Source organism: Rattus rattus, chromosome X (genome assembly GCF_011064425.1).
Source record: "Rattus rattus isolate New Zealand chromosome X, Rrattus_CSIRO_v1, whole genome shotgun sequence".
Classification (NCBI taxonomy): domain Eukaryota; kingdom Metazoa; phylum Chordata; class Mammalia; order Rodentia; family Muridae; genus Rattus; species Rattus rattus.
The window spans coordinates 30,097,634-30,162,137 of NC_046172.1; the positions used below are offsets into that span (position 1 = coordinate 30,097,634).

Here is a 64,504-nt window from a genome sequence, read left to right on the forward strand (position 1 = left end):
GTACAGAAAGTGTCCTGTGCCAATGAATTCAAGGCTATTCACCCCTTCTTTTCTATTAAGTTCAGAGTATCTGCTCTAACGTTGAGGTCTTTGATCATTTGGAGTTGAGTTTTGTGCAGGTCAGTAAGTATGAATCTATTTGTCTTCTTCTACATGCAGATAACCAGTTTGACCAGCACCATTTACTGAAGATGCTGTCTGTTTTCCAATGTGTTTCTGGCTTCTTTATCAAAAATCATGTGTCCTTCAATTAGATCCCATTGTTAATGTGTTTGTTTTTATGACAATACCATGCTGTTTTTATTTCTATATCTTTGTAGTAAAACTTGAAATTGGGGCTAGTGGAAATTTTGTAGTTTTTTTTTTTTTTTTTTATTGTTAAGGATTGTTTTTGCTATCCTGTTTTTGCTTGTTTGTATGTTTTATGTTTTTGTTTGTATTGAGGTGTGTGTGTGTGTGTGTGTGTGTGTGTGTATGTGTGTGTGTGTGTGTGATGCATAGTGGGATAGGCCCACATGTGCACACACATTTCGATATGAAGTTTGGGATTATCCTTTCAAGATCTGTGAAGAAGTATGTTGGAATTTGATATGTAATACATTGAATCTGTAGATTGCTTTGGTAGGATGGCCATTTTTCTATATTAATCCTGCTTGATCCATGGCATTGGAGATCTTTCCATTTCCTGATATCATTTTCAATGTCTTTCTTAAATGTCTTAAAGGTTTTTTTGTTTTGTTTTGCTTTAAATTTATTTATTTATGTTTATGAGTACACTGTCACTGCCTTCAGACACACCAGAAGAGGGCATCAGATCTCATTACAGATGGTTGTGAGCCACCATGTGGTTGCTAGGAATTGAACTCAGGACCTCTGGAAGAGCAGTCAGAGCTCTCAACCTCTGAACCATCTCTCCAGCCCCTGTCTTAAAGTTTTTATCACACAAGTCTTTTACTTGTTTGGTTAGAGTTACCCAAGATATTTTATATTATCTGAGGCAATTTGAAAGGTGTTGTTTTCCCCTGATTTCAAATTTCTCAAGATAGTTTTGTCATTTGCTTTATATAGAAAGGCCAATGGATATTTTGAGTTTTTTTTTTTATCCAGCCACTTTGCTGAAAGTGTTTATCCCCAGCAGAATTTTAAGGATCATTTGTGTTTATTATCTTATCATCTGCAAATAAGAGTCTTTGATTCTTCCTTTCCAATTTGTATCTCCTTGCTCTCCTCAGCTGTCTTATTGCTCTAGCTAAATCGTCAAGTAGGAGTTTGAATAGATATAGAGAGAGTGGAGAGACTTGCTGCTGATTTTAGTAAAATTGCTTTGAGTTTCTCTGCATTTATTTTGATGTTGGCTATAGGCTTCTGTAAATTGCCTTTATTATGTTTGTGTATGTCCCTTGGATCACTAATCTCTCCACTATTTTATCATGAAGTGGTTTTGAATTTTGTCAAAGGCCTTTTCAGCATCTAACGAGATGATCATGTGTATTTTTTCATATATTTATATGGTGGATTATATTTACTGATTTGCATGTGTTGAACTGTATTTCTGGGAAGAAACTAATTTGATCATGGTGGATGATCTGTCTTATGTGATCTTGTATTTTGTTTGCAAGTATTTTGTTGGGTATTTTTACATCTATGTTCACAAGGAAAATAGGACTATAATTCTCTTTCTTTGTTAAAAATTTTTTAAATTGCATTTTAATTTACATTTCAAATGTTATCCCATTTCCTGCTTTCCTCTACAGAAACCGCTATCCCATTTCCCCTGCTTCTATGAAGGTGCTCCCTTGACCACCCACCCACTCCCTCCCACCTCCCGACCCTGACAGTCCTCTACACTTGACAGGATCAAGGGCCTCTCCTCCCATTGGTGCCAGACAAGGACATATGCTACATATGCGGCTGGAGTCATAGGTCCATTCCTGTGTTCTCTTGCAATGGTGGTTTCATTCCTGGGAGCTCTGGAAGGGGGTCTGGTTGGTTGATTTTGTGTTCTTATGGGGTTGCAAACCCCTTCAGCTACATTAGTCCTTTCTCTAACTCCTCCATTGGGGACCCTGTTCTCAGTACAATGCTTAGCTACAAGCATCCGCATCTGTATTTGTAAGACTCTGGCAGAGCTTCTCAGGAGACAGCTATATCAGGCTCCCATCAGCATGCACTTTTTGGCATCCACAATATTGTCTGGGTTTGGTGGCTGTATATGAGATGGATCCCCAGGTGGGGCAGTCACTAGATGGCCTTTCCTTCAGTCTCTGCTCCATACTTTGCCTCCATATTTCCTCCTGTGAGTATTTTTGTTCCACTTTCTAAGAAGGTCTGAAGCATCCACATTTTGGTGTTCCATCTTCTTAAGCTTCGTATGGCTTGTGAAGTGAATCTTGGGTATTCTGAGATTTTGGGCTAATATCCGCTTATCAGTGAGTACATATCATGTGTGTTCTGTTGTGATTGCATTGACTCACTCAGGATGATATTTTCAAGTTCCATTCATTTGCCTAAGAATTTCAGGAAATCATTGTTTTTAATAGCTGAGAAGTATTCCATTCTGTAAGTGTACCACATTTTTTGTATCCATTTCTCTGGATTCTTTCAAGCTTCTGGCTATTGTAAATGAGACTGCTATGAACATAGTAAAACATGTGTCCTTTGAGCATCTTTTGGGTATATGCCCAATAGTGGTATAGCTGGGTCCACACGTAGTACCATGTTCAATTTTCAGAGGAACCTCCAGACTGATTTCCAGAATGGTTGTACCAGCTTGCAATCCCACCAACAATGGAGGAGTGTTCCTTTTTCTCCACATCCTCGCCAGCATCTGTTGTCACCTGAGTTTTTTTATCTTAGCCATTCTCACTGGTGTGAGTTGGAATCTCAGAGTTGTTTTGATTTGCATTTCCCTGATTTCTAGGGATGTTGAACATTTCCTTAGGTGCTTCTCAGCCATTCGATATTCTTAGTTGAGAATTCTTTGTTTAGCTCTGTACCCCATTTTTTTAAAAGGGTTATTTGATTCCCTGGAGTCTAACTTCTTGAGTTCTTTGTATACATTGAATATTAGCCCTCTTTCAGATATAGGATTGGTAAAGGTTTTTTCCCAATCTGTTGGTTGCTGTTTTGTCCCAATGACAGTGTCCTTTGCCTTACAGAAGCTTTGCAATTTTATGAAGCCTCAATTGTTAATTCTTATCTTAGAGCATAAGCTATTGTGTTCTGTTCAGGAAAATTTCCCCAGTGCCCATGTGTTTGAGGCTCTTCCCCATTATTTCTTCTATTACTTCGAGTATATCTGGTTGTATGTGGAGGTCCAAGGTGATAAGAATGGATGGATTTGCATTCTTCTACATGCTGACCACCAGTTGAACCAGCACCATTTGTTGAAAATGCTGTCTTTTATACACTGGATGGTTTTAGCTACTTTATCAAAGATCAAGTGATCATAAGTGTGTGAGTTCATTTCTAGGTCTTCAATTCTATTCCATTGATCTACCTGCCTGTCTTTGTACCAATACCATACAGTTTTATATCACTATTGCTCTGTAATACAGCTTGAGGTCAGGGATGGTGATTCCCCCAGAAGTTCTTTTATGGTTGAGGATAGTTTTTGCTATCCTGGGATTTTGTTATTCCAAATGAATTTGCAAATGGATCCTTCTAACACTATGAAGAATTAACTTGAGATTTTTTATGAGGGTTGCATTTTATCTGTAGATTGCTTTTGGGAAGATGGCCATTTTTACTATATTAATCCTGCCAATTCATCAGCATTGGAGTTCTTCCCATTTTCTGAGATCTTCAATTTCTTTCTTCAGAGACTTGAAGGTCTTGTCATACAGATTTTTCACTCTCTTTGTTAGAGTCACACCAAGGTATTTTATAATATTTGTCATTATTGTGAAGGGTGTCAATTCCCTAATTTCTTTCTCAGCCTGTTTATCCTTTGAGTAGAGGAAGGCAAATAATTTCTTTGAGTTAATTTTATATTCAGCCACTTTACTGAAATTGTTTATGAGCTTTAGGAGTTCTTTGGTGGAATTTTTGGAGTGACTTAATAATACTATCATATCTTCTGCGAATAGTTATAATTTTACTTCTTCCATTCCAATTTGTATTCCTTTGACATCTTTTTTGTTGTCAAATTATTTTGGCTAGAACTTCAAGTACTATATTGAGTAAGTAGGGGGAAAGCCTTGTCTAGTCCCCGATTTTAGTGGGATTGCTTCAAGTTTCTCTCCTTTTAGCTTGATGTTGGCTACTGGTTTGCTGTATGTTGCTTTTTACTATGTTTAGGTATGGCCATGAATTCCTTATTTTTTTTCAAGACTTTGGTCATGCAGGGGTGTTGAATTTTGTCAAATGATTTCTCAGCATCTAATGAGATGATCATGTGATTTTTTTCTTTGAGTTTTTTTTATATATTGATGGATTTTTATATAGTGAACCATTTCTGCATCCCTGAGATGAAGCCTACTTGATCATGATGGATGATTGTTTTGATGTGTTCTTAAATTTGGTTTGCAAGAATCCTATTTAGTATTTTGGCACTGATATTCATAAGGGAAATTGGCCTGAAGTTCTCTTTCTTTGTTGGGTCTTTGTGTGGTTAAGGTATAAGAGTAATTGTGGTTTCATGGAAGGAATTGGGTAGTGCTCCATCTGTTTTGTGGGATAGTTTGGGTAGTATTGGTATGAGGTCTTCTATGAAGGTCTGATAGAATTCTGCACTGAACCTGTCTGGACCTGGGCTCTTTTTGGTTGGGAGACCTTTAATGACTGCTTCTATTTCGTTAGGAGTTATGGGGTTGTTTAAATGGTTTATCTGTTCCTGATTTCACTTTGGTACCTGCTATCTGTCTAGGAAATTGTCCATTTCATCCAGATTTTCCAGTTTTGCTGAGTATAGGCTTTTGTAGTAGGATCTGAAGATTTTTTTGAATTTTCTCAGTTTCTGTTGTTATGTCTCTCTTTTCATTGTGTTAATTTGGATACTGTCTCTGTGCCCTCTGGTTAGTCTGGCTAAGGGTTTATCTATCTTGTTGATTTTCTCAAAGAACCAGGTCCTGGTTTTGTTGATTCTTTGTATAATTTTGTTTCTATTTGGTCGATTTCAGCCCTGAGTTTACTTATTTCCTGCCATGTGCTCCTCTCGGGTGCATTTGCTTCTTTTTGTTCTAGAGGTTTCAGTGAGCTATCAAACTCACTGTATGATGCTCTCTTCAGCTTCTTTTTGGAGGCACTCAGAGCTATGAGTTTTCCTCTTACCACTGGTTTCATTGGGTCCCATAAGTTTGAGTATGTTGTGCCTTCATCGTCATTAAATTCTAAGAAGTCTTTAATTTCTTTATTTCTTCCTTGACCAGGTTATCATTGAGTAGAGCATTGTTCAGCTTCCATGTGTATGTGGGCTTTCTGTCGTTTTTTGTTGTCATTGAAGACCACTAGTCCATGGTGATATGACAGGATGCATGGGTTATTTCTAACATCTTGGTGTGTTTTGTAACTGATTATATGGTCAATTTTGGAGACAGTACCATGAAGTGCTGAAGAAAAGGTATATTCTTTGTTTTAGGATGAAATGTTCTATAGACAGCTGTTAAATCCAATTGGTTTATAACTTTTGTTAGTTTCTCTGTGTCTTCATTTAGTTTCTGTTTCCATGATCTGTCCAGTGATGAGAGTGAGGCTTCGAAGTCTCCCACTATTACTGTGTGAGGTGCAATGTGTGCTTTGAGCTTTAGTAAGGTTTTATTTTTTTATGAATGTGGGTGCCCTTGCATTTGGAGCATAGATATTCAGAATTGAGAGTTCATCTTGGTGGATTTTTTCTTTGAACTATAAAGTGTCCTGCCTTATCTTTTTTTGAAAACATTTGGTTGAAAATTGATTTTATTTGGTATTAGAGTGGCTACTTCTGCTTGTTTCTTGGGACCGTTTACTTGGAAACTGTTTTCCCAGCCTTTTACTCTGAGGAGGTGTCTGTCTTTTTCACTGAGGTACATTTCCTGTATGCAGCAAAATGCTGGGTCCTGTTTACATGTCCAGTCTGTTAGTTTATGTCTTTTTATTGGGCAATTGAGTCAATTGATATTTGGAGATATTAGGGACCAATGATTATTGTTTCCTATTATTTTTGTTGTTAGAGATTAAGTTGGGGTTGGGGATTTAGCTCAGTGGTAGAGCGCTTGCCTAGCAAGCGCAAGGCCCTGGGTTCGGTCCCCAGCTCCAAAAAAAAAAAAAAAGAGATTAAATTATGTTTGTTTGGCTCTCTCTTTCGTTAGAATTTGAAAGATGATTAATTTATTGCTTTTCTAGGTGTAGCTTTTCTCCTTATATTGGAGCTTTCTATCATCCTTTGTAGGGCTGGATTTGTGGAAATATATTGTATAAATTTGGTTTTATCATGGAATATCTTGGTTTTTCCATCTATGTTAATTGAGAGTTTTGCTGGATACAGTAACCTGGGCTGGCATTTGTGTTCTCTTAGAGTCTGTATGACATCTGCCCAGGATCTTCTGGCTTCCATAATCTCTGGTGAGAATCTGGTGTAATTCTGATAGGTCTGCCCTTATATGTTACTTGACCTTTTTCTCTTACTGCTTTTACTGCACTTGGTGTTTTGACTATTATGTGACTGGAGGAATATCTTTTCTGGTCCAATCTATTTGGGGTTCTGTAGGTTTCTTGTATGCATATGGGCATATATTTCTTTAGGTCAGGGAAGTTTTCTTCTATAATTTTGTTGAAGATATTTATTGACCCTTTAAGTTGGGAATCTTTGCTCTCTTCTATACCTATTATCCGTAGGTTTGATCTTCTCTTGTGTCCTGGATTTCTTAGATGTTTTGGATTAGGAACTGTTTGCATTTTGCATTTTCTTTGACTGTTGCGCCAATGTTTTCTATGGTATCTTCTGCCCCTGAGATTCTCTCTTCTACCTCTTATATTTTGTTGGTGATGTTTGTGTCTATGACTCCTGATCTCTTTCCTAGGTTTTCTATCTCCAGGATTATCTCCCTTTGTGCTTTCTTTATTGTTTCTATTTCCATTTTTAAATCCTGGACGGTTTTGTTGAATTTCTTCACCTGTTTGTGTTTTCTGTAATTCTTTAAGGAATTTTTGTTTCCTCTTTAAGGGCCTCTACCTGTTTACCTGTGTTGTCCTGTATTTCTTTAAGGGAGTTCTTTATGTCCTTCTTAAGTCCTCTAGCATCATCATGAGTTGAAGGGCTTCTGGCTATTATAAATAAGGCTGCTATGAACACAGTGGAGCATGTGCCCTTGTTATATGTTGGAGCATCTTTGGGGTATATGCCCAGAAGTGGTATGGCTGAGTCCTCAGGTAGTACTATGTCCAATTTTTTTGAGGAACCTCCAAACTGATTTCCAGAGTGGTTGTACCAACTTGCAATCCCACCAGCAATCTGTATTTCTTTAAGGGATTTATTTATGTCCTTCTTAAAGTCCTCTAACATCATCATGAGTTGTGATTTTAAATCAAAAGCTTGCTTTTCCAGTGTGTTGGCATATCCAGGGCTTGCTATGGTAGAGGAACTAGGTTCTGATGGTTCCAAGTGGCCTTGGTTTCTGTTGCTTAGGTTCTTGCCCTTGTCTCTCACCACCTGCTTATCTCTGGTGTTAGCTGGTCTTGTTGTCTCTGACAGTGGCTTGGCCCTCCTGTAAACCTGTGTGTCAGCACTACTGGGAGACCAGCAATCTCTCAGGGGGATCTAGGTACAGAGAGCTGTGGCACAGTGTCAGCTCTGTGTGCACACAGAAACCAGAAGGATCTTGTCCCAGCCTGCTCCTCAGTTCCTATGTCCTGGGGGCTCCAGGCGGGTCCCTGGGAGCAGAAGTGGTTGTCTTACCTGTACTCTCAGATGTGTCAGCACTCCTGGGAGATCAGCTCTCTCCCAGCGGGATCTGCACACCTCTTTGTTGAATCTGTATGTGGTTTGGGTAACAGGGTGACTGTGGTCTCATAAAATGAATTAAGCAATATTCTTTCTTTTTCAATTTTATGGAATAAGTTGAGTATTGGCATTATCTCTTCTTTGAAAGTCTGTCAGGTAGAAATTTAATGACTGTTTCCATTTCACCAAGGCTTATAAATCTGTTTAAATTGCTTTCCTGATTTAATTTAACATTAATAAGTGTTATCTTGGAAGTAATAATCCCAATAATAAATTTCTTTTGGATTTTTCAATTTGTTGGAGTACAGAATTTTAAAGCATGTCCTTATGATTCTATTTGATTCTATGGATCTTTTTTTTTTTTTTTTTTCTTTTTTTTTTTTTTTTTTTTTTTTTTTTTTTTGGAGCTGGGACCAACCCAGGGCCTTGTGCTTCCTAGGCAAGGCCACCACTGAGCTAAATCCCAACCCCGATTCTATGGATCTTTATCTCCCCCTTTTTCCTTTCTGATTTTGTTGATTTGGATATTGTCTCTGCCTTTTAGTTCATGTAGAGGAGAGTTTGCCAATCTTATTGATTCCCTCAAAGAATCAACTCTTTGTTTTATTAAATCTTTGTATTTTGTTTGTTTGTTTATATTTTATTGGTTTTCAGTTCTGAGCTTGATTATTTCTTGCTCTTTATGGGTGTAATTTTTCTCTTTGTTCTAGAGCTTTCCGATGTGCTAGTATGAGATTTCTCCAATTATTTTATGTAGGCACTTAGTGCTATGAACTTGCCACTTAGACCTGCCTTTTTGTGTCCCCCATAAGATTGTGTATATTGCCTATTCATTTTCATTCAATTCTAGAAAGCCCTTAATGTTTTTCTTCATTTCTGTCTTGATCCATTTTTTTTTTATCCAGTGAAGAGTTGTTCAGATTTCATGAATTCGTAAGCCTTCTGTGGTTGTTGATAGTCAGTTTCATTACATAGTGGTCAAGTAAGATGCAGGAGTTACTTCCATTTTCTTTATCTCTTCATGCTTGCTTTGTGTATACGTATAATTTTGAAGAAAGTTCTGTAAGGTTCTGAGAACAAGGTATATTCATGTGTGTTTGGGTGAAATGTTCTATACATATCTGTTAGGTTCCTTTGTTTTATAATGTCAGTTAGTGACAGGCTACATCCTGCCTGCTGCTGGGATTCCTGGAACAATGCCTGAATGCCACTCGGGGGAGGCAAAATGCAGTCCGTAGTGGTGGTCCTCAGACTGTGTGTTTCCTGGAGTGGGAAACAGCAGAGTCTGAAGTCTGGGATGGTTGCTGTGGTTCCTAGTCTCCTGTGCACTCAGGCACTGCTGCATACTGCTGGAACTCCAAACCAGGGTCCCTGGTCCGTGCTTCTCCTCATGCACCAGGCAGGAAGGGGAAGGCAGAACCCATGATGGGAGCAGAACCTTGTTTGGTTCCTAGTAAGTGCTGAGAATTCAGAGAGGCTGGAAGAAAGAAGGCCTTCTCCTGGAGATTTAGCTGTGGCTCTTACCCTTGATGAAGAGATGGTCCTTGCTTGTTCAAACTGCTTTATTTGACAGTTTGAGTTTTCCCTCTAGAACCTTCTTCTGCTCTAGGGATGAATTTGTAGATAGATATTGCTTAAAATTGGTTTTATCATGGAATATCTTTTTTTCTTACCTGTATTGAATGAGAGTTTTGCTGGGTATAGTACTATGTCTAGCCTGGCATCTTGGTCTCTTAGAGTCTAAGCACATCTGCCCAGGTCCTTCTGGCATTTGGAGTCTTTATTTAGAATTTGGGTCTAATTCTAATAGGTCTGCCTTTATATGTTAATCTGTTTCCTTTGCAGCTTTCAATATTATTTCTTTGTTCTGTACTTTTGGTGTTTTGATTATTATGTGCCAAGGGTGTAGGGCAGCGAGCTGTGAAAAATACCCTGATTCCTGGTCAAGATAGGTCGAATCCCCAGAGGACCCTAAAAGGGACGCCAGGCACATTTCCAGTTTCCCAGGAGATCAGGGCCTTCTCACCTAACTGCAGCCCCCAACAGGACCCTGTAGAAAGGTTTGAGACAGATTAGTCACTTTGAGGGTAACACCCCTAAGCCCCTCCTCCATTAGGAGAGGATGTGACCACAGGTCACATAGGCTCAAGACAGATCAGACATAGAAGCAGGACCACGTACCCAAATGTATAGATGAGGTCGTCCCAAGCTCTCAGGCCAAACCAATAGGAAGTACCTGCTGTCAGACACTGACCCATCCAAAAACTATATATAAGTATTGTGTTCAGAATTAAAGGTGTGCAGGAATTATTCCATAGTCTGAGAGCTTCTGTCATAAGAGCTGTAACACCGCCTCTTGGGGAAGAGATACGTTCTCCCAAAATCGCTGCGGAAAGTTCCCCTGCACCCCTTGCTGGCTCGTCAGTCTCTTGCTGGCTCAGCCAGGGCCTGAGTAGAAAGGAGCAGCACCAGCAGCAGAAGCAGTCCCCCCTCCCTGCCTGAGTTCTCTTCCCCTCACCGGAACCTGCGCACCTAGCCTGGCCAGAGATCACCTGGAAAAGTCTCAGGTGTGCAGGACCACACAGGGGGACTTTCTTTTCTGGCCCAGTCTATTTGGTGTTCTATATGCTTCTTATATCTTGATAAGCATCTCCTTCTTTAGGTTGAAGAACTTTTCTTCTATGATTTTGTTGAAAACATTTTCTGGGCCTTTGATCTGAGTTTCTTCTCGCTTTATTCCTTTTATTATTAGATTTGGTCTTTTCGAAGTGTCCCAGGTTTCCTGGATGTTTGAGCCAGGAGATTTTTATAATTAACATTTTCTATAAAGTATTCATTTCTTCTGTTGTATCCTCAATACCTGAAATTCTCTCTTCTATGTTTTGTATTTTGCTAGTGAACTCTGCCTCTGTGGTTCCTGTTTCACTTCCTAAAACTTTCATTTCCAATTTCTTTCAGTTTGAATTTTCTTTATTAAGTCTATTTCCATTTTTAGGTCTTTGTAAGGTTTTACTCATTTCCTTCTACTGTTTGTGTTTTCATAGACTTCTTTAAGGGATTTATTCATTTCTTCTTTAAGGACCTCTGGGTGGTGGCACATGCCTTTAATCCCAGCACTTGGGAAGTTAGTCTTGTCTACAGAGTGAGTTCCAGAACAACCAGTAATACACAGAGAAACCCATTACCAAAAACAAAAAAAGGACCTCTATAATATTTATAAAGGCTGTTTTAGGATTTTTTTTCTTCTGTTTCAGTTATGTTGGAATGTCAACAACGGGTGCTGAGGGTACCTGGAAGAGAATCGGGGACAAGAGACATGAAGAAGGATGCCCAGACAAGAGTCTGATCAAGGCGACAATTTTATTTTTTCCCAAGGCTGAATTTATACCATAACAGGGGTAACAGAGGGAGGGGAGAAGTAAAAAAACATTCACGCAGGCCAAGGACACAGTATTCGTGTGGTCAGGGAAACAGCTGATGTTGACAGGATGTCAGAAAGGTCACAGGTTTGTCATATCTATTGGATGTTGGTTTTTCAGAAAGGTTACAGGTCACATTGGGCATCTTGACGTCAGATGTATTTCTCCTAAAGGTCAGAGCTTTTATCATATCATTATTCATCCTGACCACCAGATTTGTATTAGCTTTCTGCAGCTGGCTGGGGATTTCCATGAACCAAGTCATACTTAATTCTAACCATAATAATAACATCAATAATGGAGGGCTTCAGGGGCATTGCTCCCAACATTGGAATACTCAAGGCCTGCTGTGATTTGTGTTTCTGGGCTCTAGTGGAGACACATTGTCATAGTTATCATTGATTTGGCATCTAGGCATCTGAGATTGGGAAGATTGTAATTCTAGGTTCTGATATCTGGTTTTGTTCTTGTCGGGTGGGTATTTTGTTCCTTGTTGCCTGTTATGGTTGTTTTTTCCCCCTGTGGTTCTTAGGAGAGTGTCGTGGCTGTGTGTCGCTTGGTAGGAAATTCTTCTGCCGTTCTGATAGGTTTGACCACTGGTGGTTCCAAGCAAAATGTGTTCCTGGATATTGGCACCTGAGAATTAGGAGTGGGGATAGGCTGGGGAGGGGCCTGGGATGTCTACAGTAGGAAGGAAAGCAAGGTGTTCCATCAGGGCCTGCTTAGTTCCCTTGGAATGGGGGCAGAGAGTGAAGAGCACAGCAAATGAAATTCTGCTACGGAGCTGGAGAGGAACCTGGGAGTTTGTCTTGGAGGAATGGATGGAGAGGTAAAGACCTGCAGTTAGCCAACTTGCTTCCAAAATCAGATGGGTCTGTAGGTTCCGAGGAAGTACCTACTGGAGTTTGGAGGCTGGAGCCAAGCAATGAATTGGAGGAAGGAAGTTTAAAGGGGATGATCTATGTGAGCCAATGAAGATGGGGAGGAGGGTGTTAGGCTGCAGTGGGTGTTCTTTCGCAGAGCTGGAGATGAAACCGAGGGATTGAATTTGGAGAAGCAGAGGGAGAGGAGAACATCTGAACTTAGATTATCTGCTTGCCATGCTGGAGTAAAGTTGTATTCTTTTTTTTTTTAATTGGATTTTTTAGATTTACATTTCAAATATTATCCCCTTTCCCAGTTTCCGGTCCATAAACCTCCAATCCCATCCCCCCTCCCCTCCCTGCCCTGACATTCCCCTACCCTGGGGCATCGAACCTTGGTAGGACCAAGGCCTTCTCGTCCCATTGGTCTCCAACAAGGCCATCCTCTGCTACATATGCAGCTGGAGCCATGGATCTATCCATGTGTACTCTTTGGATGGTGGTTTAGTCCCTGGGAGCTCTGGTTGATTGGTATTGTTGTTCTTATGGGGTCGAAAGCCCCTTCAGCTCCTTCAGTCCTTTCTCTAACTCCTCCATTGAGGACCCCATTCTAAGTTCAATGGTTGGCTGCAAGCATCCACCTCTGTATTTGTCATGCTCTGGCAGAGCTGCTCAGGAGAGAGCCATATCAGACTCCTGTCAGCATGCATTTCTTGGCATCAGCAATAGTGTCTAGGTTTGGTGGCTGTATAGGGGCTGGATCCCCAGGTAGAGCAGTCTCTGGATGGCCTTTCCCTCAGTCTCTGCTCCACACTTTGTCTCCGTATTTCCTCCGGTGAATATTTCTTTCCTCTTTTAAGAAGGACTGAAACATCCCCACTTTGGTCGTCCTTCTTCTTGAGCTTCATGTGGTCTGTGGATTGTATCTTGGGTAATCTGAGCTTTAGGGCTAATATCCATTTATCAGTGAGTGCATACCATGTGTTTTGTGTGTGTGTGTGTGTGTGTGTGTGTGTGTGTGTGTGTGTGTGTGTGTGTGTGAAATTGGGTTACCTCATTCAGAATGGTATTTTCTAGTTCCATCCAATTGCCTATGAATTTCATGAAGTCATTGTTTGTAATAGCTGTATAGTATTCCATTGTGTAGATGTTCCACATTTTCTGTATCCATTCCTCTGTTGAAGAGCATCTGGAACATCTTTTGGGTATATGCCCAGAAGTGGTATGGCTGAGTCCTCAGGTAGTACTATGTCCAATTTTTTGAGGAACCTCCAGACTGATTTCCAGAGTGGTTGTACCAACTTGCAATCCCACCAGCAATCTGTATTTCTTTAAGGGATTTATTTATGTCCTTCTTGAAGTCCTCTAACATCATCATGAGATGTGATTTTAAATCAAAAGCTTGCTTTTCCAGTGTGTTGGCATATCTAGGGCTTGCTATGGTGGGGGAACTAGGTTCTGATGGTTCCAAGTGGCCTTGGCTTCTGTTACTTAGGTTCTTGCCCTTGCCTCTCACCATCTGCTTATCTCTGGTGTTAGCTGGTCTTGTTGTCTCTGACAGTGGCTTGACCCTCCTGTAAACCTGTGTGTCAGCACTACTGGGAGACCAGCGATCTCCCAGGGGCATCTGAGTATAGACCCTGTAGCCCAGAGTGCAGGAGGATCCTGTTCCAGCCTGATCCTCAGTTCCTGTGTCCTGGGGGCTCCAGGCAGGTTCCTCTTGGGCCAGGAATTTGAGCAGAAGTGGTGGTCTCCCTTGTGCTCTCAGGAGTGTCAGCACTTCTGTGAGACCAGCTCTCTCCCAGCAGGATCTGGGTACAGACAGCTGTGGCATGGGGTCAACTCTCAGCTCAGGCAGAAACCGGAAGGTAAAGTTGTATTCTTTAGGGGAAAATTGTGTGCTCAGTATAGATGCAGCTACCCGGATTATTACTAGATTGTATATATGTGCAACAGCTGATTTTTCTTTTCTTTGGTTCTGATTTTCTTTTGAGACAAAGTCTCCTTTGAACATACCCTTCCATTTCTCTATGCCTCTACACCCTCCCCTTTCTTATCTCTCCTGTCAAGGTATTTTTTTGATATGTGATTGATCAAATTTTGGAATGTTATACCTGTGGGTATGGGGGATTCAGCGTATCTTGTGTAAAATATAAAATCATGCCCGGTATAGTGGTATATACCTGTAACCCAAGCATTGGGCAGTCAGAGGCAAGAGCTTCAGGGGTTTGAGTCCAGCCTGTGGTACATGGAGAATTCTAGGTTAGCCTGAGGTATGACGTATTGCATTTCTAAAATGAAGAGAAAATGTTGAGTAGACTCTTGTATAGTATAAAGATCAGAAGGGGCTGGAGAGGTGGCTCAGCCGGGTTAGGGACACTTAATTGCCTTCCAGATCCTGAGTTCAAATCCCAGCAAACCACATGTTGCCTCACAACCATCTGTAATGGGATCTGATGCCCTCTTCTGGTGTGTCTGAAGACAGAGACAGTGTAATTAATACATGACAAATAAATCTTTAAAAAAATAAAGATCAGAAGGAATTAAAAGGAAAACAGAAGTCACTTTTGGAGGGACTTCTCTTTGCAGAAAGGATTTAAGCATCACTGGATCTGATAAGGAATAGTTAGGGATGGCGAAGGTGGCATTACAGAAAGTAAAGGGTTTAGGAAAATGGTATTACAAAAATATAGAAAATAGTATTGGATTGGAGAGAAGATCTCGAAAAAGAGCAGAATCTGGGAGACAGCCCTGGCCGCTGTTGATGGCAGCTCAAGGAAGCCCCCAGTGGAAAAGAACTGCTATTGCAGTAAAGAAGAGCTACGTTTTGGATTTGTTCTATTACCAAGGACTATTACTTCTTTTTCGAATATTGACTCTCCTATCACATTGATTTCACGCACATTTATTTGAATTGGTGGTGGCTCGTGCCTATAATCTTAGCAGGAAGATTGCCACCAGTTCCAAGCCAATATGGGCTTCGTGCAGGCAAAACACTCATCCGTACCCATAAAATGAAATTGAAATTTTAAAAAGCAAGCACAGTCAAAGCATTTATTAAATATCTACCATGTACTGTGTCCTGAGATGGCAGGCAGAAATAAGACAAACTGAGTCCTTGTCCTCTCTGTTTATTCTGGTTAGGAAAAGACAAGTAATGATAGCATGGATATGTAGGTATATTAACAAAGAGTTTTTCAACTTTTGAAGATCAAGTATTCATGGTTTCGTATTTCTCCAATTAAATGAAAACCGACAGCAGGTTTTATTCACCAGTAAGTTGTCCATTATTGTGCTCTTGGATGTCTGCTTCCTCTAGCTTACCCAGCCATTTGTACACACAGCAAGGAAGGCTGCTCAGATAGGAAGGGGTGGGGACTGAAGGATGAATTACTGCCACTGCTGTTAATGTGTGTCATTGCCACAGTGTGTCGCTATTGACCACTAGTCAGCTTCCATCTGCCGCTGCTGGCCACCTTTCCTACTATACATTCCTCAAAGACAGTACTTGCTTCGTGGCTCTGAGTTCAGACAGAGGTGGGGTTTGTCCATCATAAATTCCTATTTTTCCCTTTCCCCATGATACACTCCTAGAGTTGAGGGGCATTCTCTTTCAAATCCTGAAATTCCTCTTCTTGGGGAAAAGAATTTGGTTCCCTCCTAGAAGAGTCCATTCTAGATGCATAACAGATTTCTGTTATTCCTGCTATTTTTAATTCTTCATTAAAAAAAAAATCTTCCAAACCTCATTCCCCCAAAGAAAACTCAGACTCTAGTGGACATTTATGTGGCATTTGGTCACTCAGCATTCATTAACTATTCTTTTGATAACAGAATCATGTTGGGGTTAAATTTAGTTTTTTTTTTTTTTTTTTTTTTTTTACTTTTCAATTTTTTTCTTTAAAAGGAGTTAGTTTTGTACAGGTGGGTTAAATGCTTTATAGACAAGAAAAAACTGCGCTAGAACCAACTATTCATCATCATCATCCTCTTTCTTCATCTTCGTCTTCTCTTCTTCCTCCTCTTTCCTCATCCTCTTCATCCTCTCGCCATACTTCCTCTTCCTTCTTTCTTGCTCTTTCAGCTCATTCAATTTTTGCTGCATCAGGTTTTTCCTTGGGGCAGGCAGCAATATCTTCATACTTCTCCTTCAGCTTGGCCTTCTTTTCATAGGGCTGTTTGTCATCCGCTGCAGTGTTGTTCCACATCTCTCCTAGTTTCTTCAAGTAACATCACCAATGGATAAGCAGGATGCTCGCCTGATTTTTGGGCGGTACTCAGAACAGAACAAGAAGAGGTACCAAGGAGGCCTCTTGGGGGCATTGGGGTCCTTCGAACTTTTTTTGGTCTCCCCTTTGGGGGGATGGTTTTATTTACTCTTTCATAATCGAGCCTTGTCAGCCTTTGCCATATCTTCAAATTTCCCTTTTTTTAGCAGACATAGTCTTCCACCTCTCTGAGCACTTTTAGGAGAACTCTGAGAAGTTGACAGAAGCATCGGGTGCTTCTTCTTGTGCTCCTCCGGCAGGTTTGTAACAAAGAATGCATATGGAGGACATTTTGCCTCTCGGCTGTTAGGATCTCCTTGCCCATATTTAGTTGATTTTCCTCCATGAGGCACAAGAGTCGCCCCAGTGCCCGTCCGGGCTCTCTCGCCAGCTTGCCCGGCGCTGTCTCTATGGAGCTCAATGTACTGCCAAATTTGGTTTTTAAGAGAGATTTCACTGTCTACCAAGGCTGGCCTGGAATCATAGGTCCTCCATTATTTTCCTGCCTCCTTGAGTTCTGGAGTTGTGTGTGCAACCCGATTCTCTGTTGGAAGATCATTTTATTCCTTGGTGCTGAGTATGGACCCCTGGGTTTTGTGCATGATAGCAGGTGCTCTACCTCTGATCTACACCCAGACTTAGTTTGGGATATAGAATGATAATGTTTTCCATTAGATATGATTTTGCTGGGACTGTCGGCTGAGGTATTTGCCCTCTAGTCAAAAACAAACAAACAAACAAAATAGTAAAACCAAAACCAAAATAACAAAAATGCAGACCCAAAGTAGTGTATCCCCCAAATTCTGATGACCATACAAATCCTTGAGGTCTTATTACAAGCTTAGTTTCCTGTCAAAAGTAGGGCGAGAGCCTTTGCTCCTGCAAAGCCCTGGCTGATACCTTTCAATGCCGTGGTCAACAGGTATCTTTAATCAAAATGGAGTGAACAAAATGCTTCAAGTGTACCTTCATCTAACACAGCACGCTGAACACCACATTCTGCAGTCTTCCCTTTCATTCTCCATTCTGGGAGAAAAGGGAAGGAGGGATGGTTTCCTCAACACACACACACACACTTACATACACATACATACATACATACACACACACATACATACACACACACACACACACATCAGCACACAACTCAAATCCTAACAGGCATGTCCCCTCCCTTTTCCCAACTCTTTATTTCTTTTGGTAGCCAGAAACATAAAATAATCCCAGAGTTTGAATAAAAAGACCATGTACTATAATATAGAATTGGCTGAGGGGTATAGCTCACGGTAAAGCACTGCTATTGTAAACCTGAGGGTCAAACCAGCATGGTGTGTGTGTACATGTGTGTTTGGATTGTGCCTGTAGGTTATCTGTATGTGTTACACCTTGTGTACAGACATCTCAAAGTTCGTCTGTCCCAAAACAACAAATAGCCATATCTAGGGGCTCACCCTTGTAATTCAACCACTTGGGAGAGGCGTGCAGGGTTTCTGGGAATTGAGGCCTACCTGGTCTAGTAATCAGTTACAGAACCAACCTGGACTACAGGGTGACCCTGTCTTGGGAAGCAGAAACCATGTCTCAAAACAAAAAAAAAACAAAAAACAAAACAAACAACAATAAAAAGAAATACTTGATAACTTGATTTATGCCTCCCAATAATCAACAGGAGATTATGGGAACTCAAAGTTTTTCCTTGGCTACATAGCAATGGGTTACATAAGACCCTGCCTTAAAAATGAAATTTCAAACAGGGGCTGGAGAGGTGGCTCAGTGGTTAAGACACTGACTGCTCTTCCAGGTGTCCTGAGTTCAATTCCCAGCAACCACATTGGGGGCCATTAAACCATCTATAATGAGATCTGATGCCTTCTTCTGGTGTGTCTGAGGGCAGTGACAGTGTACTCCATATAAATAAAAAAATAAATCTTTAAAAAGAACAACAATGTATTCCCATTATTGTTTAAAGTTACTGAAAGGTGGTGTTCAAAAATATTTAATATTAAAAAATACAGTAGTTATTAAAAGAGAGAGAGAGAGAGAGAGTTAAAAGATAATAAGAGTTTTACAAGAGTTTTTGTCCCAAACTCTTCTCATAAAGTAGACTTTCCAACTTCAAAGTATCAGGGCGGTGGCAGATTGCTACCACTAATATGACTATTTCAGAAAGTTCTTGTTTCAATGAATAGAAATGAAACATACTTATCTCCTGTATAAGGATTTTAATCTTTGATTAAACCCTCATCTGAAGTTCGGATACCATTATAGAAAAGAACCAACAATTAGAAATTCCAGGAACTTTTAAGTTGGCTTCTCCGGAGGCAATAAGGGTATTATTTTTGGGGTTTCCATCTAGGTCAATTTGAGAAGGAAGGAAGCATATACCTTCTAAAGATGAGCTTTGTGCAGCTCCATTGTTCATAGAGGTCCAACCTTTTATTTACATGGCTTTGTCTCCAAGCTCCCGATATATTTCCTGGATATCAAACAGTATGAAAATATGTTCCCTCAAATGTTAGTTTACAACAGGCTTTATTCCATATCCTGTCATAACTTAATAGGGCCCAACTATAAATTTAAAAGGTAGGGGGTTGAAATTGTGATATTTTTCATTCTTTCAATTTCAAATGTTAATCTGAGAAAGTGTCCCCTCAAAATCACTCTGTCAAGATTGACAGTTTAGCCCAAGCCTCAATACCATACTTTATAACTATTGCTTTTAATGGAATTCCTTGGATAATCCTCCCTTAGCAACCCTGTGATATTATATGAATGTGCCCTGATTGTCCACTGAGAAAGCTGGGGCTCATAGAAAGGGAGATATTGGTCCCTAGAAATTATTTGGCTGGGAGATGGTAGAATTTTTCTCTAGTGTTCATTTATACAATGTATGTTGTCATGGATGTTGTGTGTGGCTGTATGGTTTATGCATAGGGTGCCCAAACCAGAGGATGATGTGTATGCTCTAGGCAAACCTAGGATACCTCAGAAGAAAAAGTGCCCTGTTTTTGGAAATAGTATCTCATTATAATTCTGTCTGCTCTCAGGTAGTGTGATGGAAGCCCCAGGTGGTACTAGGCTCATGAATTTTTATAAGGAAAACAACTCTGGGGGCTGGAAGATGGCTCAGTGGTTGGGCACAGACTTCTTCCAGAGGTCCCTGAGTTCAAGTCCCAGAAACCAGATGGGTTACTTGAAGTGGGAAGACCCTATTCCATGGACTGGGGTCCCAGACCAAAATGAAAAATGAAGAACAGCTGAGTACCAGCTTTCATTCATCTTCTTCCTGTGTGTGGTTGCCATATGATAACCACCTCTTCCTTCTGTCGTGACTTCCCTTTCATGATAGATTGTGTACCTTTAAAATGTGAGCTCCCCCAAAAAGCTTTCCCTTCTTGAAGTTGTTTAGTATCAGTATTTTGTCATAGCAATAAAAAGCACTAATATAGAAAAACTGTTACCAATAATAATGGAGGGACGTGGCTGGATAAACCTGACTTGAACTTATTAAAATTATTTGTCAACTTAATAAAACACTACAATCTGCTACGGAAGAGAGGTTCTCAGTTGAGAAAATTCCTTCATCAGGTTGTCCTGTAGGCAATTTTAAAATGAATTTTCTTGACTAACCATCGATGTGAGGAGGTCCAGCCCACCATGGGCACACCACTCCTTCACTAATGGCTCTGGATGCTAAAATAAATGAACCTGAGCAATCACAGAAAGGAATCCAGCACAGCAGTGGTCCTCTTTGGCAGCACTTCTCAACCCGTGAGTTGTGAAGTTTGTCAGGATCAAGGACCCCTTCACAGGGGTCTTCAAGACCACCTGCATATCAGATATTTACATTATGATTCATAGCGATAGAAAAAAATAAGTTATGAAGCAGCACCAAAAATAATGTTCTGGTTGGGGTTCACCACAACGAGGAACTGTATTCAGGGATCGCAGCATTAAGGAAGGTCTAGAACCACTGCTCTATGGCTCTTGCTTCAGGTCCAAAGCCTTCAGGTTCTGCCTCGAGTTCCCACCCCCATCCTCAAGACGGACTGTGAGATATGGAATTATAAACCAAATAAAATTTTTCTTTGCAAAGTTGCTTTTGGTCATGGTCTTCATCACAAGTATGGAAAAAACAAACTTGGACAGTGACTTTATAGTTCTGAGACCTCTGGAACTGATTTTAGAATAAAAGATGAAAGACTTGGGATTTGGGGCTGGAAAAGCCAGGGGAGCATATAAGAAGAAGAGTCAATGATGTATGCTTAGGGAAGTTTGAATACAAGAATGCTGAGAAAAAGGGTACATAGCCCAACTCATGATGCTTCAAAAGGGAATAAGAACTCTACCACAGCCAGGCTGGAATCATTTGAGTTGTATTTTAGCAAGATTCTGGTTTTCTGCTGCATCCTGAGAAGTGGAGTTAAGCTTATTCAAAGTAATAGTCTAATTTGTCTAGGAGGAGATCTGCCAGAGGAGTACTGGAGCTGTGACATTGTCAATACTGGCCAGCCAGTCCCACAGTCAGAGAGACAGGAGGAGCAAAAAGTTAGAAAAAATGAGATGTTCAGTGAAGAAAAGAGGAACATTTAAACTGCAGACAAGATATAGGTCTGAGAAAGTGCCTTGTAACTGCTAAAAGAGATTAGCAAATGGTCAGTCCTGGAAATTATACATACAAGGAACATAGATAGATGATGAATAGATAGATGAATAGATAGATAGATGATTACATATAAAATCTATCTTATGCAATAACAATTAATGAAAAAGTACATGAATTTGAAGAAGAGTAGAGAGGGTATGGGAGAGTTTGGCAGGGGAAGAAGAGAGATAAATGTTGCAATTTACTATAAAAAAAATTAAATTTAAATAAAACAAAAAAACTGAAGAAAAATGAGAGAATCTGAGAGAGAGAGAGAGAGAGAGAGAGAGAGAGAGAGAGAGAGGACAAAGAAAGATGCCTGAAGCTCCATTGTAGGAAATATGAATAGCAAAATGCTGTCAAAAAGGTTCCCTACTAGAAAAACAAACCACGTAGGAAAAATATTGCCCGCCATCAGCCTAGGGCTGGAGTATAATGGTGATTATCGCCTTCAAGCGAGGCCTCATGACCATTGTGTAAGGTTCTGAAGGCCAAAAGCCTTGGTTTCCATGGAACCACTGAATATTGGAGATGCCAGGACTGTGGAAAATCTGCTGAGAAAACCTGCAGGCACACGTTAGAGACTGGCTCAGGAGGCTGCAGGCTGCAGGGCTGAATTATGCAATGTCCCAAAAAGACCTTAAGTGAAGACCAGATACATCCCACACTGGCACAAGATGCCCAACATGGAGCTGCAGGACTTAGTGTCTTCTCTGCTGGGTTTGTCTTACCATGGTTATACCTTTCCAACATACCCCTAATTTCTATTTCTTTTTTGGAATGGTAATGTTTACTCTGTGTCCATTATGTTGAAAATATGTAACTTGGTGTGTGTGAACTCATGACGTGTGTGTGTGTGTGTGTGTGTGTGTGTGTGTGTTTGTGTGTGTGTGTGTGTGTGTGTGTGTATGTTTGTGCTCAGAGGAACAGCCTTGGTGTCCTTCCTTTAGAACCTGTTTTCTTGAAACAAGACTTCATACTGGTCTGAAACTCTCCTGTCTTGAGTAGTTTTACTGCTGTGAACAGACACCAATAAAGGCAATTCTTATAAGGAAAACATTTAACTGGGGCTGGGTTACAGGTTCAGAGGTTCAGTCCTTATCTATCAAGTTAGGAGTATGGCAGCATCTAAGTGCATCAAATCCAGCATGGTGCAGGCAGAGCTAGAGTTCTACATCTTCATCTGGCTGTTAGTGGAAGACTCATTTCCAGAGCCTTGAGTAGGGTAGGGTCTAAAAGGCCACACCCACAGTGGGCACACGTATTCAACAAGTCCATATGTCCACATAGTGCCCTCCCTGGACCAAGAAAGCATATTCAAGCTATGACTGGTAACTAGAAAGCCCCAAGGATCTTCCTCTCCAGAGCCAGGAGGCAACATAAACACCTGGTTTGGGTTTTTGGTTGGTTGTTTTTTATTATGGGCTCTTGGAGACCAAACTAAGGTCTTCTTGCTTGCAAGACTTAGACTCCCACTAACAATCCACCTCTCTAGTTCAGGAAATCATTTAATGTTGTAGGGCCTTACAGTAAAAGGCTGCACGAGTCTTAAAAGAAACCCACACGGGGTTGGGGATTTAGCTCAGTGGTAGAGCGCTTGCCTAGGAAGCGCAAGGCCCTGGGTTCGGTCCCCAGCTCCAAAAAAAAAAAACCAAAAAAAAAAAAGAAACCCCACACTTGCACTTGTGAATAATGCTAAAACTGTTAATGAATGTAGACTTATGAGGTTAGATTGAATACATTTGCACAAAGAGGATGGCCATGAGTTTTAAGGAACAAAAGGTTGGGAGGTTGAAGGCTAAAAAACAATATGTTTGAGCATCAAAATTGACAAGCTTAGGTTGTGATAATTACTATCAGCTTGGCAGTGTATAGAATCATTTGGAGATTAGATCTTTCTGATGGGTCTATGAGGAATTTTTAGATCGGGTTAGTTGGAGGTAAAAAGACATACTTTTAAATGTGGAAACATCATTTCATGGGCTTGGGTCCAGAATGAATTTTAAGAGAGAGAGAGGAGACAGAGACAGAGACAGAGACAGAGACAGAGACAGAGAGAGAGAGACAGAGACAGAGACAGAGAGAGACAGAGAGAGACAGAGAGAGACAGAGAGAAACATTGAAATGCACTGGTATGGTCTGCCAGAATCCCATGGCATATCTAGGAGGCTGAAAATACTAACTGTCATGAGAGTAACAGATCCTCTACAGCTGGACAAATGGCCATTCAAGGTAGCAACAACATTATCTAGCAAGGGGAGACTCTGGGTAGGACTGCTTCCCTTGGCACTCAGTGTCTGGGCACTAAGCAACCGATAGAGAGACAAAAGATGCCACTTCAAAAAGACATCTGCCATGATGGTAGCTCAGCAGCCCAAGACCTTCTGTGAACCATGCCCAGGGAAATTCAGACCCAGTCATAAGGCTGTGGAAAAGTCAGATCCGTGGCATTCAGTGAGCTGCAAAACCCAGGAAACTAAGGACTACAACAGAACAGTTGCACAGAGTCCAATGAGGTTCATGGGACATTGGAAACTGCATGGGGTAGTGCCAGCATTTGCCCACCAGGACCAAGGTGGAACTTGCAGAGGTGTCACCATCCTGTGTAAAAATTTTGCTTACAGATCACTGCACACAGCTTGGGACAGCATTGATAATCAATACATTGAAACCAAGGTGCAGGGAGAAACTTGAACTGCCCATTGACAAAGGAGCTCAGAATAGTAAGACAGGTTGCAGGAACAATGAAAGAAACACAGAGAACACAAACAAAAACCCAGTAATCAGGCCAGACTATTTGTTGTTGTGGCGGTTGTGGTGGTGGGGTTTGGTTGGTTGGTTGGTTTTTTTTTTTCGAGACAGGGATTTGTTTCTCTGTGTAACCTGGGCTGTCCTGAACTCGTTTATAGTGTGGACCAGGCTGGATCCTGGACTTAGAGCTCCACCTGCTTGTTTCCTAAATGTCGGATTAAAGGTGTGCACTAACCCTGCCTAGCAGGCCAGTCCGATTTTATGTCCCATACATCCATGTAGCTCTCCTTAACCTTTGGCTAATATATTCTTACCTTATTTAACTCAGTGTCAAATCAACACACCAGCATAGTCCCGCCTTTGTTCTTGCCCAATGTTTCTTCCCCCCTTTTTTTTTCTTTTTTTTTCTTTTTTTTTTTTTTTTTTGGGACCAGGGACTTAGGGGCCTTGCGCTAGGAAGCTCTACCACTGAGCCAAATCCCAACCCCTTCTTTTTCCCCTCTTAATAGTTCCCTCTCATCTTTCCTCTCCCAAATGAAGATTGGCCTGGTTTGCAGGATCTTTGTGGTTAGCCCAATCAGAGATGGTACAATACATTGTCTGATAACATATCTTTAGCTGTCTTTTATCAGTCACCTTTTTAGGCAACCATCCTTATCCCTTCTCCTTTTTCTGCTGTAATTCTCCCTTCAACATTCCTTTCTACTTTTATCATCTCAATACTAATCACTTGTCATATTGTTTTCTTGTTATATATATTTTTGAATCTTACCCACAATAAGCACTATGTTAGTACACACAGTGCCACCAGTGACTCTTAGTTTCTAAAATGAATAATACTTAAAGGGTGTCTGTTATATAGTTGACTATTCCTCTTTTTGTAGTGGGTCTATTCCTGAATAGTAACTGTTGTCAGAGACAGTATTCCACTCATGGGTAGGGGGAGAGAAGAGCTAAACAACACCAGCATAAGAGGGAAAATACACCTTAACCCTACTACAACCCAGTCCTCCCTGAATAGCAAAAACACTTCTACTGAACTATGAAATTTGACTTAATAAGAAAAACTAAACAGGGCTGGAGATATGGCTCAATGTTTAGGAACACTTGGCGCTTTTGCAGCAGACCCAGATTCAGTTCCCAGAACCCAAAGGTGTCTCATAACAGTCATAACTCCAGTTCTAAGAGATTGGACAATTTCCTATGCCCTCTGTAGGCAGTATACATATGCATACATTTAGGGAAACACCCATCCACATAAAGTAAAATTAAATCTTTTTAAAAAATAAATATTGATGAAAAAGTAAACATAAAATGTTTTCAATACAATCTTAACAGAAAATTTTCAAATATGGGGAAAGAAGTTGGGTTTGGTGGGTGTCTTAGTTAGGGTTTTACTGTTGTGAACAGACACCATGACCAAGGAAACTCTTATAAGGACAACATTGAATTGGGGCTGTCCTGCAGGTTCAGAGGTTCAGTCAATTATCATCAAGGAGGGAGCATGGCAGCATCCAAGTAGGCATGGTGCAGGAGGAGCTGAGAGTTCCACATCTTCATCTAAAGGCTGCTAGTGGAAGACTAGCTTCCAAGCAGCTAGGGTAAGGGTCATAAAGCCCATGCCCACTGTGACACACCCACTCCAACAAGGTCATACCTCCAAATAGTACTGAGCCGAGCATATACAAACCATCACAGTGAGTCATATGTATAACTTCAACACTTGGGGAGGGCAGTGTCTAAGGGCAGGAGAATCACTGTGAGTTCAAAGATAGGTTAAGCTACAGAATGTCATTCTAGATTAAAGTGAGTCCCTGCCTTAAACAAACAAACAAATAAACAAATCTAGGTAAAGAGATGTCTGTCCAGAACACACAAATAGACAAACAAGACTAGAAAAGAAACTTCCATCATCACATTATAATTTAAACACTATCTGTACAAAACAAACACAGTACATTGGTTGAAAGCTGCAAGAGAGAAATACCAAGTTCTACAGAGACAGACTCGTCTGAACAGCAGCTGGTTTCTCAATAGACATGCAAAAGCCAGTAGGACTTGGGATGGTGTGCTTCAAGTTCCGAAGGACCACAGTTGCCAATCCCTGTGACTATTCTCAGCAAAACTAACTGATAGAATTGAAATTGGGGGTGGGGGTCTTTCCATGATAAAAAGTAAAAACAGGCTTAAGAGTGTATGTCCATTAAGCCAACTTTCAGAAGATAGTGGAAACAGTTCTTTAGACTGAGAAGAATGATTAATCCAATAGTCTATAGGGGGAAGGGGGCTGGTGAGGCCTCCAACAAGTGAAGGCACATGCTAAGCCTGATGACGTGAGTTTGATCCTGAGAACCCACAGGGTCAAAGGAGATAATAAGACAACAGACTCCACCCCTCAATCCTCAGACACACATCCACAACATGCATACAAAAATAAATTAGTGAATTTAATGTTTTAAAAAATAAAAAAGAGGAGCCACAGAGATTCTCAGTGGTTAAAAGCACCTGCTATCTTCCAGAGAACCCAAGTTCCCAGCACATTCCCTGTTGAGTGGTTCATAATCACCAGAGAGCAGAGAGGTGGGGTAGAGATAAGGGGAGAGGAGAGACAGAGAGAGACAGAGAGAGAGAGAGAGAGAGAGAGAGAGAGAGAGAGAGAGAGAGAACAATAATAAAAAATATTTAAAAATAACTAAAAGAAGCTGGAAGGTGGGAAGTGAGGAGCTTGTAGACTAAGACAGACTGAAGTAACAGGGAAGGAATAGTGGAAACAGGTAAACCACAGAGCACATGCAGCACTTATGTGTACTGCTGCGCCAGGCTTCCGCTTCTATTTCATAATCATTGAAGGATGTAGCTCCCTCAGTACTCTAATAACCTCTGCCCCACCAGTTTCTCCTTTTGGGGGCCACCAGCACATGCTCCAGTACCTTCCACAACTAAGACTCTAGCTGGCCACAGTGGTACAGAGCTGTAATCCCAGTGCTTGGGAGGTAGAGACAGGAAGATCAGGAGTTCAAAGTCATCCTCCACTATTTATCAAGTTCGAGACCAGCCTGGGCAACATAAGACCCTGCCTCAAGAAAAATAAAATAAAATGAAGAACCTATTCAGAACGTGCCAAACTCTTTCCAACTACAACTTATGTCTTATTGTTTTCTTCACCCCCTCCATTCCCCTTCAATTGACTTCAGTCTCCTTTTTGCATCATTCCACAGAACCTGCCTGTCAAAGTCAGAAATGAACTATTACCAAATATGACACGTGCTTTACTCTGCTCACCGTATCAGCAGTGGAGACTGTAACTTAGTATCGGCTGTGTAGCCTAACATGTTTGCTCAGAGCTGAAATCTGTGGGTTTTTAAACTTTGTTTATTTTTACTTTATGCATGTGAGTGTTCTGTCCATTTGTATGTATGTGCACTGAGTACATTACGCCTGGGGAGACCAGAAGACTGCACAGGCCCTCGAACTGAGCACAGACAGTCTTGAACTGTCATGGAGGTGTTGGGATGTACGCAGGTCCCTTTGCAAGAGAAGCAAGTGCTGAGCCATCTCGCAATCCCTGTGTTTGTTTTGCGACAGGGTTCAGATAACCCTTGTCCTGGACTTCACCATGCAGACCACGCTGGCCTCAAACTCACGGACATCCACCTGCCTCTGCTTCACAGGTGCTGAAGCAAACACCGACACACCTTGCCCCATCTTCTTTACTTTAAAAATGTATAATTCTCTTTTTTTATTAACTTTTGCATTATTAGCTTTTTCTTTTCCTTTTTTTTCCTTCCTTTCTTTCGTGACATGATCAGGTTGACCTCAAACTCACTATACAGCTATGTAGCTGGGGAGGCCTTAATCCTCTGCCTCTGCACCCTGACTGCTGAGATCCCATGCATGTATCTCAGACCTCAGTTCGATATTTCATTTTGTTTATTTAGGTAGTGTATCTGTACATGTACATTAGATATATGGCATAGCATGAGGTAGAAGGAAATTGGTAGTAAATGTTTTCTCCCTCTGTTGTATGGAACCCCAGGATCAAACTCAGGTAGTTAGGATTGGTGGCAAGTGTCTTTACTCACTGAACTATCTGGTCAGGAATTTACATGTAATTTCCCCTCCCCCAGCTCCACCCAGATAATCCCTCTTTCTTTAGACTACCCATCTCTATGTCCTTTCTTTTGTCTCCATTTAGAAAACAAACTGGCAAAAAACACCCAGAATTAGAAAATAAAAATAAAGGAAAAGCGCAAGTGCCTCTTCATCCACATCCTAGCCAGCATCTGCTGTCACCTGAGCTAAATTTTTAAGAGATTTATTTATTTATTATATACAAGCACGTCAGAGGGTTCCTTCTTGTATAACAATTTGAGTGGCACCATCCTATTACAGATGGTTGTGAGCCACCATGTGGTTGTTGGGATTACTCAGATCTCTGGAAGAGCAGCCAGTGCTCTTAATCACTGAGCCATCTCTCTAACCCTGTCACCTGAGTATTTGATTTTAGCCATTCTGACTGGTGTGAGGTAGAATCTCAGGTTTGTTTTGATTTGCATTTCCCTGATGACTAAGTATGTTGAACATTTCTTTAGGTACTTTCAGCCATTCAGGAATTCCTCAGTAGAGAATTCTTTGTTTAGCTCTGTAAACCCATTTTTAATAGGTTCTTCTGAAGTCTGACTTCTAGGAGTTCTTGTATATTTTGGATATTAGCCCCTCTATGGGATGTAGGGGTTAGTAAAGATTTGTCCTAATGACAGTGTCCTTTGCCTTACAAAGCTTTGCAGTTTATGAGGTACCATTTGTCAATTGTTGATCTTAGAGCATGAGCTGTTTGTGTTCTGTTCAGGAAATTTTCCCCTGTGCCTATGTGTTTGAAGTTCTTTCCCATGTTCTCTTCTATTAGATTCAGCATTTCTGGTTTTATGTGGAAGTCCTTGATCTACTTAGACTTGAGCTTTGTGCAAGGAGATAAGAATGGGATCTATTTGCATTCTTTCACATGCCTACTGCCAGTTGAAACAGCACCAGTTGTTGAAAATGCTTTTTTTCCATGGATGATTTTTGGCTTCTTTTGTCAAAAGATCAGGTGAACATAAGTGTGGGGGTTCATTTCTGGGTCTTCAATTCTATTCTATTGATCTACCTGCCTGTCTTTGTACCAATACCATGTGGTTTTTATCACTATTGCTCTGTAGTACAGCTTGAGGTCAGAGATGGTGATTCCCCCAGAAGTCATTGCTGGTGGGACTGCAAGCTGGCAAAACCACTTTGGAAATCAATCTGGCAGTTCCTTGGAAAAATGGAAGTAGTTCTACCTGAAGACCCGGTTATACCTCTCTTGGGCATATACCCAAAAGATGCTCCAACATATAACAAAGACACGTGCTCCACTGTGTTCATAGCAGCCTTATTTATAATAGCCAGAAGCTGGAAAGAACCCAGATGCCCTTCAACAGAGGAATGGATACATAAAATGTGGTACATCTATACAATGGAGTACTACTCAGCTATTAAAACAATGATTTGAAGGAAATTTTTTAGGCAAATGGATGGAACTGGAAAATATCACCCTGAGTGAGGTAACCCAGTCACAAAAGAACATACATGGTATGCACTCACTGATAAGTGGATATTAGCCCAAAAGCTCGGAATACAAGATACAATTCACAAACCACAGGAAACTCAAGAAGGAAAACCAAAGTGTGGATGTTTCAATCCTGCATAGAACAGGGAACAATGTAATCACAGGAGGTAGTAGGAATGAGGGACCTGGGACAGAGAGAGGAGGGGGAGGGAAAAAAAGGGTGAGACAGATATTGGAAGGGATAGGAGAGAAGTACAGAGGGTCAGGAAATTGAATAGAAACATGTAGCAGAGTGGGATGGGGAACTGGGAGCAACCACTAGAAAGTCCCAGACTCCAGGGAAATGAGAATCTCCCAGTAGCCAGTGGAGATAACTTTAGCCAAAATACCCAATAAAGGGGAGATAGAAACTGTAGAGACCACTTCAGTAGAAAGTCACAGCCCCAGTTGGGGAATAGGACAACCCACTCATCTCAAATTTTAACCCAGAAATGTTCCCATTCAAAGGAAAAGACAGGGACAAAAATGGAGTAGAGACTGAAGGACAGGACTGTCCCACCTAGGGATTTATCCCATCCAGAGACACAAATCTAGACATTATTGTTGATGCCAAGAAGCACTTGCTGACAGGAGCCTGACATGGCTGTCCCTGAGAGGTTCTGCCAGTACCTGACCAATACAGATGCAGAATACAGCCAACTCTTGATTGAGCCTATGGACCCCAATGGAAGAACTAGGGGGAAGGATCAAGGGCCGAAGGGGATTTCAGCCCCCATAGGAAGAACAACATCACCTACCTGGACCACTCCAGAGCTTCCATCTACCTTGCCTAGCATACCGTCCTCCCCTCCAGGTAAAGCCAGGCCTTTGATTACCCCCAGCAGGAAAGTTTCAGGATGAGCCAGCATTGTGATATGATCATCCTGTGTTATTATCTGATTGTTATGGTCATTATGATCTTCGATAAGCAAAGTTAATGAGATTTAACTACAAGCATTTAGGGAGAAAACGTTAAGCTCTATAAGTTATATTTGAGAAAGAACACTTGGAAGGAAGCATTTGTTCTGCTAAAGGAACACACAGCAATAAAATGACACCTACTGACATTCTGCAATTCCTGTAGATTACTGGAAGGAGGACAGAACTCCTCAGGCCGCTGAGAGCAGTGGTGGGCTAAATCTCCCCAAGAGGTTCTTTCTAAATATTTACAGCTCAAATGTTTTTGTTTCGATCTAAAATGTGTCCCCTACATACTTCAGCTGCATCGCATAAGTTTTTAGTATGCTATATTTTTAAGATTCATCTCAGAGTGTTTTTCAATTTCCCTTTGGTTGTTGGTTCCTTTGATCCATTTCCACAAAATAGAGTGCATAAGCTTACACAAATTTATGGATGTCACATGTTTCTTTTTCTTACTAATTTTCTAATTTTTGCTTTTGCATTCTTTCATTTTTTCTTCTTTTGAGGTCTGAGGATGAAACTCTAGGACCCCAGTATGCCAGGCAAGGTAGATAGAAGCACGATCAGCCCTCAGTCCTTAAAAACCTACTAAGCTCTGTTGTGTGGAATACTACATGATATTTCTTGGAGAATGTTCTTGGGAACGTCAGAAAAAGTATATTCTGCGCTAAGTGTGGTGGAGTGTGGTTAGTCCTAGGATTTAGGCAAGTGTGGTGATAGTGGCACCAGCCATGACTACACAGTGAAACCAGTTTCTGAAAAAAGAACAGCTACATCTCTATGGAAGGGCCTTCCATAAGACCAAATGAGTGAATTTGTGGTTGGGGTGAGTAAAATGTTACCAGTGAGAAACAAATGACCTTTGACAACTTTAAATCCCTTTGAAAAATGATTCTTGCCTTCCCTGAGTCTGAACTAAAGCCTATGAATTGTCAAAACCTTTCAAATATGAGCTGAGAGATGGCTCAAGTGGTTAAGAGCAATTTGACCTGTTCTTCCTGAGGTCCTGAGTTCAAACTTCAGCAAACTATATAGTGGCTCACAACCATCTGTAATGAGATCTGATATGCCTTTCTGGTGGCCTGAAGACAGCCAGTATACTTAGATATTTAATTCAAAAAAAACTTTAAAATACATACTTAGCAGTGATCATCCATGAATCCAAAAGCTAAGAATGTCATCAGATACTATCTGAAACCTAAGCAGAAATTTCCTCATCTCACTATCTGTAGTCCCAATCAATAGATTTCGTAAATGCTTTCACAAATGACTTTTTTTGTTCTGTAACTTTTAGATTGTCATTTGGCCACTTCCACAAAAGAAAATATCTTTCTGGACAACCTGAATCCTGGACATGTTCACTCATATTTGATTCAAGAATGAATTGTTGGAGTAAGAGAGATGGCTCAGTGGTTAAGAACCTCTGCTCTTCCAGAGGTCCTGAGTTCAATTCCTAGCAACTTCATGGTGGCTCACAACCATCTGATGCCTTCCTCTGGTGTGTCTGAAGACAGCTACCATGACTCACATACATTAAAAACAATCTTCAAAAAAATGAATTCTCTTTTTGCCTCTCAGGTGAGAGAAGCGGTTTTGTGCTGACCACTTCCAGAGCAAGCCTCTGAAAAGGAAGAGGAGGAAGAGGAAAAGGAGGGGGAAGAAGGAGGTCAGGGTTAGCACACACCTTTAATTCCAGCATTTGGGAGGTAGACGCAGGTGGCTCTCTGTGAGTTTAAGGCTAACCTGTAACCTGGTCTACAGTGTGAGTTCCAGGACAGCCAGGGCCACACAGAGAGACCTTGTCAAAAGAAAGAAAGGGAGAGAGAGACGGAGAGACAGAGAGACAGAGAGAGACAGAGAGAGACAGAGAGAGAGAGAGAGGGACAGAGAGACAGAGACAGAGACAGAGAGAGAGACAGAGACAGAGAGAGAGAGACAGAGACAGAGAGAGAGAGAGAGAGAGAGACAGAGAGAGAGAGAGAGAGACAGAGAGAGACTCATTGAGTATAGCCAGCTATCACAAGCCTAAGACCAGACCAAGATTCATTGTGGAACCCAAACCCATTTTGGTGAAAGGAGAGAAAAATACACGTGTGCACGCACACATAAATAAATGGAAAACATGTTTATTTTATGTGGCGCTGTTAAAACATGCATTCTATTCTAGTTCTTTGCCTCAGAACAGCTCTCTTGCCTAGGCCCCTCACCTCTGAAAACAAATGCCTGCTCCAAGTTCTTCTCCACCGGCTTTGGTGAAGAGCACCTCTCAGCTACTGAACCCAAGCTTCCAAACCAGGGCCATTTCAATGGAGAGTCATAAGACAGCCAAATCCAATGGGGGCTGGAACACCAGCAATTGGAATGGCTGGCTCTGGAACTGGAATGGCATCTGTGTTTTGAGAGCTTCATCATGGGCTCTGTTTTTCTAACACAACAGCTATTTTGTTATGGGTCTTGATTGGGTTTGTTTTCTCTGACACTTAAAGAATTGAAAAGCAGGAAAAAAATTCTCAAGCTCAATAAGTAACAGCCAGGAAATTCTCAAACGCAGCAGATCAAACAAGCCTGGTGAAGCAAAGCTTTTGTTAGAGGTGAGGAAACAGGCTTACAGCAAGCACATGGAGCAAACCAGATGGGGAAACAGAAGCCGGCTTCTCCTTGATGGCTTATTGATGTTGATGTTGTTGTTGTTGTTGTTGTTTTGAAGTCTCTGAAGAGTTTTCCTCCCCTAATTTAGAGTTGGTCAGTTTGAAGAAATACAAGATGGCTGATCGGGCCACAACTCTTGAGCAACACGCCCTTATTTCGCCTTGAACGTGTTAAGCCAGTCCATCAACAGGCACCCTACTGACAGGAGGAAACCAGCCCACCACCAGGTCTTTCAGCTGTCAGGTATTTGTCTCAGGTTAGGAGGGTGGAGAGGTAACCTGCCATGAAGGTGAAGAAGCAAGCTTCTGTCTTGGAAGTTCATCATCTTTATTACCTTGTCATTGAATCTCTTCCTACTTGTCTGCCTGTCAGAAATCTGTCTAACTTCTAGTCACTCAATTCTCTTCCATTCTGGGCTTTGTCCTCCCAGAAGCTACGGGATTTTTTGCCCTTTGGTACCCTTTCTAATTCTCTTTGCCTTGCAAAACAAAGATATCCTCTTCTACTTCTCCTAGTTCAACCTTGCATTTCTCCTCTATTCTGTATGTTCAGATGAACCATCCTGCCTCCATCTTTTTTTAAAGATTTACTTATTTATTATATATAAGTACACACTGTCACTGTCCTCAGACACACCAGAAGAGGGCATTGAATCCCATTACAGATGGTTGTGAGCCACCATGTGGTTGCTGGGATTTGAACTCAGGACCTCTGGAAGAGCAGCTAGTGCTCTTAACCACTGAGCCATCTCTCCAGCCCCCTGCCTCCACCTTAAGCTTAAAGGCCATCTATATAGTAAAGGCAAACTAGGGTCATTCCTGTTAATGATTAAACCTCTGTTTCTCAAGGATTAGACTATGCCCCACCTGCAACCTTAACTACAAATGGCTCTGTACTGCCTGTTCCAGGAATGGCAATCATTCCTTTGTTTTGAAAGTTATTTATAACCATCTTGCAAACCTACCTTTGTTTCCAAACCATTGTTCTGAGCATCTGTTGTTCTGAGACCCTGTTATTATAATTGCCTTGACTACCTTGCAATCATATCTTTGTTCCAGGAGGTTGTTATGACTAACTTGTTATACTTATGTATGTTGTGCTTCTGTAACACCCTCACCCCTGAACTATAAACACCTTATTTTTAACACATAAAATTCTGACTCTTGAACCCCACTTTAGGGGCAGGCAGACTGTTTACAGGAATTTAGAAACTTGTTTTCATTAATTGCTTGCTTTAATTAATGTGGCCATAATGATTTGGGTCAGTGGCCTTTCTCCTCCCAACTGAGGAATTAATAGTTTTCCTTTACCTGTACCTCCCCAGGAAGTCTGGGGAAAGTAGATGTTTCAGGTGTGAGAGAGAAGACAAATACTGTATTAATGACAAAAATGTGTACTCTGCTGCTGTTGGCTGTAGTGTTCTGTATAGCTGTTGTAATGCTGTTTAAAATGTATTTTTAAATCGTCTTCATCTACCTCCTCCTCCTCCTCCTCCTTCTTCTTATTTGTCTTTTGAGAAAGGGTTTTTCTGTAGTAACTGGCCTGGCTGTCATCATCATCCTCCTCTTAGCCTTCCTCGTCCTCCTCCCCTCCTCCTCCATGTTGGTCTTGGAAACAGGGTTTTTCTCAAGTAGCTGTCCTGGCTGTCCTAGAACTCATTGTAGACCAGGCTGGTCTCAAACTCACAGAGATCCCCCTGCCTCTGCCTCCCAAATTTGTTTTGTTTTGTTTTTTAAAAAGATTTGTGTGTGTGTGTGTGTGTGTGTGTGTGTGTGTGTGCAGGCATGCGTGCATGTCGCCTCCTTCATAGACACACACCAGAAGAGGGCATCAGATCCCATTATCGATGGTTGTGAGCCACCGCGATGTGGTTGCTGGGGACTGGACTCAGGACCTCTGGAAGAGCAGCCAGTACTTTTAACCAAGGAGCCATCTCTCCAGCTCTGACATGTAGTTTTAAATTTTTAAAATTACATTTATTTTATTGTGTGTACGATATGTGCCTATGCATGCCATGACACATGTGGAAGTGAGGGAAAATTGCAGACGTCGGTTCTCTATTTCTATCCTGTGGGGCTCAGGGATTGAACTCAGTTCTTCATGATTGGCAGGAATTGCCTTTAACTGCTGAGCCTCGCAAATGTAGGTTCTTTCGCCCCCTCTATTCTTTTTCCCCTTTTCCTTTTTATTTCAGTCTATGCTTCCCAAGTTCTCCTTTCATTATTAGGATTTACTGTAGTAAGTGATAGCATCTACCAGTGACAGCACTTTCCACTGTTCTGGTCTTGCTGCCAGATCATCAGAAAACTAAACTGCGTTTTGAGAATCGGCTTTCGGCCCTTTTCCTGGAGAGGTCGGCCGTGCGATTGGGCTTCCTGGGAGCCACGTGATCTAAACGGATGATGGCGGGCGCCGCGGAAGACATGCGATTGCTCTTCGGAGCTGGCGTCCGCGCTGCGCTGGAGGCTTGGCCTGCTTTACAGGTAAGTGAGGTTATGCAGGGGGTAGCGCTAGGGCGACAAAACTAGAAGCTGGCCAGGCAAGGCGCCAGAGCCATTGCTGGGCGGTGTAAACGGCAGACTCCCAGGGCAGGCCACGCCACGCCACTCTGGTTTCCATGTCCCGTCACCTGGTTGCCTTGGGCCTGTGTTCGCAGATCGCGTGGAGAATGGCTTCGCGTGCACTAGCCAGGAGAAGGCCGAGTGGCTGTGCAGTGGAGGATTACTTCATCGCCAATGGTGAGTGTGAGATGTTGCTGTCTGTCGCAGTGTTGAGTGGGGGAACCTCGACCCCAGAGAGCCCGCGTTTGATGAATGAATCATGACTTTGGGATCAGAATTGTGTCTTTAGAGTGTTTTGGAGGCACGATGACACTCTAACAATTCTATTAAGCTGGAGAACATATTTTGCCTTCCAGAGAGTCATTTTCCTAGTTATGGAAAGATCCGACGAAAAAGAACTATCTCGAGTCGTATCTTGTAACTTAAAATTGCTGGATTGGGGGCGGGGTGCAGGGGAGGGGACAGTTCTGTGTGTCAAAGGCCGACAAGAATAACAGCCGAGTTTGATAGCTGGGACCATGTGGACGGGAGAAAATCTGACTCACTTAAGGTGTCCTCTAATTCTCCCTACACAAGTAAATATAATTTAAAAATTGTTGGGTGAGGAGTGTAGCCCAGTGGTAGAGCACTTTACTAGTCTGCTCATGTCCCTAGGCTCCAACCTTAGTGCCACCAAAACTAAAAGCAGTACCTCCGATAAAATAAAAGGCATCCAGGCCCTGTGGTGTAGGCCTGTAATCTCAGTTATTCCTGAGGCAAAAGGACCTCAAGTTCAAAACTAGCCTGAACAATCTCATCATGACCTTGTCTCATAACACATAAAAATACTTGGAGATATAGTGCATGCTTACTACATGTGAGGCTATACACTACCACAAATGAATAAATGAATGAAAGAAGCTAAATATTGCAGTTATTAAATTTGTATCCAAAGCCTAGCATATGGGCCATGTTTGTACTCAGAACCAGGGAGACTGAGAGAGAGGAATTGCTCTGAGTTTCAAGCCCCATACCCCAAAACTGTCCTGATGATAAAGGGTTGGAGAGAGATGTTCAGCTGCTAAAAGTTCCTTCTGATCTTCCAGAGGATGTGAGTTGGTTTCCAAGTGTCCCACAGCTCACAACTACCTGTAACTCCAGCTCCAGAGATCTAAAAGTGTTCTTACCTGCCCACATGTGCATATGTAAAATAACAATAAGTAAAACAGGGGCTGAACGATGGCTCAGCACTTAAGACATTTGTTCTGCCGAGATCCTGTTCAGTTCCTAGCACCTACATGGTGTCACACCTATCTAGGACTCCAGTTCCAGGGGATTTGATACGATCTGCTGTCCTCTCTGGGCACCAGACACATACATAGTGCACAGGCACCATGCAAGCAAAAACAGCATTCACATGAAATAAATAGAACAAAACTCCCTCTTCCAAAAGATTTTTAGGTACTATAAGAATTAAGCATTTTCACAATCTGGAATTCTAAAGTCTTAGCATGTCTTAATTGTGGCTGTGCCACATTCTAAGTGCCTATGTTGGTTAACTACAGCCACTTCTACAGCAAAGATCTACATCTCCATTTTGTCTTTTTGGGGTATAAGAATAAGAGGACTTGGAGTATTGCATGCTGGGTTTTTTTTAAACTCTTCATTAATATCTTAGTTTTGAGGGATGGTATTAAGCAGAGTCCACAGCTCAACATTTACAGTCTAGTGAGTGATTTGTAAGTAAATGAGTAATTAAAATAATAAGGAATGTGTTATGATAAAGAGGAGCTCAGAGTTCTTCAGTTACCTGAGCTGAGGGAGAAGCTTTTTTTTTTTCTTTCTTTTTTTTCCAGAGCTGACCGAACCCAGGGCCTTTGGCTTTAGGCAGGCGCTCTACCACTGAAATAAATCCCCAACCCCCTTTTTTTTTTTTTTTTTTTTTTGGAGGCAGGGGTTTCTCTGTGTAGCTTGATTGCTTTTTAACTCTTTTGTTGACTAGGCTGGCCTCAGACTCAAAGACATTACCCACTGTTCTCCCTCCCAAGTGCTGGGATTAAAGTTAGCACAGGTGAAGATGGGGGGTGTGTGTCTGTGCACAGAGACATCTTGATAGTAAAGAGTAAGAGATAGAAGGCCTCTCTGTGACTTTGCTTATAGAGATAAGGCCAGAGTCTGTAAAATTCAAGCTATAGACTTGTCTCATTAGATGTTCAATGAAAAAAGTTTCTCCATCAAATTATAGCTTTTTCCTCTTCTAGCTGCTATTATTCTTATTTACTACTAAAATAATGGCCACCAAGTAGTAGTAGTAGTAATAGTGAAAGTAGTAGTAGTAGTATAGTAGTAGTAGTAGTAGTAGTAATGGTGGAGACAGTCTTTCCTTCTAGGGCCAGACTGCCATGGATTTATTATTCCGTGCCTCATTTACTAAGTGCCAGGGTTACAGGTGTGTGCCATCGTCCTGACTGTTTTCCATTTGCTTTTTGGAGATTCTCCTGTCAAACTCAGCAAAAATTCAGCTTGGGAAATGCAACCAATTGGTAAGTATTTATTCAACATAAGAGGCCCTGGGTTCAACTCAGAGCCACATTAACAGGCATGGTGATGCCTATAATTTTTAGCACTGGGGAGGTTAAAGCAGGAGGATCACCAGGAAGAATTCAAAGCCAACCTTGTACTATACAGGGCATTGATGCCAGCCTGGGCACTCTTTTGAAACTCAAGAAAATATTTCCCAAAAACCAAACTTTCACAATAGGTGATAAAATTCATGAGCAGATTCTAAGGTAAGTATATAAAAGTTTGCTAACTTGAAAAAATTCAGAAAGGTAGTTGGTAGAAATTACAAGGTCCTAACATAGGACAGTGGCAATGGCCAGGGAAAGGAGAGTATTTGTCTAGAGGGGAGTTGAAAAGATTTGGCATGAATAGGTAGATTAGAAGCCTCTCATTGGATGAGGAACCCCTGAATGATGATGCTGGTTTGAAGACAGGATAATAAAACCTGGCTTTGATATGGGGATTTGGAAACTGCTGTCTACTCTGAGTAGATCACTAGTCTAAATAGAAGAGAAATTTTGAGGCCAAAGATTTGAAGGCAGGTAAAAAGTAGAAATGTGGAAGAAAGTTATATCTGGGACAAGCATTATAAGGTAAAAGAAAGCTAGTCTTTCATTTAAGCGGAAAGAAAAGACCATGGACCGTAAGATAACTGAGTGTACAGAGTCTGAAGAAGGCAGTATTGGAGTTATGGATTTTCATTTTTAAAGTAGTGCATCCAGCTGAGGGTGAAGTTCAGTGGTAGTTTGCCCAGCATGCTTGACCTGGGGGCTTGGATCCCCCAGCACCAAAAAGCAATGAAGTCCCATGTCCATTTCTTCTTACTCAATGCCCTTGAGTCTCTGGACTCCTTTTTAGTGGAGGCCACAGTTGTGAAGGGTCTCCATGTTCAGTACTTGGGGCTGTAGTGATGCAAATTAATAGTAGGAATCTCATCTCCCTTGTGCCCAAGCATTTGGCCAGTAACAAGTCCCCAGTAGACCCTCCTGAGGTTCTATTAGCCTTTTTTACAAAAATGAGAAATTGGAGGCTCTTGAGAACCAGCTTGCTCAAGATCGCCTTAACTGAGGTCAGGTAGAATAACAAGTAAAAGAGGGTGTTTTGAAAGTGAATAAAGGGTCACTGGATTTTTACCTACCAAACCAGATATAGCAGAGGCATTTAAGAATGGTCAGCTGATGAAGTTGGACTTTGTTAAAGGGTTCTGTCCTTTCCTATTTAGCTGACATGGAGCTGGAAGAGATAGAAGATTTTCTCAGAGCTGATGACCACTGGTTTGATACTGTTGTGGAAGATGGAGTCTGCCCCAGGTGAGCTATGGTAGCAGCTGTAGCCCCTGCCTGCTCTTCTCCTATTTCTGTTAGGGACAAGGCTCTGGTCGTCATTCTTTTCTTTGAGGTGTAGACAATATGTTCATAGCCTTTCAAACATTACCTTTGTTTTTCTCCTTATCTATTTTTCAACCATGTATTTTTTCCCCACACCACCAGCTGGGTTGGATCAAATTCCATCCCTATTCTAATAAACACTTTTCTCATCCTAGTGAGATGTCTTTCATTTTGCATCTTCAGTCCCTTTTCCTTTTGTTGACAGCAGTTTTACTCTCATGGGGCAGCCCTCAAACTGTACTGTGTAGCCCAAACAACTCAATTCATAGCTTGATCAGCTTCTCCCAAGTAGTGGGATTACATTGCCATGTACCACTCTAGTCAATTCTAGTACTTTCCCTTCTAGGAGGCTCCTCATTGAAGGCTTCACCCTCACCAAGCCCTTCAGTTGTTGTTGCTTCATTGAACTTTGTTTGGGGTTTTTTTGAGACAGGATCTTACTATATAAATCCCTGGGTGTCCTGGAACTTGCTATGTAGACCAGGCTGGCTTGATCTCAGAGAGATCTGCTTGCCTCTGCCTACTGAGTGCTAGATCCAGGAATGTTTTTTATTAGACAAGTTTACTGGAGTGGCCCGGCTCGATCTCCAAAATTCTCCTGCCTCAGAGGTCTCTCATTTATATGCCATCCACCACTGTACCTCTTCTTAGGGAGAAAAGAGCCCTGAAAATTCAAACCCCCTCCCCTCTCTCCTGCTCTAAACAGGCTGGCTTTAGTATTGATAAATCTAAGTTTTGGGGGGTATTTTCTTGATAGGAAAAGAGCCAACAACTACAGACCATGTTCCACCACTTCAGAAGGGCGATGGGGCTGCTCTTCAGAGATGACCCTTCACATCAACCAAAAAAATACAAAGTCACAGCTACCCCACTTAAGACCATAAAGAAACTGATGGCAGAAGATGATGTGGGACAGCGGGGAAAATGAGGTGAAAGGAAGTCTGTACTTAACAAGTTGTCCCCAAATGTGTTCTGGAAGAGTGCCTTAGATTCACAGGGAAGTGGTGGCATTTTGAAGGGGAGTGGTGTTTTCAAGGATAGCTCATAGTCATGGAAACTCTGGGAGTAGGGTTTGGGCAATAATTATAGTTATTTTTCTTTCATTTCCTTCCAGGGCAGCGCTACTAATGATGGGGCCCACAACGGATGGGCCTGCCTCAGCCTCAACCTTCTGATCCAGGGGACTCCAGACTATTAAGGAAGAAGATATAGTTGAAGATGGCTGGACCATTGTCGGAGAAAGAAATAAGGCAGGGCAGTACATGTTTGGGGGGCCCTTGTTTGTTGGGTGTTATGAGAGACTTATAGGAGCTGTTTGGGGATATACACCTCTCTGTTCTGGAAACCGGGGATCCCTTCTTTTGTTCCCATCCTTCCTTCAGGGGAAAAGGCCCCAAAGTCCTTGATTTGCTGGGGTTGATGGAGACCTATTCAGCTCCTTGAATCTTAAGGTACCATATGAGAGATGACCAGGGTTCCCAGCATAGTACCTCCCTAGGTGCAGTGAATTGGAAGATGGGTGATAGGGTATGGATGTGGGTTATACAGAAAACTTGGGCCAGGAAAGTAGGCAGTACATTTATGGAAAGGACCGGAATTCCACAGTGGGAGGCTGGCTTGGCAAGTGTGAGAAAAGCATACATGGAAGAGATGTAGAAGTCTCTACCATTCCCCAATGTCCCCCCCCAGCCTCCACAGAGCATTCCTCAACTGACCAGAATTTGCATCCCCCTGGGAATTCTCCCTGAATAAGTTTGAGAGGACAACTATCAGTGGTGAACTTAAGGTTGGGCTGTTTAAGTCCAGGGATGAGGCTTTAAGATCTTAATAAATATACCCTTTCTTTGTTTAATTCATGATTTAACTTGGAATCAGCTTGAGAGCTGAGCTTCAAAATTCATCAAGAGAGTAGTTTCTGCACCCTCCCATCTCCTTAGTAGCCTGGGACTTTTGGGACAAATTTGACGGACATAGCAGTGCTCCTGAAGTTACTGTGCGCCTGAATAAACTGTATTTTTCTTTAAAACAGTATCATTGTCCTCCTCCATTATTCCGTCCTGCCCAGTGTGGTCCTGCCATGGATCTGGACGATAAAATACTGGATTTTTTGGGGCTGAGTAGGTAGCTATAAGCCATGGGAAAGGCAAGAAGGGTCTAGTCACCACCCCATGTAAAGTCCTTGTGAAGACACTGGCCTGAGGAGTGAGGGGTGGATTAAGTCCCAGGTCAGTAGCAGAGGCTAATTGGAATCCAGGTCTCCTGCCTCTGGTACTTTGTAGGGGAACTAGATGAAAGTAGGATCTGTGGGATACTGGGAGGAAAAACAGACTCATTCAAGTGGTCTGCAATTAGCTCCTGCCCTCCCCTGGAGGGATTTAAAAATTAACATCAATGTAGGAATAGTTTGTCTTCTTTTTAAAAGCCCACATTTGTGAAAAGATGAATTAAAAAAAACCCAAGACCCAGCATTCGAGTTGAAAGTGCCCTTGATGGGAATTCAAAAGTATTGATTGCATTGGGAGGGCTAGAGCCCCAATTGAACATGGGCAGCTGGGTGTGGGGCAGGAACTCCCAGTTCCAAAAACCCTCTGGGGTCTTGTCTCGGTCTGGGAGGCTTCAGGAGGTTCAGCAGTGGCTCCTGAAGCTGCTACTGGTGGTCTCCTCCATCTCCTTTTTGTCCTCAGACAGTGTAGGCCTGGGCAGAATGTGTCCTCGGCCCCCTCCTATTGTGCCAATCCAGCCACGCTGGAGTTCTTCTGTCTGGGCTGAAGTACCAGCCAGGTGGCTCTGGGTGATCTTGAAGACATGCCTCCTGTCTGGCCCTCCCCTGCCTCCAGGAGGCCCCACTGTGCCAATGAGGGGCAGGCTGTTGGGCTTTCACATCCTGGAGAGGAAGGACAGAGAGCTAGTGTCCTTAGCCCAGACAGCATCCTCTGCCCAGTGAAACAACTTTTGCACTGTTCTGGCTGTTTCCCTGAAAAAACCTGCCTTTCACTGTAATGAACGTAAAGATGTCTGAACTGGAACTAGAAGGCAGGCTGGCTACATGTTCATATCTCCTCCCATGCCCAAATCAACTGCTAATCTTTACTTATTACAGATGCAGTTCTTCGCTAGTTCCTCTATCTGCCTATTCGGTTTGAACCACACCTAGAGGAGGCCTCGTCTCTGCTCCTCTTTTCTCCAGAAAGCCAGACTTCCCACCTCACCCTCATTTTCCCCGTATCTTGGCCTCCAAACACTTCTACCTACCTGCTCTGTCACGTAAGGATAGGGGTTATTTTTCCCTTTGCTAGGCTCACCCTGTCCCTGCAGGACAAGGCATACAGGAGAAGGGCAGCCCAGCTTTGTCAGATAGCTGGAAAAACCTGAAGGAGTAGGATGCACACCTGAGGGGCTCCATAGATGTACAGCACCAAGGGTTCATTCTCGGGAACCACAAACCATGCCTTGTGCCATCCTTTCCCACCCTTCTCCATGTAGTGCAGGAAGCTGCAGATGACGCTGTTCTCAGCAGCCACTGAGGCCTGTTTCTGTGATCAGAGACACAGGACAGGGTACATCAATGTTGATGGAAAGCTTTGCTCTTGGCTTAAACAGCCCCATAGTGTATGGACTATGTCTCAGACAGAGGTAGCAAAACTGTGCAAGTCATAGCTAAAATGATTTGGCCTTTGTCACTGAGATAAGCAGAGTGAGGCTTAGCTGCTGACTCTAACAACAATAAGGGGTATGCAGATTTCAGTGGGGACAGTGAAATAAATGCTGGCCAGATACTCTTCAAACTAAGGGACATTCACAGCTAACTCTTTTCATCTTTCATTATATACTTACTGCCTGCTCTGAGAAAGTCCTTCTAATGTGATTAATGGGATGAGTGGGTGCCTAACACCATCTGTCTTAGAGTCCTAACAATAGATGAAAATGCAGGACTTCTGAGAAGAGCACAGAGGGTGTTTATGGGATTGAAATTAGCATAAACAAGGCATTTAAAATAGTTATGGTACAGAGGAAGCTCCCTTACATTTGGGATACCTTGATTTTACTTAAAAAACAACCAATCACCCCACATATGTGTATATTCATGGTCCTAAAAGATAGGATCAGTATTAACAGTCGCAACTTCTGGGTAAAGCACTATGTCTTATTTTGTGTTCTTATCCTATTTCACAATTTAAAAATGTACTTAGTTAATTTTTTAAAAATCCTATAGGCTACCCTATGTTATGCAGTGAGATTCTGTCTGAAATAAAACGATACCTAGAAGCATTTTTCTGGTTGTACAACTTAGCCAAATACACTCTCTGCGTTTCAGTTTCCTCATATGTAAATGAAGGATACGGGTATCGGTTGTTCAGTTACTGTAAGAGTTAAGTGTTTAACATTCTTTAATAAAAATCCTTTTTAACCCTTACACTCATTCTCCTTGTGTCTCAAGCCCAGATCACCTGATTAATTAATTGCTTCCCTGGCTCCAGTAACCAGGGCACACCTCACCTTCAGGGATGGACCTCCTGCGCTGGGGTGTGTTGGCTACAGGCTGGATTGCTCCGGGTGCTCCATGCAAGGCCACATATAATCAGTGCACACATTGTTGGAACGATTGTTGTCATAGATGAGTCGTGCCTGAACTCTGGTGAGCATTTCACAAACCACTGGGGCAAAGTAGGCGTAGGCCAGCTTGTGCTCGGCATTTTCTCTTCAAGTGTCATCAACTACACATAGCTCACTTGCACGCCTCCTCCTTCTGGAGGGTACCCCATCAGAAGTGGGGCGCTTTGTCGTCAGCCTGACCCCACCTTAGCTCTGCCCTGCCTCCCAGCAACGCTCACATGCCCACAGGCCTTGCACACAGAGTGCCTGCGTTTCGTTGGTATGGAATTGAAGGCTCCTGGCAGGCGCATGCACATGGTGACTTCCTTTTCCCGGGATAGGCGAGGTGCCTTCCCAGATCCACGTCTACCAGGAGGTTAGGGCCCAGGTCAGAGACAGCTCCTCAGCCCAGCCCAGCCAGCCCACCTTTGCCTCTTCTGCTCTGAGGCTTGCAAATCATCATAGGGGTTGGGGAGTGCATGCCCACGTCTGGTTCCCTCCCCACATACTATTGGAGGCAAGTCTTCACTTTCTGGAGGCAATCTGCAGCCCCTACTAGCAGGAAGACGGCTTTTTGAGGGCCTGCCACTGCCTCTCTCTCCCTATTTTCTGGGAAAAGGAAAATGTCATCTCAAGAAAAAGGTGGGGAACGGGAGCTCAGGGGATCCCAGTACTGAAGAGTAGGGACTCTTACTGAGAGTTAGGGGAGCATCTTCATCATCATCCCTGTTTGTTGAGTTCACGCCTGGAAATCCCAGGGTCTGTCTATGCTCAGGAGGGTAGAATTGATGGCCTGGCAAAGAGGTGGAGAAATGAGAGGTCAGATCACTCCCATCATAACGCCTATCCTGCCCTCACCACACCGTCCTCCCATGCTCTTAGCCTAGACTTCCCTAGCCCAGCTCTGTCCTCACGCATTATGACTGAGAAAATCCTCCCATAAATCCAGGTCTATGACGGTAATTATCAAATGTAAGGAGGGGGTGGTGGCTGACTCTGGCTTTGCAACTGCTGGCTGTGCTAGGGTGCAGCTTTTGCAAGCTTTTTGTTCAGAGGAGCATGACTTTCTAGAGAAGAATGATTCTATCTGCCTCATGACTTGTAGCTTCAGCCTTATCTGTAAGAGGTGTGATAATGGCATCTGGTGGAAGGCTGGTGTCCAGACCTATTCTGCTTATGTGTACTACTATCAGTCCCTAAAGCATCTGTTAATAAATACCTCTTCCAGACGCTACCACAGCCTTGGGTGTTACCTGGACCCAGTCTTTCTTCTCCTCCTCAGTCCTTGCAGGGGAGAAAAGAAAGAAGAGTCTGAAGTTGAGGCAGGTCAATAAACGCAATGTGAATGGTATTTTGGGTGTGCTGGGACCGAGGCTTCACTACACTTCTTCACTTTATGTAACTCCTTGAACAAGTCACATAACCCGTGATTATTCAACAATGTCTTCCAGATCAAGGAGCCATAAGTGATACACTTTAGAGACAGCCAAGGGGGATCAGTGTGGACTCTTAGAGGACATATGAACACTGAGGAGTCCAGAGAAGGGACATACCTCAGTTTCTGTTGGAATGGGACTTTAAGAAAAGGTTTCCAAAGGGAGGTGCTAGACTCAAGGGAAAAAGGTGAAGTGTATGTAAGAGTAGTGAACATACATGAAACTATATCTGCTAACATGTCAACTTTGCAAAGGGAGGCAGGGTTTTTAAAGATTTATTTTATGTATGTGAGTGCACTGTTGCAAAGTAGGACCCCTTACTTTGCTATCTCTTATCTGGATTCTTACTTTCCTTCCACATTTACATTCTGCTTCAAATGTATTTTCTAATAGGAAATCTGACTACATCTACAGTTACTGTGTGAAAAAAGTAAAAAAGTGAAACAAGTTATGATGTTGAAGTCTTTTATTAGGGATGTAGGATAAAGTTAGTGGCTGAGAATTAACTTACCTAGCATGCAAGGTCCTTCCCCAGAACTTCCAATATACATGCACATGCATGAACTGATGAATTGTAATCAAATGTTTGTTAAATCCCATCTGTAGTATACTTAAGACCTATGCATTTCAATACAGAATCTGCCAAGAAAAGAGTATGGCGGTGATGCACAAACAAACTGTAAACTCAGCATGATTTTCTACTAATGCCAACTTTAGAGGAGGGTTATGGCGGTAAGGCTTGCAAACTTGTTTTGGAAATGTATTTAAAATTAAAAACGTTCAGTAATAAAGGGCATGTAATTTGCAGAGTTCAGTTCCTAACACCCACACTGTACCTACCACCTGTACCTCTAATTCCAAGGTGATCCAATGCCTCGGTTTTCTGTGGAAATGGCACACATGTACAAACCCACACAGATACACACACACACACACACACACACACACACACACACACACACACAGAGTCATTGATATTTCAGTTTTGCCAGCACCATCTGCTGAAGAAGCATCTTTCTACAATGTATGATTTTCTTGTCAAAATCATGGCTAAGTCGGGCATGGTGATTTATCATCAACCTAGCTTTTAAGTGGACACAGGATCAGGAGTTCAAGATGTCCAGTGCTCTCACAGGCATAGCAAAAACTAGCAGTGGTTATAGCTCTAACCAATGTATTGTGTGTGTGTGTGTATCTGTGTATGTGTGTGAGAGAGAGAAAGTATAGGTCCTATCTCATCCAATCTAAATGTCTATTTTTGTTATGTAACACCATGTTATTTAATTATGGCTCTATAATATATGCCTTTAATCAGGCATGGTATATCAAATATTGACCCGCTCTAGGTATGTATGAAGATTAGCATACCACAGAAATTACATGCACCTATCATGTTTATACTATTACAATAGCCATTATGAGTGGCCCTAGGTTGTCTAACTAATAATTAGATAAGGAGTGTGTGTGTGTGGTATGTGTGTGTATTAGAAATTTTCTGAATCATAAGAGAATAAAATGTCTTATTTGCCTTGCAGAGAAAATGGATGCAACTACAGATCATTATATTAAGTGAAATATTAGATAAGGCTATCGTATTTTTTATCATTTAATGGAGTCCTAATTTTACATATATGGCACACAAAAATCGTTTATACTGGCATTGATAGAAGAAGCAAGACTATTAGGGAAAAGTGGGGAAAGAAGCAAAGGGAGGGTTTGGATATAAAGTATGGTCAAAGTACAGGATATACATGCACCCATGAAAATGTTTTACCAGGTGTGGTGGCACACACGCCTTTGAATTCCAGGACTCAGGAGGCAAGCAGGCAGATCACTGAGTTCAGGGCCAGCATAGTCTACAAAGTGAGTTCCAGGCCAGCCAGAACACTCAGAAAACTGTCTGTAACAAAACAAACAACGTATCGCACCAATGGTCAGATATCAAGAAGAGAAGAAGCATCAAGCATTCTGGATTGGTGGGTGGCTAAAGTATAGATCTATGATATACTAAATATAACACCATGGTGTAACCACTTGTAGACTCAATGATGTAGTGCTCTGCTGTAATTCTTTCTAGTTTCCTGTGCTGGAAATTCATAATAAATGTGTGCTGCAGGTGCTGAAACAGCGTGTGATTAAAACTTGCTATGAAAAACGCATGAAGACCGAGATCAGGTCTAATAGTTACACAAAGCTAGAAAATTGTGGCAAATATCTATATAAGCCCAGCACTGAGATGGAGTTGATCTGACTATATTCTCATAAAAATAATTACTTCTTTATTTTCAACTTTGTAATTTCTTGGCAGTGAACAAGTGTTGCTCTTGCACAGAATTACATGGTGGGTGTGACCATTCACTGAGGTATATAAGGATAGGATAGCATTTGTTGATACCACTTACTCCAGGAGAAAATAAGTCAGAACCATTTGAACTGAAGGTTAAAACTAAGACCAAACCAAAGCAAAACACCACTTAATGTCTTGTGTATGAAGAAGAAGAGAAGTTCTAGCAATGGGACCCAGGTCATATATGGAAGTGAGCAAGTTCTCTCCTTCTATCCATGATTATTGGTTCTTAATCAGTGACTCTAAGTCCTGAGTATTCTATCAAATCCACCTGAGAGCTTTGTTGAAATACTTGAAGGCCAATTAGAAATTGGAATCTTTGAGGATGATGGGCCCAGGCATCAGTACTTTAAAAAGTCTCAGCTGATTCACAAATTGCCAGATAAGAACCAGCTAGCTATATTATTTAAGATTGGGTATACTGTTTTGGGTTTTGATTTTGTTTGTTTTGTATATTTAAAACCTAATCAGTCCCTCTTGTTTTTTTTTTTTGTTTGTTTGTTTTTTCTGACAAAGGTCTCACAGTCTATCTCAATCTTGCCTTGAATTTCCCAGCAATCTCCCTACTAGCCTTTCAAACAGTGGGATTACAAGGCAAACCACCACACCAGACAGAAAGTTTCATTAAAATTTTTAAGGGGACTAGAGCTAGCTCCATGGGTGAGACTTAGTACATTCTTCTAAGGCGACCTACTGATTCAATTCCTGCACCCTTCACAACCATTCCAACTCCTGGTTCAGGGTATCTGACACCATCTTCTGATCTCCATCTGGTGCCCTTGAAAGTACATACTGCCAGACACATGCAACAAGGCACCCGCAAACATTTAAGTTTTTAAATAAATAATTTAAAAAATATTCAAGTAGGCATCAGGTGTGATGGTGTGTGCTAATCCCGGTACTCTGGAGGCAAAGGCCAAGTGGGTCTCTGTGAGTTTGAGGCCAGCCTTCTACGTATGAAGTTCTAGGCCTGCCAGGGCTGCATAGTAAGACCCTGACTGGGAAAATGTAATTGGCTGGAGATGGCTCATGTGAGACTCAGTTCAGTTCTCCTGATTCATATGCTGATTGACAACTGCTTATAATTCTAGCTCAATGGGCTGTTGCTCCTCACGAACTCAAGTCACCTGTGCTTTCTTATGCACAGATTGAACCCCTGGCAGCCACACATAATTTTTAATAATCAAATAAATCTTTAAAAAGTAGACACTAGAATAAGCCAAGAGAATTGTTTTGAATTCAAGGCCAACCTGAGCAATTTCCAGACAATAAATATGATTACAAAGTCATTTCTCCATGCTATTCTGTTGCTAGGAGAAATCTGTTGGAGGCCCTACAGCATCCAGCACTCTTGAAATATCCCTAACTGGGCTGGTCTGGCTCAGTGGTAGTAGCTTACCTGGGAAGCTGAGCCTAGATTCGGTCCCCAGCTCTGAAAAAAAAGAACAAAAAAAAAAAAAAATATCTAACTGCTAGGCAGATGCCATGCCTTTGTGTTATTTGTCTCTTCCTAGTAGTCCTGTTTTCTGTTGCCCGGCCTATTGTTCCTTCTGGTTCTTGTACAACTACAACAGGCTCAGGAATTCCTCTTGATATCCCAGAACATCAGGTCCAACCACAAAAACTTTGTTCTTTGTTTTGTTTTTGTTTCTTGACGGGGTTTGCACACAGCAGCTTTAGCTATCCTGGAACTCATTCTGCAGACCAGGCTAGCCTCAAACTCAAAAAGATTTTCCTCTTCTGCCTCCCAAGTGCTGCAGAGTTAAGGTATGTGCCACCACTGCCTGGCCCAACTACTACGGTTACTATGCTTTCTTCTCCTTCTGCCTCCATGCACTCCTCCATGGATACTCTTACTTTAACAGCCTACCAGTAAGGCCCGTGCCAGTGTGTGCACTGCCACAGCCTGATCAGGACCTTGTTGAACTTGCACCTGGACTCTCTCAGAAAATGGTGATGAATTTGAGAACCCCATGGCCCAGCTGATGAGACCCTAGCTCATTTCAGCTCTAATCCTGCTGGCTGGATCTAGGAAAATTTTTCAATTTATACAGCTTTAAGAAATGGACGATGGTAGCTATATATGTGGTGGTGATAGCCATTTTGAGGCTATTCATGACAAGTTAAATAATCCTCTTCCCCTAGGTTCTGGGTTTGTTCATTCTCCAAAATTTCCTGACCAACATATGTACCTTTTCCCACACCATGTGTACATAAATGTGTCATCTAAAATCACCCACACACACACACACCAGCTGAGGAGCAAAGGCCATCTCTTTGGGGTGAGTGTTCCTCTTTCTCTGAAAGATCTCTGAGCCTGAATACTCAACCTTATCTGAGTAAAGTGAGTTGGAGGAAGGCATAGGCAAGTTTAGTACCTGGCCTGAGTTAGAAGGCTTCTTTCTGGCACCAAGAAGGTCCGAGGCATGTTGAGGTTGGAGCTCTCCTTTAGCTAAAAGGAGGAGGGAAGAATCATAGTGAGGCCTACAGAGCTCCACTGCACATATGCACACTACACTGGGATCAATGCCCCACCCCACATTTCCAGTTCTCCTGGTGCTCCACCTCCATGCCATCCCCATCAATACGTGCCCTTGCTTCAAACTTTCTGACAGGGCAGCCTGGGCCATGAGCAAGAAAGCGGTCGTTGAACTTCAGGAGGAAGAAGAGATTTGAGATAACTGTACAGGGGCTTAATTAGCCAGATGGTTGAAGTTTCTCACCTGTACTACTACTAGGTGTGAGGCAGCAATGGGAAAGAGATTACACAAATTGTCAGGCAGTGGTAGCCTGAGGTTTAGATCCCAGCAGCACTCAGGAGCGAGGAAGACATGCACTCTGGGTTCAAGGTCAGTCAGGTCTGGTGAGTGGAGTTCAGGATCAACCACCACTTCTGAAGCTCCTGTCTCATACATACACACATAAAAGCTAATTCAAATCCAGCTACTTCGGTGATGAGGGAAGAGAAGGAAATGACAAAAAGGAAATGTAATAGGAATTTACCTTCCTAGTTGGCCAATTCATATCTAAATTGATTACATAATCTACAAAATATTTCTAGCTTACAAAAGTGAAAATACAATGTTGCCCCAAGGAAAGGACGGCTAGCTAGAGATTCTATTCTTGAATAACTACAGGTTATCTATGTGCAGACATACCACAAGCCACCCCTAGCTTACTAATATGAAATTGTCGATCTTGAGTGGTCTATTCTTTACAAGCAACAAGGATTCTGTTAACTTCTTTGAGCTCTTGTAGTGCAGGACCCCAATGTCCTCCCTCACCCTAGCAGCTCATAGACTGGCAGCTTATTGTGCGTTCGTTCCTGGCAGGAGGTAAAAGATAAAAGCTTGGGGTGGGCAACACTTCCCTTAAATGTCCTCAAGTCAAGCCTGCCTCCACCAGGCCCAGGACAGAGCTACAAGAGGATGGCCAAGGACCAGGGCTTGAAGGGCCACTTACCATTTCGGATGGCAGCATTAGGTGTTCTGCTGCTGTGGCTATCAGCTCAAAGACTCTACAACAGCACAGAAAAGTAAGATCGATTAGGAATCCTTGAGAGAGCTCTGCAGGACAGCTACTCCATAGTCTCCTTCTGGCTAACTACTCTCCCCTCGGCAAATGCCAGCCTCAAGATGTTCATGGCTACCATCGTTCAAATCAAAACTGCCCGTAACAACACAGTAGCAGAAATATGTGGATAACTGTCAGCCAATAAATAAGCTTAGTAAAATAGTTAGCATTAACTGGCGGGAAACAAGGTCTGTTGGGACACTTGTTTCTGGCAGTCTGGAACTATATATAGATAGTTCTTGGGTTTACTTTTGTTGTTATTGTTGTTTTTGTTTATTTTTGAGACAGAATCTTTCTATATTCCCCTGGGTGACCTTTAAATCCTGGGCTCAAACCAGAGTGAAAAGAACAACCTTAATGACAAAGACCTCTAAAGAGAACTGGGGATGAAGTTGAATCCTCTAACACACTAAACCCCTGGGAACCATGTCATACTTAGCACCATATAAACTGGGTGTGGTGTCTACCCATAACCCCAACACTCCAGAGTAGAGATGGTAGGATTAGAAAGTCAAGGTCATCCTCGGGCACACACAGCCAGTTGAGGTCCTTATGATATGTAAGACCCTATCCTGAATGCACACACACCACTAAGCACACACACAAGAGAAAATGAATGATAGTAAAAAGATAAGGCAGTAGCTGCAGTAACCGTAAAAGTGGAGTTAGAATGTGACATGGTAGAGCATAGCTTTACATGCATATGTTGAAGGGAAGAAGGAGGGAAGAAGGGAGAGACACTGTTGTTTATGTTCCCGTTCTGACTATGAGCACATATTCTGTCTGCAATGCTCTTGCATTGCAATGGGTTTTTTATAACACTGTCAAACCTAAAAACAAAATGTTCAACCACCATGGGGCGTGATTACAAATTTTGCTTTGAGCAAATGTAGTAGAAAATCAATCATTAGCAATGATATTATTTTATGTGGGGTTTTGACAATATGAAAATCTTCCGGAAGTGTCTTAGGGAAAAAGATACAAGTTCAAGTCTGCAAAATAAAGTAAGTTTTGCTAACACATATCTAAAAATGTATGCTTAAAAAAAAACATTTATCAAGGAGGATTTGGTCCCCCACTTTTATCATCTTCGGTTGTTCCATACTTCCTATGGGGACATTGTCATTATGAAAAAATGGAAACAGGTCTTCATAATCTCCACATGTTATGTATACCTTCCTGCACTGCCTCTTCTCTGCCTCTGCCTCTACCTGCCTCTGCCTCAGTCTGGCTGCAGCTTTGAGTTCCCACTCTACACAGTTGATTCCCACCTCAGAACTCATGCTGCACTAGAGACATCCACATGGATGGCAAAAGCAAGCCCTGTTCCCTAGAGCAGGCACATTCTGGTGCAAAGTTCTGGCCCTGCTCAGCTCAGGTCTCCATATGCCTTTCAGCAGGTGCTGGGCATCCTCAACTCCTTCAACCCTGGCCTTGAAGGAGCTTTCTTGCCACATGACTACTGTTTCCCTCCATGGCTCTCGTGTGCTTCTGTACAGCAAGACCCCAGCTCTTTTTGTCTGGCATTGAAGAAAGCCTTGGTGATTGGCTTCAGTGAGCCGTGGCTTCCTCCATATGCACCCCTCCTAAACAAGCCCTGTCTTCTTCACTTGTGCTACCATCCAGCAGCCTTCTGGATTTGGCTTACCACGTCTAACAGCCTTCCCTAAAAGCTCAGGATGAGGATTAGGACACTATCCTTGCTCCTTCTGCCTCACCTAGTCACACTGCATGCTCCTTACTCCTGCATCTGGTCCCTCAGTACTGAAATTAGCTGAGAAAGGGCTCCTTCCCTTTCCTTTCTCCAAGGATCTAGCGGATGTAGTATAAATCCGGCCCTCTAATAAGCAGAACCTCGAGGAACTGGTTATCAGGGTTAAAATGAACTTGCTGAGTGGTGGTAACATGTCTTTAATCCCAGCACTAAGGAGGCAGAGACAGGCAGATCTCTGTGAGTTCAAGGGCAGCCTGCTCTACAGGCTTGATTTAGGACAGCCAGGATGAGAGAAATCCTGTCTTGAAAAAATATAAGCCAAGGGCTCAGGTGGTTATCTGCCCAGAAAATTGGCAGCTGCTTTTCTCCATGGATGCTGCATCTTTCACCCCAGGAGAGAGCCCAAAGGGACAAGAAAGATTGGCGAGTTGGGGGCACAGAAGCAAACCTGTAACCTTCTGGTTGGGCTCAGACTAGAAGCTGTGTTTGCTGTCAGGACCTGTGTCTGGTGATATGCCATGGAAACAAATTAACACTTCTGGAATCCAGAGCTCTGTTTGGGAGTTTGTTCTGAGATCTGTGGCCTAAAGTTAGAAGCTTTAGTGGGGCTTAGGCTGGGCTTGCCAGTCTGGGGTCATTCTAGGTTCACTCTTGGGCTCTGGAGTTTGAATCTGCTGGGAGCAAAAGGGAGGTAGTCAGTCAACAGAACCGAAGATGATTCAATGGGAGCTCAGCTTAGGGATTTTGCTGAGTCATAAAAATATGAGGGCTGGCATAGGATCTTGGCTAGGGTAGCTCAGTGAGCCGAATCTTAGCCAGCTCTGGTTGGGGAGTAGAAACAATCCTTGAAGTTTGTTGTTGTGTGGTTGACAGGGTTTCCACTTTTGGAGTCAATATAGAGAATCTGAGATCATTCTAGAGATTCAATTATGGTTGAAGCCCCTGGCTAAAAACAGAGCGCTGAGTTAATAAACTCACCTGATATTAACTCAGGAAAATTATGGACCTTACCCAGGTTGTTAGTTATCAAGGCAACAATGTTTATTAGGTCTTGTCATGCCGAACCCATATACTAAATATTTAACTAGATTATCTCATTTAGCCTCAAAACAATTCTGTAAAATAGACATTATCTCTTCTATTAAGCTTATAAGTAAGCTTGGGATGGGCGATCCACTACGCCCAACTGGGTTTAAAGGGTTTATTTTATGTGAAGTCCTGGAGGTTAACCTGGGGCTTCATGTGCTAGAAAGTGCTCTCCCTGCTAACATGCCTACCCCTTTTCATATTAATTTGCCCAGGTCGGCCTTGGATTTGACTTTTGGCCGAGTAGCCAGTCCTCTGCGTGACCTGCAGAGTAGTTAAGATTGTAGGCATGGTACCTGCAGCTAGAGAGCAATTTCTTCAGATTTTGGTTTCTACATGCCCATTTGGCCCCTCAGTGGAGCTCTCATTTGAGAGAGGAACATGGTACTTAATATGCAGCTGTCTGTTGGCAGAGCTTGAATTACAAATTTTCTCAAAGTCTGAGATTTATTTCAGAGTCCAGGTTGAGACAAAAGTGCCTCTCCCTAGTTGAGTGAATTTAGAAGTGTGCTGGGAGACTACAACTGTCTTTTCCCATTCTGTGAATCCCTCTCCTCCTCCCTACATTTGGGCTACTTCTTCATTTTTATTTCCTGATCCCACCTTCCTGAGCCTTTACTGGGTCCTCCTGTTTTCCTTTTCATTTGGAATTCACTCCTTTGGTAAATGTCTCACTTGCTCCATGGCATTGGATACTAGCTGTGCACCACTGGCATAGAATTCCTCCAGGAATTCTAAGATAATCTAATTATCTAATGGCAGCTCCCTTGTGTGCATAATGTAGTGCCATGGAGCCCAGAGGGCATCTGTTCCCTCTGGGTACAACAGGTGATTGTGTGAGCTGTCTAAATATGAGTGTAGCAGCTGAACTTGGTTCTCTGAAAAAGTGTATATGCTCTTTTAATCACAGAGTTCTCTCTCTCAACCCCAAGAACCATTCTTGACTCTACCAGTCTCAGCACATCTGTGTGTTGTCCTGGGGTCTTCAGTGCCGCCTAAATAGACTATATCTGGAATACTGGAACTGTTTCTCATCACCACTACTACTACAAAGCCCTGCCTTCTCCTTCTCTTTGCCTCTCCCAGCCAATCCCTAATCTGTTGGCCTTTCTAGCGTATCCACTGCTCAGAACAAACTAATCCACCTCATCCTGAGCTTCAAAGCTTTCTCCTCAACCTCTTTCTAACTATCATTTCTGCCCTCCTTGTCACCCTCAGGTCATGGAAGCCCTCTTTGTTTGTCACACAGAATGCAACCACCTCTGTCAGCTTGCCATCTCCCCACTTTTGGGCCTCCACATTTTCCTGGAGCAGCCTACAGAACATTCCCTCCATTAGCCTGTGCTTTCTTGTTATTCAGGTTTTGGTTTGCCATCTTCCTGCATAAGTCTGCGGCTAAAATGGTGTCTCGTCCAGCCCTTACATCCACTCCCCTCGTCCTGCAAGTCACACTTAGCACCGTGTGAGTGTGTTCCTGCATGGTTCACTTGCATTGTGGCTCTCTCCAACAAAACACACATACTCCTAGTCAAAAGACACCAATGATTTTGCTCAGTTCCTGATTCCCATTGCTAGAACAATGCACAAACACTGAAGGTTGTTATGTTGGTGATGAATAAATGAAAATATGAGTTAAGGGAAAACAGGCTGAATTCAGAGCTTCATCTGAGCCCTGACCTGACACAGATGGGGGAAATATGGAAGGAATCTAAACCAACTACTTTTCTAGAGATTCAATGCAATGAAGAATTACTCTCTGAAGAGGAGGTATCTCAGCCTAGATCCAACCAAGGAGGCAAATGGGAACACGTCTGATGTATGAAATTCTTGGGAGGATTGTTCTTGGGAGTAGCCAGTGGCCTGGGTAAACTAAATGAACTCTGGAGGGTGAAAATCTAGAAGTCTGACTGTAAGAACTTTTTTGCTTGAATCATCCATAGAGAATTAATAAAATGGAAGCGGCCTGGGCATTCAAGCTGGAAAAATGCAGGCCTGGGCTCAGGCTCAGAGGAGTTAGGCTTCAACAAATTCTCAGCTTCATTGAGGGGTGAATGGGTTCAGCCTAAGAAAACGCATAGTCTCCCTAAAGATGATAAGACAAAGCATTACCCTTAGACATTACAGTTCCAGTCTGAAAAGTTCCTAACTGGGCTCTTTTCTGGAGTAAGGAAGGCAGGTAATGAACTAGATTCATCCTAAAGTCTACCTGGAGCCTCAATATGAAGCCCTTCAGTTTTAGATCCCATTTGGAGTGTGAATCTCATTCAACATTGGCGGACCAACCTGTGAATGAAAATCTGATCCTGACTCAGGGGCCACAGTTGAACCTACCCGTGTGGGGGAAGTAGGGAGGAGCCTAGGGGCACAGACTCCTCCGACCACGCATCCCGGCGGGGAGCCATGGTGGCTTTGTGAATAGTCCTTGAGAAGAAGCTCATAAGCGGAGATGTTCACGCTGCACAGGCTCCAGCATGTGGTGCTTTCTGCAAGGTCAGATTGCCACAGGCTTCCTCAGCCTTCTGATGGGCTTAGAAAAGCTCAGATCTGGCAAGGCCTCCCCAGATTGTAGACCCTACTCCGTAGCATGTTTTATCCAGTTTCAATTCTTGCCTTCATGGATGATGACTTTAAACTGGGTAGAGCGCTCTGTCCCATGTTGACCAGCTCTACCAGCCCGATCGAAGTTTTCACATACTACCGCCGCATCTCTTCGAGGAAGGTGCCTTCTGAAGGATGTCACCATCCATGGTAATTCCTAGAGTACCAAGAAGCAGGGGCTGGCTTGGTCTCCAGCCTCCGGGAAAAGCCATTTTCAACTGGCTTCCTTTTGGAAATGCTGCTTATAGTATTACAGGCAGTGGGCTCAGGGACTCGAGTTTGAGCTGAGGGCTGTAGACTAACTCTGTCTGCTTCAGTCCCAAAAGCTATCCTGGACCACCCACTCTTTACCATATTGTGAGGCCAAATTTCATACACTAGTGTGCCTTGCCCAGTCTTGTATGCTGGGTAGTGCCAGGAACACAGTGCTGAGCCATACTCAAGTCAATACCAGAGCTTTACCTTCTAACATGAGTGGGAAAAATGTAATCTTGAACTCTCTCTAGTTACAGTGTGATGTGAGAGACAAAGCAGACTTAAGGCCTGGGATGGTAAGGAATAGAACTGGCTTTATACTGGCCGCTGTAATCACAGTTTTCTAGAAGCATGATTTAGCCTGTATGAGTGTAGGAACATGGAGCCACAAAGCAGGTAATGCCATGGCCTAGTTTGTTTGGGTGGAGCTATTCAAACGTGGTTAGTGCTCTCCTATAGATTGCAGAGAGGAGAATCCTGAAGCCAGAGTCGGCTCTAAGCCCTGCCCTCCTACCTCATTTGTTCTCCTCAAATCCTCTTCTTTATTCCTAGACACCTTAATCCATTTGCCGTCCCAGTCTTCGTCCTCTACATGTTGTGTTACATGCCTTTAAGCACTTAGGAGACAGAGGCAGATATGGATCTTTGTATGAGATCTGAGCCAGCCTGGTCTATAGAATGACATCTGTCTCTCAAAACAAAACCAACTGTTAGCTTATAAGCTTCAAATTCTTATATGCTAGAAACACGTTTTAAGCTCTGAGCATGTGTACTAACACATTTAATTATTAGAATAATCTCTACAAGGTAGGCCCTTATTGTCCTCATTTTAAAAGACAAGGAGGATTTGGGTACCTGACTTGGGGTAATGCGTTACCTGGCTTGTTATTTTAGACCTTGAAGCAATCAAACATGGCAACAAACAAACAAAACTATACATGAATGATAAAGCCAGGTACATACAGCAAGGTAAAGACATTTCCTTAAATTTGGAGATAAATGCTTGAGGCAGAATTTGAACCTAACCGTTTGGCTCTTTTGTTTTCCTTTTGTTTGAGGCAGGTTCTCTCTGTGTAGCCCTGTGTCCTAGAACTCACTCTACAGACCAATTTGGCCTTGAACTCAAGGAATCTGCCTCCTCCCAGAATGCCTAGGGAACTAGAGCGTGTCATCACATCTGGCTCATTGGCTTTTTTTTTTCAATTCTTTTTTTTGGGCTGGGAAGTGCTAGGCAAGTGCTCTACCGCAGGCAAATCCCCAACCCTCATTTGTCTTAAACTTCTTTTTTTAATTGTCTTGGGGAACAGTTTTCCTTTACAGAGTCTCTCTAGCAGCTCTGGCACATCCTGGAACCTCCTGTGAATTCAGGCTGGCCTCAAACTCAGAGATCCTCTTGTCTCTGCTTCTCAAATGGTGGGATTAAGGCTGCGAGCCACCTACTGACTTTTTTTAAGACAGTCTCTTCATGTGTAGCCAGGTCTAGGCTGGTCTCAGATTCATTGGTCTGCCAGGTTTCAAGTGATGGGATTATGGTTGTACAACAGCTAAATCTCAACACTTTTTTTTGTTGTTTTAAGTTTGATGATAATGTGGTGGTGGGGTGGAACAGCCAGGGGTGAAGGGTGGGAGGAGGAGGTGGCTAGGCACACATGTGTGGATGTGCAAGGACAGCACATGCAGGCCATTTCTTTTTTTCCTTTTTTTTTCTGGGGCTGGGGACCCAGGGCTAAGCCACTGGGCAAAATCCCCAACCTGTAGAATAATTTCTTTTCTTCCGTGTTGTTAATGGGTTTGCAGGGCTTGAACTGGGGTTGCCAGCAGCAAGCATGTCTACCAACTGAGCCATCTCTTGAGCTTTCTTCGCTCTCAGGGTTCTGAGGTACACTCTGCTACTTGGCGTTTTAGGCTCATTTGTGTTCTAATAAATTAGGAGGCCAAGAGGCAGAGGTTGGGTGACTTTGTTCTTGAGTTTTTGTTTTAATTTTGTTATTCAGAAGAGAAGAGGTAAGTGAAATCAACTTATTTTTTATGATGCAAGGGATGTCTTGATGCTGGGCCATCTCCAACATCTCCAGCCAAGAATGAGGTCTCAGTGCATCTGGGCAACATGTGTGATGGGAGGGCTGGGAGGAACCTGTCTCAGGAGCTTTGGGTAGGCTGACAGATGAACAATTTGAAAGAAGATGCTATGGACAACATCTTGCAGGGAAGGAACTGCGGTTCCGAGAGCTTCTTCCAGCAACCGGAGCACAGAGTACCCTAGTGGAGCAAGGGACAAAGTGCTCTAAGCCAAGTGAAACCAGAGCTTAGATAGAGGAAAGGGCAGCTTGGGAGGTAAGAATTGGTTATCTGTGGGCTGCTCTGTGTGGACCTGTGAGATTTCTTGGTCTTGAGGACCACCATGGAGGTGAATTGAGAGAATTGTCAGTCACCAAGATTGGGACCCTGGAGTTGAACTGGGATGATGCTAAGTTAGGACTGGAGCAGGTCAAGAAGCAGATTTGGAGTTCAGAGAGAGACTGGAATTAGGTCCTTTACTGTATGGCACCAAATATTTATCATGTTGAAAAGTATGAAATTCTCTGGTGTATATGACACTGTTTAGAGGCTAGATGGAGCAATAGAACAAATAAAGATCCCTACCTCAAGTTCTAATGAATCTTGAATTGAAGGTCAAGGTTGAAAGTCCATGAAGAAGGTACAGTCAAGATGGGGAGGGAGTCAGAAGTGTCAGAGTCACAATCACTGACTGTTTGTATCATTTAAGAGTTAGGTGTGGATCAATTTATGGTATTATCACAACTGGCTTCAAGATCAACCAGAGCCTTACCACTTCTGGATTCTGGTCCTAATGGTGGAGTTAGGCAGGACATCATGTCTCTATGGACCTACCTACCCATATCTTGAGTCCTAGGACCCAGAGAACCATTCACCTGATCCAGAGATGGAAGCCTATGAAACATAGGCCTTCTCGGTTGCAGGAGTTCATGCTTAATGGAATACCTTCTGCTGCAGATAAGCTGCAAGAAGAAGTGACCCTTGATACGTCATCTCCACATAACCCAGCTCCTTTGATCCATTTCTTCTCTCCCTCCCACGCTACTCATTTATCAGGTGTTACTATTTCTCATGCCTCAAACACACACCCAGTGATCCTCCTCATCAGTTCCCCAGTGGCTGGACTACAGGCAATGTACCATGCCTGGCTCCCTAGTGCACATAAGGCTCACTTTTAGATTACCCTGGAATTACTCGATCAATTCTGGCAGCTTCCTGTAAGCGGTCCACCATAAGTTTGTCCCTCAGTTCAGAGATGGGCTCCTTCACACAGACAGTCATATACCCATTAGTTGTAACTTTCTCCTGCCTCAGTAGGTGTGGTTTGGTGGCTAAACATGAGGACCAGAAGTCCAACTACATGGATTCAAATCCTAGTCTACCAATCATGTATTAGCATGATACAAGTTGCCTAGTTATTTCTGATTAAAAGTCCCCATTATAAAGACAAATAATAAGGTCCATGTCCATTTTACTTGTGATGGAACAATTTCATATATTTACACTTTCATTTATAAATTTAACTTTTGCAATGTTAGGATTAAACTTGGGACTCACGCCTGAGGCCGAATCTACATTTGCCTACACTCCCAACCTAAAAAGACTTCCTATAAATAAAACAGAACAATTGCAGATTACAGTCTAGTATCATATTTAGTCACTCATTGGCCTTTGCTGTCAGCAAGGCTGCTGAGTCGGTGGGGTGTGAAAGCTGCAGGCTGTCATCTACAAGATTGCCTGCGGCTCCTTTTCTTGTTTTGACCACGCGCTGGGTATCATCTCGGTGCTCCCTAGCCCAGGCCCCACAGCCGTGCTTAGTTCTGGCAGGCAGGTATTCGGCTGAGACCCTTCACGTGAGTGCAGAGATTCCTTCTGTGAAACATTGGTGAACAAACATGGAAGAGTCCCCAGCTTCACCAAGGCTTCAGGCCCCATGGGGAGCTCAGCTCATGCCTCTTCTCAGGTGCTGAGAAGTCTCTCTGATCACAGGAGAGTTTCTGTCACACAAACAAGAGCTGGACTTGCAGGGGTAGGATGGGAAGGGCATCCTCAGTGTCACATACTGGGTGTGTGAAAGACTGGTCCGTGGTGGTTCTCCTAGAAGTTGAGCCACTTTCCTAATGGGCATTTAGAATGAGGCATGGCCATTTTAGTGTTCCTGATCATTTGGGAGAGGAGCAGGGGTTTGCTACCTGTGCTCCATACTAGGTCACTAAGTAGACTAAGTAGAAGCAATGTATTTCTGTTTGAGAAACACCAACCTAGGGAAGAATCAAGTGCAGCTAGCTCTCTCTACTTTCTCCTGCATATTTCTAGATGTGCAGATCAGTACCTCCTGAACTCCTGTCTCTCTCTCCATCATGAGGCACTGGAATTTCTCTTTCCTTTTCCTCCTCTTCTTCCTCCTCCTCTTCCTCTTCAGGTCACTGTGTCCTTTCTAGGGCTGCAGGCTGGGTCAGGGGTCAGCCAAGCCACTGGCATATAGCCAGAGGCAGGGGCCCAGGACAGAGGCTGGCTGGGGGCCCATCATCACTGGCCAAGCAGAGTCTCTTCACTGTTGGATGGCTGAGCTGATGCTGTCAGCCTGTGGGTTGGCTTCTCACCTCCAGGCCCAGGCCTTGGCAAGGAACAGGCAGCGAGAAGCTGCACTCAGAGCCTGGGACCCTGTTGGCTCTGCAGGGAGTGGCTGTGGCGGCATGGCGGCTCTGGGGGCTGGGCAGGGGGCCAGGGGCTGGCCTATCCAGGCGACAATCACGACTCTCTGGTGGGTGAGTGGACACCTGGAGGCAGGGCCTCAAGGCTTGACCAAAGAGCCTCTCACCTTTATCGCTTCCTCCATCCACCCATGCTCCTTGAGTCTACAAGGGGCCAGACTCACCTTCAAACTACCGATCAATGATGATGATACTGCTGGGAGACTAGTGCTGGCCTCAGCTCACTGGGGCCAAGACGCCCAGCCACTCTAGGGTCTGCAGGCAGGGGCAATGATGGTGGCGGAGGGAATGAATATCTCAGGAGGAGGCACCAGGGCATCTGCAGGTAGCTGGGCTTTGGGGGACTGGGTGATGGATGGGAGAGACATCACAAGTGCATTTCAAGGTGGTTGTGACCGGGCTATAATAATTTCCTGTGATTCCATGGGCCTGACTAACCTTAACATCATAGCCACCCTATCTCTCAACCTCGGAGTTCACGGTGGCAGCGATGAGGCATGCTGCCATGCTTTTTTTTTTTTTTTTTGGCTTGAGGTAGGCACAGGCAGGATGAAATCCCAGTAGAATCCTATTAGCCACAAGGCAACACCTTTCTGCCAGTGAATGGGTATCCACTCGCTGCTGTGAGATAGGGGCACTTCCTATTCTTCTGCCATGCACTTTCTGGGGTCATTCTCTGCAGGGAAGCAGCACTTACCCTACTGGCTTTGGGCCTGGGTGCCTGGCAGTGGTGAAGGACGTGGTGGGGATTTCAGTGGGAGAGCTAGGATCTGAACTTGAAAGCGTTGAGGACCTTCTGGATGAGCTCAAAGGGCTCACAGCGGGGTCAAGGGACAAACTTGCAACCAGGATCCGGTTTCCTGGTGCAGGAGATCCTAGAGGAGACTGAACGTGAAATGACCTGGCTAGATTTACCCCAAGGGAGAATGAGGAAGTAGCATATCCAGCGGTATCTAGAGCTAGAGCTCTGCTGGGTCATCTTCTATACATGGCTTTGCCAGGAAGCCTTTCTCCCTAGGCCTTATAGAAGACCCACCAAGGTGGGGCTGGCTATTTTCATCAAGTCCATAATTCTCTGTGATTAGCATATTGAGTTCAACCTGTCAGTGTAGGCAATTAGACTTGTGACTCTGAATTTAACTGAGTTGGGATAGCGCGACCACTAAAAGTTCATGGTAGCTGTTGTTCTGTATTCTTCATTCTATTAATTGTCTCCTGTTTTTTGTTTGTTTTTGAGTTAAGATCTGCTAATGAACTCAAATTCATAATAGTTTGCTTTAGCCTCTCCAATGCCAAGGATTATAAGCATAGAAACTACCCGCTTTCTGTCATCTTTATCCATCCCATTTCATTTTTAAAGATTTATTTATTTGTTTTTTATGTAAGTACACCCTATTTACACTGTGTATGAGTACACTGTTGCTGTCCTCAGACACACCAGAAGAGGCATCAGATCCTACCCACAGATGGTTGAGCCACCATGTAGTTGCTAGGAATTGAACTCAGGACCTCTGGAAGAGCAGTCAGTGCTCTTGCCAACCTGAGCCATCTCTCCGAAAGCCCCTAAGTTCTTTTCTTTTTTTTATATATATGTATTTTTGGTTTCTTTTTTTGAGACTGGGACCAAGCAGGGCAGCATGCGCTTCCTAGGCAAGCTCTCTGCCACTGGGCTAATCCCCAACCCCCTAGTTTCCAAGCACCTAAGAGTATCCTGAACATTCTTGGCTACATTTATGGCTCAGTGTCTTGAGCGATGAAACTAGGAACTAGAGTTAGCTGGTGATGGCATTTGGCATTTACCCAGGTATACATTCCAGTCCATATATGTACATGTGCACACAATGAAACATATTTTATAAGCAAACATTTTTCTTTTAAAAATCCCAGTGCCTTACCAGTTGTACTTTTATTTCTAACATCCCCACCCCACCAACAGTATGAATAGGTAAAAGAACAGCTTTAAATAAGCAGTAGCAAATTCAGAAGGAATGCTTTTGAATGTTCTTTCATACCATAGACCTAAGCTCCTTGATTGGGGAATTTCTAGAGGAATATGATTACTTACAAAAAGATTTAGCTAGGGGAAGCAATGGCCACCCCCAATCAACATATATCCAAGTGAAAAGAGCACAAGTTGTATCATGGCTGGGTGGGGAAGTGGTGGTTGAAATGCTGCATGCCAAAATGAAGAGCTGCTCAACTTTTCTATCGTGAGGGAGGTTATAAAGCACTGTGTAGGGAGAGAGATGCATGTAATAAAGGGTGAGAGGGACAAGGGTGAGCACTAATCCTTAGACTCACATAGGCACTAATCATGAACTCCGCAACAGGCACCAGACACAGTAGCACATGCCTGAGCCCAGCACTTGGGAAGCTAGGCAGAATAGTATATGATTCAAAGGCCAACTGGACTACATACTAAAAACCCAATTGAACACAAATAAACAAATAAGAGGTCCCACAGCTACAACTAGCACACAGTGTGTTACACACACTGTACCACAGCCACATAATCTCTTCTCAAGGAGGCTTTACTTTAGGTCACACTCTCATAAGTGGGTGGTCACAATGGGTCATGTT

General features: G+C 42.8%; 1 pseudogene; it reads right to left on the bottom strand.

Annotated features, from left to right (window-relative positions):
• Window positions 1-41,834: 41,834 nt before the first annotated feature.
• Window positions 41,835-56,701, bottom strand: LOC116887811 (annotated as a pseudogene).
• Window positions 56,702-64,504: the final 7,803 nt, after the last annotated feature.